The 66,094-nt window shown below is 44.2% G+C and overlaps 1 protein-coding gene across 1 annotated transcript; it reads right to left on the bottom strand.

The window, feature by feature from the left end:
• Window positions 1-24,346: 24,346 nt before the first annotated feature.
• Window positions 24,347-25,257, bottom strand: LOC143783312 (uncharacterized). Its single transcript, XM_077271717.1, has 2 exons — window positions 25,175-25,257; window positions 24,347-25,097 (listed from the first exon to the last, which is right to left on the bottom strand). Exons 1-2 carry the CDS (start codon window positions 25,231-25,233, stop codon window positions 24,347-24,349), a joined length of 810 nt encoding a protein of 269 aa, XP_077127832.1. The 5' UTR covers window positions 25,234-25,257.
• Between the last annotated feature and the right edge of the window lie 40,837 nt (window positions 25,258-66,094).

The following is a 66,094-nucleotide window of genomic DNA, read 5'->3' as shown; positions in this document are numbered from 1 at the left end:
AACACTTAATGAGAGCCAGAAGGTTGAAGCTCAGCTTTATTCAGTTGAGGGCAACACCAGGCAGGGGCAGACACCGTTAGTAGGCCGGAACCACCATTTTGTTTTTTAAAAAACACTTAATGAGAGCCAGAAGGTTGAAGCTCAGCTTTATTCAGTTGAGGGCAACACCAGGCAGGGGCAGACACCGTTAGTAGGCCGGAATGTTGTGAATTTGCTTTTTGCTCCCTCTAGTGGTTACTAGTTTTTTGACTCTGGTTTTTCTGTCATTCCTTTTATCCGCACCTGGGTCGTTAGTTAGGGGTGTTGCTATATAAGCTCCCTGGACCTTCAGTTCTATGCCTGGCAACGTAGTTATCAGAGCTAGTCTGCTGTGCTCTTGTCTACTGATCCTGGTTCCAGTTATATCAGCTAAGTCTGCCTTTTGCTTTTTGCTATTTGTTTGGGTTTTGTATTTTTGTCCAGCTTGTTCCAAATCTATATCCTGACCTTTGCTGGAAGCTCTAGGGGGCTGGTGTTCCCCCCCCGGACCGTTAGACGGTTCGGGGGTTCTTGAATTTCCAGTGTGGATTTTGATAGGGTTTTTGTTGACCATATAAGTTACCTTTCTTTATTCTGCTATCAGTAAGCGGGCCTCTCTGTGCTAAACCTGGTTCATTTCTGTGTTTGTCATTTCCTCTTACCTCACCGTCATTATTTGTGGGGGGCTTCTATCCAGCTTTGGGGGTCCCCTTCTCTGGAGGCAAGAAAGGTCTTTGTTTTCCTCTACTAGGGGTAGCTAGATTCTCCGGCTGGCGCGTGTCATCTAGAATCAACGTAGGAATGATCCCCGGCTACTTCTAGTGTTGGCGTTAGGAGTAGATATATGGTCAACCCAGTTACCACTGCCCTATGAGCTGGATTTTTGTATTCTGCAGACTTCCACGTTCCTCTGAGACCCTCGCCATTGGGGTCATAACAGTTTGCCAGGCCCGTATTAAATGTTTAATGCATTGCAGAAGAGGGATTATAAGAAAGAAGATTCTGAGTTTTTTTTTTCTTCTTCCCCTTTACCTCAGAGTGGCTATGCTTGCTGCAGACATGAATGTCCAGACCTTGATTACAAGTGTGGACCAGCTGGCTACTCGTGTGCAGGGCATACAAGATTTTGTTATCAGAAATCCTAGGTCAGAACCTAAAATACCGATTCCTGAACTGTTTTCCGGAGACAGGTTTAAGTTTAGGAATTTCGTGAATAATTGTAAATTGTTTTTGTCCCTGAGACCCTGTTCATCTGGAGATTCTGCTCAGCAAGTAAAAATTGTTATTTCGTTCTTACGGGGCGACCCTCAGGATTGGGCTTTTTCGCTGGCGCCAGGAGATCCGGCATTGGCTGATCTTGATGCGTTTTTTCTGGCGCTCGGTTTACTTTATGAGGAACCCAATCTTGAGATTCAGGCAGAAAAGGCCTTGCTGGCTATGTCTCAGGGGCAGGACGAGGCTGAAGTGTATAGCCAAAAATTTCGGAAATGGTCCGTGCTGACACATTGGAACGAGTGTGCACTGGCCGCTAATTTTAGAAATGGCCTTTCTGATGCCATTAAGAATGTTATGGTGGGTTTTCCCATTCCCACAGGTCTGAATGATGCTATGGCACTGGCTATTCAGATTGACCGGCGGTTGCGGGAGCGCAAAACCGCAAATTCCCTCATGGTGTTGTCTGAACAGACACCTAATTCGGTGCAATGTGATAGAAAAACCGCAAATTCCCTCATGGTGTTGTCTGAACAGACACCTGATTTAATGCAATGTGATAGAATCCTGACTAGAAATGAGCGGAAAATTCATAGACGCCGGAATGGCTTGTGCTACTACTGTGGTGATTCTACACATGTTATCTCAGCATGCTCTAAACGTATAGCTAAGGTTGTTAGTCCTGTCACCGTTGGTAATTTGCAACCTAAATTTATTCTGTCTGTAACTTTGATTTGCTCACTGTCATCTTATCCTGTCATGGCGTTTGTAGATTCAGGTGCTGCCCTGAGTCTCATGGATCTCTCATTTGCTAAGCGCTGTGGTTTTACTCTTGAACCATTAGAAAATCCTATTCCTCTTAGGGGTATTGATGCTACACCATTGGCAGCAAATAAACCGCAGTATTGGACACAGGTTACCATGTGCATGACTCCTGAACACCGCGAGGTGATACGTTTCCTGGTTTTACATAAGATGCATGATTTGTTTGTTTTAGGGCTGCCATGGTTACAGACCCATAATCCAGTCCTGGACTGGAAGGCTATGTCAGTCTCAAGTTGGGGCTGTCGTGGTATTCATGGGGATTCCCTGCCTGTGTCTATTGCTTCTTCTACGCCTTCGGAAGTTCCGGAGTATTTGTCTGATTATCAGGATGTCTTCAGTGAGTCTGAGTCCAGTGCACTGCCTCCTCATAGGGACTGTGACTGTGCTATAGATTTGATCCCAGGCAGTAAATTTCCTAAGGGAAGACTGTTTAATCTGTCGGTACCTGAACATACCGCTATGCGTTCATATATCAAGGAGTCTCTGGAGAAAGGACATATTCGTCCGTCTTCTTCCCCTCTTGGTGCGGGATTCTTTTTTGTGGCAAAAAAGGACGGATCTTTGAGACCTTGTATTGATTATCGGCTTTTAAATAAGATCACTGTCAAATTTCAGTATCCTTTACCGCTGTTGTCTGACTTGTTTGCCCGGATTAAGGGTGCCAAGTGGTTCACCAAGATAGACCTTCGTGGTGCGTACAACCTTGTGCGCATTAAGCAAGGTGATGAATGGAAAACCGCATTCAATACGCCCGAGGGTCATTTTGAGTACTTGGTGATGCCTTTTGGGCTCTCCAATGCGCCTTCAGTTTTTCAGTCCTTTATGCATGACATTTTCCGGAAGTATCTGGATAAATTTTTGATTGTTTATCTGGATGATATTTTGGTTTTTTCTGATAATTGGGATTCGCATGTGGAGCAGGTCAGGTTGGTCTTTAAAATTTTGCGTGAAAATTCTTTGTTTGTCAAGGGCTCAAAGTGTCTCTTTGGTGTACAGAAGGTTCCCTTTTTGGGGTTCATTTTTTCCCCTTCTGCTGTGGAGATGGACCCAGTCAAGGTCCGAGCTATTCTTGATTGGACTCAGCCCTCGTCAGTTAAGAGTCTTCAGAAGTTCTTGGGCTTCGCTAACTTCTACCGTCGTTTTATCGCTAATTTTTCTAGCATTGTGAAACCTTTGACGGATATGACCAAGAAGGGCTCCGATGTAGCTAACTGGGCTCCTGCTGCCGTGGAGGCTTTCCAGGAGTTGAAACGCCGGTTTACTTCGGCGCCTGTTTTGTGCCAGCCTGACGTCTCACTTCCCTTTCAGGTTGAGGTGGATGCTTCGGAGATTGGGGCAGGGGCCGTTTTGTCGCAGAGAGGCCCTGGTTGCTCTGTTATGAAACCTTGTGCCTTTTTCTCTAGGAAGTTTTCGCCTGCCGAGCGAAATTATGATGTGGGCAATCGGGAGTTGTTGGCCATGAAATGGGCATTTGAGGAGTGGCGTCATTGGCTCGAGGGTGCTAAGCATCGTGTGGTGGTCTTGACTGATCACAAAAATCTGATGTATCTCGAGTCTGCTAAACGCCTTAATCCGAGACAGGCCCGCTGGTCATTGTTTTTCTCCCGCTTTGATTTTGTTGTCTCGTATTTACCAGGTTCAAAGAATGTGAAGGCCGATGCTCTTTCTAGGAGCTTTGTGCCTGATGCTCCTGGAGTCGCTGATCCTGTTGGTATTCTTAAAGATGGAGTTATCTTGTCAGCTATTTCTCCGGATCTGCGACGTGTGTTGCAGAGATTTCAGGCTGATAGGCCTGAGTCTTGTCCACCTGACAGACTGTTTGTCCCGGATAAGTGGACCAGCAGAGTCATTTCCGAGGTTCATTCCTCGGTGTTGGCAGGTCACCCGGGAATTTTTGGCACCAGAGATCTGGTGGCCAGGTCCTTTTGGTGGCCTTCCTTGTCAAGGGATGTGCGGTCATTTGTGCAGTCCTGTGGGACTTGTGCTCGAGCTAAGCCTTGCTGTTCTCGTGCCAGCGGTTTGCTCTTGCCCTTGCCTGTCCCGAAGAGACCTTGGACACATATCTCCATGGATTTCATTTCTGATCTTCCGCTATCTCAGGGCATGTCCGTTATCTGGGTGATATGTGATCGCTTCTCCAAGATGGTCCATTTGGTTCCTTTGCCTAAGCTGCCTTCCTCTTCCGATCTGGTTCCTGTGTTTTTCCAGAACGTGGTTCGTTTGCACGGCATCCCTGAGAATATTGTGTCAGACAGAGGATCCCAGTTCGTTTCCAGGTTCTGGCGATCCTTTTGTAGTAGGATGGGCATTGATTTGTCGTTTTCGTCTGCTTTCCATCCTCAGACTAATGGACAGACGGAGCGAACCAATCAGACTTTGGAGGCTTATTTGAGGTGTTTTGTCTCTGCTGATCAGGACGATTGGGTGACATTCTTGCCGTTGGCTGAGTTTGCCCTTAATAATCGGGCTAGTTCCGCCACCTTGGTTTCGCCTTTTTTCTGCAACTCTGGTTTCCATCCTCGCTTTTCTTCGGGTCATGTGGAGCCTTCTGACTGTCCTGGGGTGGATTCTGTGGTGGATAGGTTGCAGCAGATCTGGAATCATGTGGTGGACAACTTGAAGTTGTCACAGGAGAAGGCTCAGCGCTTTGCCAACCGCCGCCGCGGTGTGGGTCCCCGACTACGCGTTGGGGATTTGGTATGGCTTTCTTCCCGCTTTGTTCCTATGAAGGTCTCCTCTCCCAAATTTAAACCTCGTTTTATTGGGCCTTACAAGATATTGGAAATCCTTAATCCTGTATCTTTTCGTCTGGATCTTCCTGTGTCGTTTGCTATTCACAATGTATTTCATAGGTCCTTGTTGCGGCGGTACTTTGTGCCTGTAGTTCCTTCTGCTGAGCCTCCTGCTCCGGTGTTGGTTGAGGGTGAGTTGGAGTACGTGGTGGAGAAGATCTTGGATTCTCGCCTCTCCAGGCGGAGGCTTCAGTACCTGGTCAAGTGGAAGGGCTATGGTCAGGAGGATAATTCCTGGGTGGTCGCCTCTGATGTTCATGCGGCCGATTTAGTTCGTGCCTTTCATGCCGCTCATCCTGATCGCCCTGGTGGTCGTGGTGAGGGTTCGGTGACCCCTCACTAAGGGGGGGGTACTGTTGTGAATTTGCTTTTTGCTCCCTCTAGTGGTTACTAGTTTTTTGACTCTGGTTTTTCTGTCATTCCTTTTATCCGCACCTGGGTCGTTAGTTAGGGGTGTTGCTATATAAGCTCCCTGGACCTTCAGTTCTATGCCTGGCAACGTAGTTATCAGAGCTAGTCTGCTGTGCTCTTGTCTACTGATCCTGGTTCCAGTTATATCAGCTAAGTCTGCCTTTTGCTTTTTGCTATTTGTTTGGGTTTTGTATTTTTGTCCAGCTTGTTCCAAATCTATATCCTGACCTTTGCTGGAAGCTCTAGGGGGCTGGTGTTCCCCCCCCGGACCGTTAGACGGTTCGGGGGTTCTTGAATTTCCAGTGTGGATTTTGATAGGGTTTTTGTTGACCATATAAGTTACCTTTCTTTATTCTGCTATCAGTAAGCGGGCCTCTCTGTGCTAAACCTGGTTCATTTCTGTGTTTGTCATTTCCTCTTACCTCACCGTCATTATTTGTGGGGGGCTTCTATCCAGCTTTGGGGGTCCCCTTCTCTGGAGGCAAGAAAGGTCTTTGTTTTCCTCTACTAGGGGTAGCTAGATTCTCCGGCTGGCGCGTGTCATCTAGAATCAACGTAGGAATGATCCCCGGCTACTTCTAGTGTTGGCGTTAGGAGTAGATATATGGTCAACCCAGTTACCACTGCCCTATGAGCTGGATTTTTGTATTCTGCAGACTTCCACGTTCCTCTGAGACCCTCGCCATTGGGGTCATAACACCGGAAGCAGCAATGTGTTTAAAAACAGCAGTTAATCAGAGCCGGAAGGTAGAAGCTCAGCTTTATTCAGTTGAGGGCAACACCAGGGAGGGACAGAAGCCGTTAGTAGGCCCTAACCACCATTTTGTTTTTTAAAAAACACTTAATGAGAGCCAGAAGGTTGAAGCTCAGCTTTATTCAGTTGAGGGCAACACCAGGCAGGGGCAGACACCGTTAGTAGGCCGGAACCACCATTTTGTTTTTTAAAAAACACTTAATGAGAGCCAGAAGGTTGAAGCTCAGCTTTATTTAGTTGAGGGCAACACCAGGCAGGGGCAGACACCGTTAGTAGGCCGGAACCAGCAATGTGTTTAAAAACAGCAGTTAATCAGAGCCGGAAGGTAGAAGCTCAGCTTTATTCAGTTGAGGGCAACACCAGGGAGGGACAGAAGCCGTTAGTAGGCCCTAACCACCATTTTGTTTTTTAAAAAACACTTAATGAGAGCCAGAAGGTTGAAGCTCAGCTTTATTCAGTTGAGGGCAACACCAGGCAGGGGCAGACACCGTTAGTAGGCCGGAACCACCATTTTGTTTTTTAAAAAACACTTAATGAGAGCCAGAAGGTTGAAGCTCAGCTTTATTCAGTTGAGGGCAACACCAGGCAGGGGCAGACACCGTTAGTAGGCCGGAAGCAGCAATGTGTTTAAAAACAGCAGTTAATCAGAGCCGGAAGGTAGAAGCTCAGCTTTATTCAGTTGAGGGCAACACCAGGGAGGGACAGAAGCCGTTAGTAGGCCCTAACCACCATTTTGTTTTTTAAAAAACACTTAATGAGAGCCAGAAGGTTGAAGCTCAGCTTTATTCAGTTGAGGGCAACACCAGGCAGGGGCAGACACCGTTAGTAGGCCGGAACCAGCAATGTGTTTAAAAACAGCAGTTAATCAGAGCCGGAAGGTAGAAGCTCAGCTTTATTCAGTTGAGGGCAACACCAGGGAGGGACAGAAGCCGTTAGTAGGCCCTAACCACCATTTTGTTTTTTAAAAAACACTTAATGAGAGCCAGAAGGTTGAAGCTCAGCTTTATTCAGTTGAGGGCAACACCAGGCAGGGGCAGACACCGTTAGTAGGCCGGAACCAGCAATGTGTTTAAAAACAGCAGTTAATCAGAGCCGGAAGGTAGAAGCTCAGCTTTATTCAGTTGAGGGCAACACCAGGGAGGGACAGAAGCCGTTAGTAGGCCCTAACCACCATTTTGTTTTTTAAAAAACACTTAATGAGAGCCAGAAGGTTGAAGCTCAGCTTTATTCAGTTGAGGGCAACACCAGGCAGGGGCAGACACCGTTAGTAGGCCGGAACCACCATTTTGTTTTTTAAAAAACACTTAATGAGAGCCAGAAGGTTGAAGCTCAGCTTTATTCAGTTGAGGGCAACACCAGGCAGGGGCAGACGCCGTTAGTAGGCCGGAACCACCATTTTGTTTTTTAAAAAACACTTAATGAGAGCCAGAAGGTTGAAGCTCAGCTTTATTCAGTTGAGGGCAACACCAGGCAGGGGCAGACACCGTTAGTAGGCCGGAACCACCATTTTGTTTAAAAACAGCAGTTAATCAGAGCCGGAAGGTAGAAGCTCAGCTTTATTCAGTTGAGGGCAACACCAGGGAGGGGCAGAAGCCGTTAGTAGGCCCTAACCACCATTTTGTTTTTTAAAAAACACTTAATGAGAGCCAGAAGGTTGAAGCTCAGCTTTATTCAGTTGAGGGCAACACCAGGCAGGGGCAGACACCGTTAGTAGGCCGGAACCACCATTTTGTTTTTTAAAAAACACTTAATGAGAGCCAGAAGGTTGAAGCTCAGCTTTATTCAGTTGAGGGCAACACCAGGCAGGGGCAGACACCGTTAGTAGGCCGGAACCACCATTTTGTTTTTTAAAAAACACTTAATGAGAGCCAGAAGGTTGAAGCTCAGCTTTATTCAGTTGAGGGCAACACCAGGCAGGGGCAGACACCGTTAGTAGGCCGGAACCACCATTTTGTTTTTTAAAAAACACTTAATGAGAGCCAGAAGGTTGAAGCTCAGCTTTATTCAGTTGAGGGCAACACCAGGCAGGGGCAGACACCGTTAGTAGGCCGGAACCACCATTTTGTTTAAAAACAGCAGTTAATCAGAGCCGGAAGGTAGAAGCTTAGCTTTATTCAGTTGAGGGCAACACCAGGGAGGGGCAGAAGCCGTTAGTAGGCCCTAACCACCATTTTGTTTTTTAAAAAACACTTAATGAGAGCCAGAAGGTTGAAGCTCAGCTTTATTCAGTTGAGGGCAACACCAGGCAGGGGCAGACACCGTTAGTAGGCCGGAACCACCATTTTGTTTAAAAACAGCAGTTAATCAGAGCCGGAAGGTAGAAGCTCAGCTTTATTCAGTTGAGGGCAACACCAGGGAGGGGCAGAAGCCGTTAGTAGGCCCTAACCACCATTTTGTTTTTTAAAAAACACTTAATGAGAGCCAGAAGGTTGAAGCTCAGCTTTATTCAGTTGAGGGCAACACCAGGCAGGGGCAGACACCGTTAGTAGGCCGGAACCACCATTTTGTTTTTTTAAAAACACTTAATGAGAGCCAGAAGGTTGAAGCTCAGCTTTATTCAGTTGAGGGCAACACCAGGCAGGGGCAGACACCGTTAGTAGGCCGGAACCAGCAATGTGTTTAAAAACAGCAGTTAATCAGAGCCGGAAGGTAGAAGCTCAGCTTTATTCAGTTGAGGGCAACACCAGGGAGGGACAGAAGCCGTTAGTAGGCCCTAACCACCATTTTGTTTTTTAAAAAAACACTTAATGAGAGCCAGAAGGTTGAAGCTCAGCTTTATTCAGTTGAGGGCAACACCAGGCAGGGGCAGACACCGTTAGTAGGCCGGAACCAGCAATGTGTTTAAAAACAGCAGTTAATCAGAGCCGGAAGGTAGAAGCTCAGCTTTATTCAGTTGAGGGCAACACCAGGGAGGGGCAGAAGCCGTTAGTAGGCCCTAACCACCATTTTGTTTTTTAAAAAACACTTAATGAGAGCCAGAAGGTTGAAGCTCAGCTTTATTCAGTTGAGGGCAACACCAGGCAGGGGCAGACACCGTTAGTAGGCCGGAACCAGCAATGTGTTTAAAAACAGCAGTTAATCAGAGCCGGAAGGTAGAAGCTCAGCTTTATTCAGTTGAGGGCAACACCAGGGAGGGGCAGAAGCCGTTAGTAGGCCCTAACCACCATTTTGTTTTTTAAAAAACACTTAATGAGAGCCAGAAGGTTGAAGCTCAGCTTTATTCAGTTGAGGGCAACACCAGGCAGGGGCAGACACCGTTAGTAGGCCGGAACCAGCAATGTGTTTAAAAACAGCAGTTAATCAGAGCCGGAAGGTAGAAGCTCAGCTTTATTCAGTTGAGGGCAACATGTTGTGAATTTGGATTCTGGGCTCCCCCGGTGGCTACTGGTGGAATTGAACTGGTGTTCTCATCTTCTCTGTTCACCTGTTCCCATCAAGATGTGGGAGTCGCTATATAACCTTGCTGCTCTGTTAGTTGCTTGCCGGTCAACAATGTTATCAGAAGCCTCTCTGTGCTTGTTCCTGCTCCTAGACAACTACTAGATAAGTTGGACTCTTGTCCATGTTTGTTTTTGCATTTTTGTTCCAGTTCACAGCTGTAGTTTCGTTACTGTGTCTGGAAAGCTCTTGTGAACAGGAATTGCCACTCTGGTGTTATGAGTTAATGCCAGAGTTTTAAAGTAATTTCTGGATGGTGTTTTGATAGGGTTTTCAGCTGACCATGAAAGTGTCCTTTCTGTCTTCTGCTATGTAGTAAGTGGACCTCAAATTTGCTAAACCTATTTTCATACTACGTTTGTTATTTCATCTTGATTCACCGCCAATACATGTGGGGGGCCTCTGTCTCCTTTCGGGGTATTTCTCTAGAGGTGAGCTAGGACTAATATTTTCCTCTGCTAGCTTTATTTAGTCCTCCGGCTGGTGCTGGGCATCTAGAATCAACGTAGGCATGCTACCCGGCCACTGCTAGTTGTGCGTTAGGTTTAGTTCATGGTCAGCTTAGTTTCCATCTTCCAAGAGCTAGTTCCTATATATGCTGATGCTATGATCTCTTGCCATTGAGATCATGACAGTTTGACCGGCCCACTAAAGGGTTAAAATCCTTGGCTGAGAAAGGAGAGAAATAAGTAGTCTGCTGAAATTTTTTTTTTTTTCTCTCTCTTTGAATGGCTCTGTGTTCACCTGTTTGCAATGGATCTTCAGAGTGTAACTGCAGGTTTGAATAATCTCGCCACGAAGGTACAAAATTTGCAAGATTTTGTTTGTCATGCACCTGTATCTGAGCCGAGAATTCCTTTGCCGGAATTTTTCTCGGGGAATAGATCTGGGTTTCAGAATTTTTGAAATAATTGCAAATTATTTTTGTCCCTGAAATCTCGCTCTGCCGGAGATCCTGCACAGCAGGTCAGGATTGTGATTTCCTTGCTCCGGGGCGACCCTCAAGACTGGGCTTTTTCATTGACACCAGGGGATCCTGCGTTGCTCAATGTGGATGCGTTTTTTCTGGCCTTGGGGTTGCTTTATGACGAACCTCATTTGGAGCTTCAGGCAGAAAAAACTTTGATGTCCCTATCTCAGGGGCAAGATGAAGCGGAAATTTACTGCCAAAGATTCCGTAAATGGTCTGTGCTTACTCAGTGGAATGAGTGCGCCCTGGCGGCGACTTTCAGAGAGGGTCTCTCTGATGCCATTAAGGATGTTATGGTGGGGTTCCCTGTGCCTGCGGGTCTGAATGAGTCCATGACAATGGCTATTCAGATCGATAGGCGTTTGCGGGAGCGCAAACCAGTGCACCATCTGGCGGTGTCCACTGAGAAATCGCCAGAGAGTATGCAGTGTGATAGAATTCTGTCCCGAAGCGAGCGGCAGAATTTTAGACGGAAAAATGGGTTGTGTTTCTATTGTGGTGATTCTACTCATGTTATATCAGCATGCTCTAAGCGCACTAAAAAGCTTGGTAAATCTGTTTCCATTTGCACCTTACCGTCTAAGTTTATTCTATCTGTGACCCTGATTTGCTCTTTGTCATCTATTACCACGGACGCCTATGTCGACTCTGGCGCCGCTTTGAGTCTTATGGATTGGTCCTTTGCCAAACGCTGTGGGTATGATTTAGAGCCTTTGGAGACTCCTATTCCTCTGAAGGGGATTGACTCCACCCCATTGGCTAATAATAAACCACAATACTGGACACAAGTAACTATGCGTATTAATCCGGATCACCAGGAGATTATTCGCTTTCTGGTGCTGTATAATCTACATGATGATTTGGTGCTAGGATTGCCTTGGCTGCAATCTCACAACCCAGTCCTCGACTGGAAAGCTATGTCTGTGTTGAGCTGGGGATGTAAGGGGGCTCATGGGGATGTACCTGTGGTTTCCATTTCATCATCTATTCCCTCTGAAATTCCTGAGTTCCTGTCTGACTATCGTGACGTCTTTGAAGAATCCAAGCTTGGTTCGTTACCTCCGCACCGAGAGTGCGATTGTGCCATAGATTTAATCCCGGGTAGTAAATACCCAAAGGGTCGTTTATTTAATCTGTCTGTGCCTGAACATGCTGCTATGCGTGAATATATAAAGGAGTCCTTGGAAAAGGGACATATTCGTCCATCGTCATCTCCCTTAGGAGCCGGTTTTTTCTTTGTGTCAAAAAAAGACGGCTCTTTGAGACCATGTATTGATTATCGGCTTTTGAATAAAATCACTGTTAAATATCAATACCCATTGCCGTTGCTGACTGATTTGTTTGCTCGCATAAAGGGGGCCAAGTGGTTCTCTAAGATTGACCTTCGTGGGGCGTATAATTTGGTGCGAATCAGGCAGGGGGATGAGTGGAAAACCGCATTTAATACGCCCGAGGGCCACTTTGAGTATTTAGTGATGCCTTTTGGTCTTTCAAATGCTCCGTCAGTTTTCCAGTCCTTTATGCATGATATTTTTCGCGATTATTTGGATAAATTTATGATTGTGTATCTGGATGATATTCTGATTTTTTCTGATGACTGGGACTCTCATGTCCAGCAAGTCAGGAGGGTTTTTCAGGTTTTGCGGTCTAATTCTTTGTGTGTGAAGGGTTCTAAGTGTGTTTTTGGGGTACAGAGGATTTCCTTTTTGGGATATATTTTTTCCCCCTCTTCCATTGAAATGGATCCTGTCAAGGTTCAAGCTATTTGTGATTGGACGCAGCCCTCTTCTCTTAAGAGTCTTCAGAAATGTTTGGGCTTTGCTAACTTTTATCGTCGATTTATTGCTGGTTTTTCGGATATTGCTAAGCCATTGACCGATTTGACTAAGAAGGGTGCTGATGTTGCTGATTGGTCCCCTGATGCTGTGGAGGCCTTTCGGGAGCTTAAGCGCCGTTTTTCCTCTGCCCCTGTGTTGCGTCAGCCTGATGTTGCTCTACCTTTTCAGGTTGAGGTCGACGCTTCTGAGATCGGAGCTGGGGCAGTGTTGTCGCAGAAAAGTTCTGACTGCTCCGTGATTAGGCCTTGTGCCTTCTTTTCCCGTAAATTTTCGCCCGCTGAGCGGAATTATGATGTTGGGAATCGGGAGCTTTTGGCCATGAAGTGGGCTTTTGAGGAGTGGCGCCATTGGCTTGAGGGGGCCAGACATCAGGTGGTGGTATTGACTGACCACAAAAATTTGATTTATCTTGAGACCGCCAGGCGCCTGAATCCTAGACAGGCGCGCTGGTCATTATTTTTCTCTCGGTTTAATTTTGTGGTGTCATACCTACCGGGTTCTAAGAATGTTAAGGCGGATGCCCTTTCTAGGAGTTTTGAGCCTGACTCGCCTGGTAACTCTGAGCCCACAGGTATCCTTAAGGATGGAGTGGTATTGTCAGCCGTTTCTCCAGACCTGCGGCGGGCCTTGCAGGAGTTTCAGGCGGATAGACCTGATCGTTGCCCACCTGATAAACTGTTTGTTCCTGATGATTGGACCAGTAGAGTCATCTCTGAGGTTCATTCTTCTGCGTTGGCAGGTCATCCTGGCATTTTTGGTACCAGGGATTTGGTGGCAAGGTCCTTCTGGTGGCCTTCCCTGTCACGAGATGTGCGAGGCTTTGTGCAGTCTTGTGACGTTTGTGCTCGGGCCAAGCCTTGTTGTTCTCGGGCTAGTGGATTGTTGTTGCCCTTGCCTATTCCTAAGAGGCCTTGGACGCACATCTCGATGGATTTTATTTCAGATCTGCCTGTTTCTCAGAAGATGTCTGTCATCTGGGTGGTGTGTGACCGTTTCTCTAAGATGGTCCATTTGGTTCCTCTGCCCAAGTTGCCTTCTTCTTCCGAGTTGGTTCCTCTGTTTTTTCAAAATGTTGTTCGTTTGCATGGTATTCCTGAGAATATCGTTTCTGACAGAGGGACCCAATTCGTGTCTAGATTTTGGCGGGCATTCTGTGCTAGGATGGGCATAGATTTATCTTTTTCGTCCGCTTTCCATCCTCAGACGAATGGCCAGACCGAGCGGATTAATCAGACCCTGGAGACATATCTGAGGTGTTTTGTGTCTGCTGACCAGGATGATTGGGTTGCTTTTTTGCCATTGGCGGAGTTTGCTCTCAATAATCGGGCCAGCTCTGCCACTTTGGTGTCCCCGTTTTTCTGTAATTCGGGGTTTCATCCTCGATTTTCCTCTGGTCAGGTGGAATCTTCGGATTGTCCTGGAGTGGATGCTGTGGTGGAGAGATTGCATCGGATCTGGGGGCAGGTGGTGGACAATTTGAGGTTGTCCCAGGAGAAGACTCAGCTTTTTGCCAACCGCCACCGTCGTGTTGGTCCTCGGCTTTGTGTTGGGGATTTGGTGTGGTTGTCTTCTCGTTTTGTCCCTATGAGGGTCTCTTCTCCTAAGTTTAAGCCTCGGTTCATCGGCCCATATAAGATATTGGAGATTCTTAACCCTGTTTCCTTCCGTTTGGACCTCCCTGCATCCTTTTCTATTCATAACGTTTTTCATCGGTCATTATTGCGCAGGTATGAGGTACCGGTTGTGCCTTCCGTTGAGCCTCCTGCTCCGGTGTTGGTTGAGGGTGAGTTGGAGTACGTTGTGGAGAAAATCTTAGACTCTCGTGTTTCCAGACGGAGACTCCAGTATCTGGTCAAGTGGAAGGGATACGGCCAGGAGGATAATTCTTGGGTGAATGCATCTGATGTTCATGCCTCTGATCTGGTTCGTACCTTTCATAGGGCCCATCCTGATCGCCCTGGTGGTTCTGGTGAGGGTTCGGTGCCCCCTCCTTGAGGGGGGGGTACTGTTGTGAATTTGGATTCTGGGCTCCCCCGGTGGCTACTGGTGGAATTGAACTGGTGTTCTCATCTTCTCTGTTCACCTGTTCCCATCAAGATGTGGGAGTCGCTATATAACCTTGCTGCTCTGTTAGTTGCTTGCCGGTCAACAATGTTATCAGAAGCCTCTCTGTGCTTGTTCCTGCTCCTAGACAACTACTAGATAAGTTGGACTCTTGTCCATGTTTGTTTTTGCATTTTTGTTCCAGTTCACAGCTGTAGTTTCGTTACTGTGTCTGGAAAGCTCTTGTGAACAGGAATTGCCACTCTGGTGTTATGAGTTAATGCCAGAGTTTTAAAGTAATTTCTGGATGGTGTTTTGATAGGGTTTTCAGCTGACCATGAAAGTGTCCTTTCTGTCTTCTGCTATGTAGTAAGTGGACCTCAAATTTGCTAAACCTATTTTCATACTACGTTTGTTATTTCATCTTGATTCACCGCCAATACATGTGGGGGGCCTCTGTCTCCTTTCGGGGTATTTCTCTAGAGGTGAGCTAGGACTAATATTTTCCTCTGCTAGCTTTATTTAGTCCTCCGGCTGGTGCTGGGCATCTAGAATCAACGTAGGCATGCTACCCGGCCACTGCTAGTTGTGCGTTAGGTTTAGTTCATGGTCAGCTTAGTTTCCATCTTCCAAGAGCTAGTTCCTATATATGCTGATGCTATGATCTCTTGCCATTGAGATCATGACAGCAACACCAGGGAGGGACAGAAGCCGTTAGTAGGCCCTAACCACCATTTTGTTTTTTAAAAAACACTTAATGAGAGCCAGAAGGTTGAAGCTCAGCTTTATTCAGTTGAGGGCAACACCAGGCAGGGGCAGACACCGTTAGTAGGCCGGAACCACCATTTTGTTTTTTAAAAAACACTTAATGAGAGCCAGAAGGTTGAAGCTCAGCTTTATTCAGTTGAGGGCAACACCAGGCAGGGGCAGACACCGTTAGTAGGCCGGAACCACCATTTTGTTTAAAAACAGCAGTTAATCAGAGCCGGAAGGTAGAAGCTCAGCTTTATTCAGTTGAGGGCAACACCAGGGAGGGGCAGAAGCCGTTAGTAGGCCCTAACCACCATTTTGTTTTTTAAAAAACACTTAATGAGAGCCAGAAGGTTGAAGCTCAGCTTTATTCAGTTGAGGGCAACACCAGGCAGGGGCAGACACCGTTAGTAGGCCGGAACCACCATTTTGTTTTTTAAAAAACACTTAATGAGAGCCAGAAGGTTGAAGCTCAGCTTTATTCAGTTGAGGGCAACACCAGGCAGGGGCAGACACCGTTAGTAGGCCGGAACCACCATTTTGTTTAAAAACAGCAGTTAATCAGAGCCGGAAGGTAGAAGCTCAGCTTTATTCAGTTGAGGGCAACACCAGGGAGGGGCAGAAGCCGTTAGTAGGCCCTAACCACCATTTTGTTTTTTAAAAAACACTTAATGAGAGCCAGAAGGTTGAAGCTCAGCTTTATTCAGTTGAGGGCAACACCAGGCAGGGGCAGACACCGTTAGTAGGCCGGAACCACCATTTTGTTTTTTAAAAAACACTTAATGAGAGCCAGAAGGTAGAAGCTCAGCTTTATTCAGTTGAGGACAACTTGAATTAGGGACTGCATACAGACTTAGCAGGCTGTCCCCTGTGTGGACCATGCATCCAATACATTAACCCATTGAGCCACAAAGGACACGTAACCTTCCGTGGCCATGCCTACAGGTCCATGTGTCTGTTGTCAGGTGTACCTTTGTCAGTGTAGGCCTATTGGAAGGAGGGACCGCAGACAGGCTTCAAAGGCCTAACACAATAAAATGGGCTGGCTGCAGGCACTTTAAAATTGGTTCCAGGGGTACACGGGCAGCAGTGGTCTGGTCAGTGGAGGCCTAGTGGAAGGAGGGACCGCAGACAGGCTTCGAAGGCCTAACACAATAAAATGGGCTGGCTGTAGGCACTTTAAAATTGGTTCCAGGGGTACACGGGCAGCAGTGGTCTGGTCAGTGGAGGCCTAGTGGAAGGAGGGACCGCAGACAGGCTTCGAAGGCCTAACACAATAAAATGGGCTGGCTGTAGGCACTTTAAAATTGGTTCCAGGGGTACACGGGCAGCAGTGGTCTGGTCAGTGGAGGCCTAGTGGAAGGAGGGACCGCAGACAGGCTATCAAAGGCCTAAAATAACAAACAATAGGCTCATGGCAGTTTTACAGCGGTTACATGGATACACGGGCAGGCAGCTGGTGATGAGTGGAGGAGTATTTAAAGTAGGGACCGCAGACAGGCTATCAAAGGCCTAAAATAACAAACAATAGGCTCATGGCAGTTTTACAGCGGTTACATGGATACACAGGCAGCTTGGTGGTGAGTGGAGGAGTATTTAAAGTAGGGACCGCAGACAGGCTATCAAAGGCCTAAAATAACAAACAATAGGCTCATGGCAGTTTTACAGCGGTTACATGGATACACGGGCAGGCAGCTGGTGATGAGTGGAGGAGTATTTAAAGTAGGGACCGCAGACAGGCTATCAAAGGCCTAAAATAACAAACAATAGGCTCATGGCAGTTTTACAGCGGTTACATGGATACACAGGCAGCTTGGTGGTGAGTGGAGGAGTATTTAAAGTAGGGACCGCAGACAGGCTATCAAAGGCCTAAAATAACAAACAATAGGCTCATGGCAGTTTTACAGCGGTTACATGGATACACAGGCAGCTTGGTGGTGAGTGGAGGAGTATTTAAAGTAGGGACCGCAGACAGGCTATCAAAGGCCTAAAATAACAAACAATAGGCTCATGGCAGTTTTACAGCGGTTACATGGATACACGGGCAGGCAGCTGGTGATGAGTGGAGGAGTATTTAAAGTAGGGACCGCAGGCAGGCTATCAAAGGCCTAAAATAACAAACAATAGGCTCATGGCAGTTTTACAGCGGTTACATGGATACACAGGCAGCTTGGTGGTGAGTGGAGGAGTACTTAAAGTAGGGACCGCAGACAGGCTATCAAAGGCCTAAAATAACAAACAATAGGCTCATGGCAGTTTTACAGCGGTTACATGGATACACAGGCAGCTTGGTGGTGAGTGGAGGAGTATTTAAAGTAGGGACCGCAGACAGGCTATCAAAGGCCTAAAATAACAAACAATAGGCTCATGGCAGTTTTACAGCGGTTACATGGATACACAGGCAGCTTGGTGGTGAGTGGAGGAGTAGTGCAAGGAGTGTCTGTCCCAGTACTCCCAAAATATAAATAGATGTTAATGTCTCGCAAAACAACCAAAACAAAAAAAAAGGTGGCATACTTAGGTACAGGGGTGGGCTCATCTACTGAGTTTCTGACATAGTAATTTGGCAGTAACTATTTAATGGTGCCAATATAGGACACAGACACAGACTACTTTAAGTTGCATCATAGATGTCTACAAATTTGTATTGTCAGTGCCAGACATTGAATGATGTCAGCGAATAGACTAAAGATTGGTGGAGCTGTGCGACATAATTTTGCACGTGGTAGAGCACATTTTGAGCTGGGGTAGGGGGGAACTCTCTTGAGGCCGGCGGGACCGCCCCAGGGCCCCTCATGTTACAACGGTGTGTCTGACGTTGGGTGCGCACCGCCACCGCCAGAGACACTACATTGTACTATGAGGGACCCAGTAGCAATGCCGTCAACCAAAAGCGAGCACACCCACCTCTTCAGACAAACAGCAGTCTCACGGGTGCTTGCGCCAAGTCGCGATACCACGGCCCCGTGTGGGGAGTTTTGCCATTTAGGGAGGTGTAAACATGTCGTATGCTGTACAATCAGCTGCAGCAAATTAGACATTAGAAAAGTAATTCACAGGCAAGAGCTTTTCATAGGAAAGCTAGGTGTCGGCCGGGCAAGGTGGGGCAAAAGATTTCGAAATCCAGTTGTGGTTCATTTTAATGAATGTTAGATCGTCAACATTTTGGGTAGCCAGACGAGTCCTTTTTTCGGTTAATATTGAACCTGCAGCACTGAATACTCTTTCTGATAGGACACTTGCTGCCGGGCAAGCAAGCTCCTGCAATGCATATTCTGCCAATTCTGGCCAGGTGTCTAATTTGGAGGCCCAGTAATCAAATGGGAATGACGGTTGAGGGAGAACATCGATAAGGGATGAAAAATAGTTAGTAACCATACTGGACAAATGTTGTCTCCTGTCACTTTCAATTGATGCAGCAGTACCTGTCCTGTCTGCGGTCATAGCAAAATCACTCCACAACCTGGTCAGAAAACCCCTCTGTCCAACGCCACTTCTGATGTGTGCACCCCTAACACTCCTAGTCTGCTGCCCCCTGGAGCTCGTGTGAGAACGATCACGTGCGCTGTGTGCTGGGAATGCCTGAAGCAAACGGTCAACAAGAGTTGATTGTTTGGTTGCTAATATTAGTTCCAAGTTCTCATGTGGCATAATATTTTGCAATTTGCCTTTATAGCGTGGATCAAGGAGGCAGGCCAACCAGTAATCGTCATCGTTCATCATTTTCGTAATGCGTGTGTCCCTTTTTAGGATACGTAAGGCATAATCCGCCATGTGGGCCAAAGTTCCAGTTGTCAAATCTCCGGTTGTGATTGGTTGAGGGGCAGTTGCAGGCAAATCTACGTCACTTGTGTCCCTCAAAAAACCAGAACCCGGCCGTGACACGCAACCAATTTCCTGTGCCCCCGGGAAAGGTTCGGCATTAAAAATATACTCATCCCCATCATCCTCCTCGTCCTCCACCTCCTCTTCGCCCGCTACCTCGTCCTGTACACTGCCCTGACCAGACAATGGCTGACTGTCATCAAGGCTTTCCTCTTCCTCTGGTGCAGACGCCTGCTCCTTTATGTGCGTCAAACTTTGCATCAGCAGACGCATTAGGGGGATGCTCATGCTTATTACGGCGTTGTCTGCACTAACCAGCCGTGTGCATTCCTCAAAACACTGAAGGACTTGACACATGTCTTGTATCTTAGACCACTGCACACCTGACAACTCCATGTCTGCCATCCTACTGCCTGCCCGTGTATCCTCCCACAAATAAATAACAGCACGCCTCTGTTCGCACAGTCTCTGAAGCATGTGCAGTGTTGAGTTCCACCTTGTTGCAACGTCTATGATGAGGCGATGCTGGGGAAGGTTCAAAGACCGCTGATAGGTCTGCATACGGCTGGCGTGTACAGGCGAACGTCGGATATGTGAGCAAAGTGCACGCACTTTGAGGAGCAGGTCGGAGAACCCAGGATAAGTTTTCAATAAGCACTGCACCACCAGGTTTAAGGTGTGAGCCAGGCAAGGAATGTGTTTCAGTTGGGAAAGGGAGATGGCAGCCATGAAATTCCTTCCGTTATCACTCACTACCTTGCCTGCCTCAAGATCTACTGTGCCCAGCCACGACTGCGTTTCTTGTTGCAAGAACTCGGACAGAACTTCCGCGGTGTGTCTGTTGTCGCCCAAACACTTCATAGCCAATACAGCCTGCTGACGCTTGGCAGTAGCTGGCCCATAATGGGACAACTGGTGTGCAACAGTGTCATCTGCCGATGGAGTGGTTGGCAGACTGCGTTCTGTGGAAGAGCTGTAGCTTCTGCAGGAGGACGAGGAGGAGGAGGAGGAGGGGGTGCGAACGCCTACAGCCAACTGTTTCCTAGACCGTGGGCTAGGCACAACTGTCCCTAAATTGATGTCGCCTGTGGACCCTGCATCCACCACATTCACCCAGTGTGCCGTGATGGACACATAACGTCCCTGGCCATGCCTACTGGTCCATGCATCTGTAGTCAGGTGCACCTTTGTACTCACAGATTGCCTGAGTGCATGGACGATGCGCTGTTTAACATGCTGGTGCAGGGCTGGGATGGCTTTTCTGGAAAAAAAGTGTCGACTGGGTAGCTCGTATCGTGGTTCAGCATACTCCATCAGGGCTTTGAAAGCTTCGCTTTCAACTAACCGGTAGGGCATCATCTCTAACGAGATTAGTCTAGCTATGTGGGCGTTAAAACCCTGTGTACGCGGATGCGAGGATAAGTACTTCCTTTTTCTAACCAGAGTCTCATGTAGGGTGAGCTGGACTGGAGAGCTGGAGATCGTGGAACTTTCGGGTGTGCCGGTGTACATGGCAGACTGAGAGACGGTTGGAGACGGTATTGTTTCCGCCGGTGCCCTAGATGCAATATTTCCTCCTACAAAACTGGTGGTTCCCTGACCCTGACTGCTTTTGGCTGGCAAAGAAACCTGCACAGATACTGCCGGTGGTGCGGAAAATGGTGGCCTTACAGTGACGGAAGGGATGTTGCGTTGCTGACTAGCTTCATTGGCCGAGGGTGCTACAACCTTAAGGGACGTTTGGTAGTTAGTCCAGGCTTGAAAATGCATGGTGGTTAAGTGTCTATGCATGCAACTAGTATTTAGACTTTTCAGATTCTGACCTCTGCTTAAGCTAGTTGAACATTTTTGACAGATGACTTTGCGCTGATCAGTTGTATGTTGTTTAAAAAAATGCCAGACTGCACTCTTCCTAGACTCGGATCCCTTTTCAGGGATTGCAGACTGAGCTTTAACCGGATGGCCACGCTGTCCTCCAACAGGTTTTGGCTTTGACACGCGTTTTGGGCCAGATACGGGCCCGGCAGATGGAACCTGTTGCGATGTTGATGCCTGCTGCGGCCCCTCCTCCACCTCCGCTTCTGAACTACTGCCGCCTGCACCCTGTTCCCCCAATGGCTGCCAATCGGGGTCAATAACTGGGTCATCTATTACCTCCTCTTCGAGCTCGTGTGCAACTTCGTCTGTGTCACTGTGTCGGTCGGTGGTATAGCGTTCGTGGCGGGGCAACATAGTCTCATCAGGGTCTGATTGTGGATCTGTACCCTGAGAGGGCAATGTGGTGGTCTGAGTCAAAGGAGCAGCATAGTACTCTGGCTGTGGCTGTGCATCAGTGCACTCCATGTCAGAATATACTTGTAATGGGCATGGCCTGTTAAATGTTTCACTTTCTAAGCCAGGGACGGTATGTGTAAAGAGCTCCATGGAGTGACCCGTTGTGTCGCCTGCTGCATCCTTCTCTCTTGTTGTAGTTTTTGCTGAGGAGGACAAGGAAGCGACTTGTCCCTGACCGTGAACATCCACAAGCGACGCGCTGCTTTTACATTTACCAGTTTCGGAAGAGGAGGCAAAAGAGCTAGAGGTTGAGTCTGCAATGTAAGCCAAAACTTGCTGTTGCTGCTCCGCCTTTAAAAGCGGTTTTCCTACTCCCAGAAAAGAGAGCGTTCGAGGCCTTGTGTAGCCTGACGACGAAACTGGCTCCACAGCTCCAGACTTAGGTGGAATATTTTTATCCCCACGACCACCTGATGCTCCACTACCACTACCATCATTACCAGCTGACAATGAACGCCCACGACGACCTCTTGCACCAGACTTCCTCATTGTTTTAAAATCTTAACCAAAGTAACTTTATTTGTTGCTGTCAAACAACTTACACGGTTAGCTATAACTTCAGTATGATTTCAATATCCCTTAACAGGTTGGTGAGACCACAAGGAAAATCAGGCACAATGTTACACACTCTGTTTTCTGTGGCACAAAATCACAGAGATGACACACACGCAGGACTGTCACTCAAGCACTAATGTCAATATTAATCTCCCACCTAATTTATTTATTTTTTTTTCTCAGGGAGACTTTAGAAACCAAATAATATTAAAAAAAAAACAAAAAAAACAACAACAAAAAAAAGGCTTTCTATGGCCCACAATTAGAGAGAGAGAGGTGGCACACCCAGGAGTCAAGACTGGCGCACAAGCTGAAAGGGCAATATTACTCTCCCACTGTTTTTTTAAGTTTTTTTTTTATTATTTTCAGGGAGACTTTAGAAACCAAATAATATTAAAAAAACCAAAAAAATAAATAGCCTTTCTATGGCCCACTGAATGAGAGAGAGAGGTGGCACACCCAGGAGTCAAGACTGGCACACAAGCTGAAAGGGCAATATTACTCTCCCACTGTTTTTTTATGTATTTTTTGTTTTTTAAGGGAGACTTTAGAAACCCAATAATATTAAAAAAAAAAAAAAAAAAAAGGCTTTCTATGGCCCACTGAATGAGAGAGAGAGGTGGCACACCCAGGAGTCAAGACTGGCACACAAGCTGAAAGGGCAATATTACTCTCCCACTGTTTTTTTATGTATTTTTTGTTTTTTAAGGGAGACTTTAGAAACCCAATAATATTTAAAAAAAAAAAAAAAAAAAAGGCTTTCTATGGCCCACAATTAGAGAGAGAGGTGGCACACCCAGGAGTCAAGACTGGCACACAAGCTGAAAGGGCAATATTACTCTCCCACTGTTTTTTTATGTATTTTTTGTTTTTTAAGGGAGACTTTAGAAACCAAATAATATTAAAAAAAAAACAAAAAAAAAAAGGCTTTCTATGCCCCACAATTAGAGAGAGAGAGGTGGCACACCCAGGAGTCAAGACTGGCGCACAAGCTGAAAGGGCAATATTACTCTCCCACTGTTTTTTTAAGTTTTTTTTTTTTTATTTTCAGGGAGACTTTAGAAACCAAATAATATTAAAAAAACCAAAAAAATAAATAGCCTTTCTATGGCCCACTGAATGAGAGAGAGAGGTGGCACACCCAGGAGTCAAGACTGGCACACAAGCTGAAAGGGCAATATTACTCTCCCACTGTTTTTTTATGTATTTTTTGTTTTTTAAGGGAGACTTTAGAAACCCAATAATATTTAAAAAAAAAAAAAAAAAAGGCTTTCTATGGCCCACTGAATGAGAGAGAGAGGTGGCACACCCAGGAGTCAAGACTGGCACACAAGCTGAAAGGGCAATATTACTCTCCCACTGTTTTTTTATGTTTTTTTTTTTTCAGGGAGACTTTAGAAACCAAATAATATTAAAAAAACCAAAAAAATAAATAGCCTTTCTATGGCCCACTGAATGAGAGAGAGAGGTGGCACACCCAGGAGTCAAGACTGGCACACAAGCTGAAAGGGCAATATTACTCTCCCACTGTTTTTTTATGTATTTTTTGTTTTTTAAGGGAGACTTTAGAAACCCAATAATATTTAAAAAAAAAAAAAAAAAAAAAAAGGCTTTCTATGGCCCACTGAATGAGAGAGAGAGGTGGCACACCCAGGAGTCAAGACTGGCACACAAGCTGAAAGGGCAATATTACTCTCCCACTGTTTTTTTATGTTTTTTTTGTTTTTTAAGGGAGACTTTAGAAACCCAATAATATTTAAAAAAAAAAAAAAAAAAGGCTTTCTATGGCCCACTGAATGAGAGAGAGAGGTGGCACACCCAGGAGTCAAGACTGGCACACAAGCTGAAAGGGCAATATTACTCTCCCACTGTTTTTTTATGTTTTTTTTTTTTTTCAGGGAGACTTTAGAAACCAAATAATATTAAAAAAACCAAAAAAATAAATAGCCTTTCTATGGCCCACTGAATGAGAGAGAGAGGTGGCACACCCAGGAGTCAAGACTGGCACACAAGCTGAAAGGGCAATATTACTCTCCCACTGTTTTTTTATGTATTTTTTGTTTTTTAAGGGAGACTTTAGAAACCCAATAATATTTAACCCTTATCCGGCTGAATAGGTACAATTGTAACTATTCCGTTTTAAAATTGCAATAACTTTTTTTTGAAAAGACGTAGAGGGCTGAAATTTCGTGACATCTCTACATTTTTGGTCCAGAATATATTGGCCAAATTTCAATAAAATATCTCCACCCGCTTCCGAGATAAGGGGTCGAGATCTTTTTGCATCCATAACAAGCTGCATAGGTACAAATGTACCTCATATATTTTGAATGAAGATAATGCAAGGGAAAAAGCATAAATTTTTTTTTAATGATAATGCCGAGGACCATCAGTTGGTTTCCCAGTGTAGAGCTGACCTTGTAAAGGGTAGGCATTTGATGAGTCACAAGCCCAGAAAATCTTTATGCCATATTTAGCTGGTTTTGAAGGTATATACTGGGTAAATTTAGTATGACCTCTAAATGGAAATAATTGCTCGTCGACGGTGATACAATGATATGGCTTGTAGGCTCTCTCCAGATTACTGTTCAGCATTGTCCAAGATGTCCCGTATTGGTGCAGCTTTATCTGTTTGCACACGTTCTGCACGTGTATTTTCGTTGTCAAACCTGATAAATCTGAGTATCATCTTGAAGCGGTCACGAGACATGGCTGCACGTATAAGAGGCAGAGCAGCAACATTCCACATTTCCTCCAGATTCTCTTTGTTGGCTCTGTGCACACCAGCAGCAATCAGTATGCCCAAAAATGCATGAAGTTCAGTTTCAGTAAATTGCTTGAATGTTTTTTGTGGTGGCCGTTTGGAAGAATCAGGAAAACGTTGTACCAGTTCGTTGTTGTAAGCATCACAAACTCTCTTGGCCTTTCGATTCGTTTCCCGTAATATGATGTCACACATCTCGGGAGTCATGATGGACTTGAATAGCTCTTTTGCTGTATATAGGTTGCTGATTGCTGCAGGGCCACCTCTTTGTCGTAGGACATTACGAGATTTTGTTTGTGCATTTGGCAGTGGATTACTGCACCATTGAGTTTCATCCTTAGCAGTCCAAATGTCGCCTGCACTTTGAGGCACAGAATCATCCTCAACACTTTCGTCTGATTCGTATTCATTTTCATGCTCTATGACCATTTCTTGTTCAATGTCTGAATCTTCTTCAGTAACATCCACTTGTGGTACATAGTTTTCATCATCAGATGCAACATATGGTTCATCCTCATGCTCAGAATCAGATTCTTCTAGCATTCGCATTATTTCGTCAGACGTAAATCTGTAAATATGAAAAAATGTAAAATAAATAATTTTCCGAAATACTACATTATTGGCTTTTCACAAAATTATACTAACCTGCAAACACGTTTTCTTGGATTATGGCGGAAACTAGATCCAGCATTACTATCACTCATGATGACTTGCTAGATGAATTTTGGCTTCGTATTTTGTGCTGAATATAAATAAAACATCGTAAAACAATATGTAGATACTAATTATTATCCATTTTTCGTATAAAAATTATACCTATAGTGATAAGTTTCATACAAAATATATGTAAGCCAAGTCCAGGCTGAAAGACAATTTGACTGTTCTGTCCCCACATAATGAGAATAAAGGTATAACTGGCTGTTAGATGCTGTGAGACTTTCCTACCATCGTTTCCAAGAAATTGAAGACTTCACAAGCCTAGAAATGTGTGCTCACAGCAATGAGATGAACAGCAAAATGGCTAATGAGAGGAGGGAGGCAGGAAGACAAGTAGAAGCCACTCCCAGTTTGAATTAACTTAATTGACAGCAACATAAGTGACCAGTAACAACACTGAACAATAGATATCAGCATAACATTTGTAGCTGAATGAACTTTAGTTTCTGAAACCAAGTAAAGTCTTCCCACAGTGGAGGTATATGTGAAGGTACAATTGTACCTATGCAGCCTGTTAAGGTTGTAAAATTATGCAGCCTGACAAGGGTTAAAAAAAAAAAAAAAAAAAGGCTTTCTATGGCCCACTGAATGAGAGAGAGAGGTGGCACACCCAGGAGTCAAGACTGGCACACAAGCTGAAAGGGCAATATTACTCTCCCACTGTTTTTTTATGTATTTTTTGTTTTTTAAGGGAGACTTTAGAAACCCAATAATATTTAAAAAAAAAAAAAAAAAAAGGCTTTCTATGGCCCACTGAATGAGAGAGAGAGGTGGCACACCCAGGAGTCAAGACTGGCACACAAGCTGAAAGGGCAATATTACTCTCCCACTGTTTTTTTATGTATTTTTTGTTTTTTAAGGGAGACTTTAGAAACCCAATAATATTTAAAAAAAAAAAAAAAAGGCTTTCTATGGCCCACAATTAGAGAGAGAGGTGGCACACCCAGGAGTCAAGACTGGCACACAAGCTGAAAGGGCAATATTACTCTCCCACTGTTTTTTTATGTATTTTTTGTTTTTTAAGGGAGACTTTAGAAACCAAATAATATTAAAAAAAAAACAAAAAAAAAAGGCTTTCTATGCCCCACAATTAGAGAGAGAGAGGTGGCACACCCAGGAGTCAAGACTGGCGCACAAGCTGAAAGGGCAATATTACTCTCCCACTGTTTTTTTAAGTTTTTTTTATTTTATTTTCAGGGAGACTTTAGAAACCAAATAATATTAAAAAAACCAAAAAAATAAATAGCCTTTCTATGGCCCACTGAATGAGAGAGAGAGGTGGCACACCCAGGAGTCAAGACTGGCACACAAGCTGAAAGGGCAATATTACTCTCCCACTGTTTTTTTATGTATTTTTTGTTTTTTAAGGGAGACTTTAGAAACCCAATAATATTTTTAAAAAAAAAAAAAAAAAAAGGCTTTCTATGGCCCACTGAATGAGAGAGAGAGGTGGCACACCCAGGAGTCAAGACTGGCGCACAAGCTGAAAGGGCAATATTACTCTCCCACTGTTTTTTTAAGTTTTTTTTTTTTTATTTTCAGGGAGACTTTAGAAACCAAATAATATTAAAAAACCAAAAAAATAAATAGCCTTTCTATGGCCCACTGAATGAGAGAGAGAGGTGGCACACCCAGGAGTCAAGACTGGCACACAAGCTGAAAGGGCAATATTACTCTCCCACTGTTTTTTTATGTATTTTTTGTTTTTTAAGGGAGACTTTAGAAACCCAATAATATTTAAAAAAAAAAAAAAAAAAAGGCTTTCTATGGCCCACAATTAGAGAGAGAGGTGGCACACCCAGGAGTCAAGACTGGCACACAAGCTGAAAGGGCAATATTACTCTCCCACTGTTTTTTTATGTATTTTTTTTTTTTTAAGGGAGACTTTAGAAACCAAATAATATAAAAAAAAAAAAAAAAAAAAAAAAAGGCTTTCTATGCCCCACAATTAGAGAGAGAGAGGTGGCACACCCAGGAGTCAAGACTGGCGCACAAGCTGAAAGGGCAATATTACTCTCCCACTGTTTTTTTAAGTTTTTTTTTTTTTATTTTCAGGGAGACTTTAGAAACCAAATAATATTAAAAAAACCAAAAAAATAAATAGCCTTTCTATGGCCCACTGAATGAGAGAGAGAGGTGGCACACCCAGGAGTCAAGACTGGCACACAAGCTGAAAGGGCAATATTACTCTCCCACTGTTTTTTTATGTATTTTTTGTTTTTTAAGGGAGACTTTAGAAACCCAATAATATTTAAAAAAAAAAAAAAAAGGCTTTCTATGGCCCACAATTAGAGAGAGAGGTGGCACACCCAGGAGTCAAGACTGGCACACAAGCTGAAAGGGCAATATTACTCTCCCACTGTTTTTTTATTTATTTATTTTTTTTTCAGGGAGACTTTAGAAACCAAATAATAAGAAAAAAAATAAATAAATAAATAGGCTTTCTATAGCCCACTGAATAAGAGATAGCACACACAGCAGTGGCACACAAGCCCTGACTGAGGCCAATATTTTTCTACCACTGATTGATGTAGTGTTTTTGTGTTGAGGTAGAATTTAGAACACAAATCACGGAAAAAATAAATAGGCTTTCTATGGCCCACTCAGTGAGAGATGGCACACACAGGGATGGCACTGTAGCAGAAATGCCAATCTTAATCTCCCACAAAAAAAAAAAAAAAAAACAGGGACTGTCCTACAATTACTATCTCCCTGCAGTAATCTAAGCCAGGTATGGCAGGCAGCAATAGGAGTGGACTGATGCACAAATTAAATAAAAAGTGTGGACAAACAAAAAAGATAGCTGTGCAGAAAGGAACAAGAGGATATGTGCTTTGAAAAAAGCAGTTGGTTTCCACAGTGGCGTACACACAGCAATACAGCTATCACGGAGCCTTCTAGGGCAGCCCAATGAGCTACAGCGCTGAGGAAAAAAAAAAAAAATAGCTTCCACTGTTCCTGCACACCGAAGGTGGTGTTGGACAGTGGAAATCGCTACAGCACAAGCGGTTTGGTGGTTAGTGGACCCTGCCTAACGCTCTCCCTGCTTCTGACGAAGCGGCAGCAACCTCTCCCTAAGCTCAGATCAGCAGCAGTAAGATGGCGGTCGGCGGGAACGCCCCTTTATAGCCCCTGTGACGCCGCAGACAGCAAGCCAATCACTGCAATGCCCTTCTCTAAGATGGTGGGGACCAGGATCTATGTCATCACGCTGCCCACACTCTGCGTTCACCTTCATTGGCTGAGAAATGGCGCTTTTCGCGTCATTGAAACGCGACTTTGGCGCGAAAGTCGCGTACCGCATGGCCGACAAGCACAGGGGTCGGATCGGGTTTCATGAGACGCCGACTTAGCCAAAAGTCGGCGACTTTTGAAAATGATCGACCCGTTTCGCTCAACCCTACTGGCTAACAAACAAGCAACTCTTGTAGACCGTTTGGTTCAGGCATTCCCAGCACACAACGGCGGTGATGGTTCTCACGCGAGCCGTAGGGGGCAACATGACAGAGGTGTTAGAGGTGCACAAATCCGAAGTGGCCTTGGACAGAGGGGTTTTATGACCAGGTTGTGGAGTGATTTTGCAATGACCGCTGACACGACAGGTACTGCTGCATCAATTCAAAGTGACAGGAGACAGTATTTGTCCAGTATGGTTACGAACTACTTTTCCTCCCTTATCGATGTTCTCCCTCACAGGTCATTCCTCTTTGATTACTGGGCATCTAAAATAGACACCTGGCCTGAATTGGCAGAATATGCATTACAGGAGCTCGCTTGTCCTGCTGCTAGTGTGCTATCAGAAAGAGTCTTCAGTGCTGCTGGTTCAATACTGACCGAAAAAAGGACACGTCTGGCTACCCAAAATGTTGATGATCTAACCTTCGTTGAAATGAACCAATCATGGATTTCAAATTATTTTGCCCCACCTTCCCCTGCTGACACGTAGCTTGCCTGAAAAATGTCTTGCTTTTGGCCTCCTCTTACTGACTTCTCCAATTCCTCCATTTGCAGCTGCTGAATGTCCACCATAGGCCATTTTTATACCTCCCTAAATGGGCTGACTCCCCCCACAGGGCCGTGGTCACCACCTGGCGCAAGCACCCGTGCGAGTGCCGTTTGCCTGGACAGGTGGGTGGGCCCACTCTTGGGCGACGACACTGGCACAGGGTCCCTCATAGTACAATGAAGTGTCTCTGATGGTGGTGGTGCACAACCAATGTCAGACACACCATCGTAATATGAGGGGCCCTGTGCCAGTACAGCCGCCCACGAGAGAGTGTTCCCCCCAGCTCGAACAGTGCTCTACCACTTGCAATACTTACCTCTCCCTGCTCCACCACTGTGTAGTCTGTGCTGTTAAATCCTTCAATGGCACTGCCAATACAAATTTGTTAAAATGATAGATGATAGTTAAAATATACAGGGGCCATGGCCTCCATTTAGACCAGTTAATACTTTGCGCCTACTACTACTGTCTGCTACTCAGCAGAGGAGCCCACCCCTGTACCTAGCTATGCCACCTGTTTATTTATGAACAATTTTTTGGCAGACATTTAGCCCACTTTATTATTTGGGCCTACTAACTGTGTCTGCCGCTCATTACAGTTTTCCTCCACTGAACAAAGCAATGCCGCCTGTTTAGTCCTGTTACCACATTTGAACTGCATTTAGCCTACTTTATTATTTGGGCCTACTAACTCTGTCTGCCATTCATTACAGTTTTCCTCCACTGAACAAAGCAATGCCGCCTGTTTAGTCCTGTTACCACATTTAAACTGCATTTAGCCTACTTTATTATTTGGGCCTACTAACTGTGCCTGTCACTCATTACAGTTTTCTTCCACTGAACAAAGCAATGCCGCCTGTTTAGTCCTGTTACCAATTTTGAACTGCATTTAGCCTACTTTATTATTTGGGCCTATATCTGTGTTTCCTCCTCATCCTGCCCATTGCCCAGCCACTGCTAGATGAGTCTGCTGGTACATTGACCCAGACCACTACATTCCCCTTGCACTCTACACAGCCAGAATCTGACCCTTCTGAAAGTCAGGCTCCCCTTCCCGCATACTATACCACCTTACACGGGGACAAAGAGGAAGGTGCAGATAAAAGTGCAGGTTCCTTCATCAGGTGGGAAGGCATACTCGTTGGCAACGTCACTGGCACAGGGCCCCTCATAGTACGCAAAAGTGTCTCTGCCAGTGGGAGGCGCCACCCGCCGTCAAACACACCGCCGTACTATGAGGGGCCCTGTGCCAGTGCCAACGAGTGGGCCCCCCCTGCTTGCTCAGGATCACAGCACTTGCAAAGTTGAAATACTTACCTCTCCCTGCTCCACCGCCGTGACGTATTCCGCGTTTCCTGGGCCCACGAAAATTTAGAGTCAGCCCTACCCCCCCACAACTTTAGCCAAATGACCCCCAGTTTTCAATGCCTAACTATTATTATAAAGTAAATTAAGATTGACAAGCTTAAGTAATAAGAATTGATGTTTTTGGCATTAAAATGGGCACTGTAGGTGTTTTCCTGTCCTCCACTCACTGCTGACCTTGATTCCCCATTGACTTGCATTGGGTTTCGTGTTTCAGTCGGCCCCCGACTTTTCACAATAATCGGCCGATTTCACCTGACCCGACTTTTGACAAAGTCGGGTTTCGCGAAACCCGACTCGATCCGAAAAAAATGAAAGTCGCTCAACTCTATATATATATATATATATATACGGTATATATATATATATATATATATATATCGGGCCACCATCTAGTACATATATATATGTAGATGGTGGCCCGATTCTAACGCATCGGGTATTCTAGAATATGCACGTCCACGTAGTATATTGTCCAGCCACGTAGTATATTGCCCAGCCACGTAGTATATTGCCCAGCCGCGTAGTATATTGCCCAACCACGTAGTATATTGCCCAGCCACGTAGTATATTGCCCAGTCCACGTAGTATATTGCCCAGCCACGTAGTATATTGCCCAGCCACGTATATATATACTAGATGTTGGCCCGATTCTAACGCATCGGGTATTCTAGAATATGCATGTCCACGTAGTATATTGCCCAGCCACGTAGTATATTGCCCAGCCATGTAGTATATTGCCCAGCCACGTAGTATATTGCCCAACCACGTAGTATATTGCCCAGCCACGTAGTATATTGCCCAGTCACGTAATGTATTGCCCAGTCACATAGTATATTGCCTAGCCACATAGTATATTGCCCAGCCACGTAGTATATTGCCCAGCCACGTAGTATATTGCCCAGTCCACGTAGTATATTGCCCAGCCACGTAGTATATTGCCCAGCCACATAGTATATTGCCCAGTCACGTAGTATATTGCCCAGCCACGCAGTATATTGCCCAACCACGTAGTATATTGCCCAGCCACATAGTATTTTGCCCAACCACGTAGTATATTGCCCAGCCACGTAAAATATTGCCCAGTCCACATAGTATATTGCCCAACCACGTAGTATATTGCCCAGCCACGTAGTATATTGCCCAGTCACGTAGTATATTGCCCAGCCACGCAGTATATTGCCCAACCATGTAAAATATTGCCCAGTCCACATAGTATATTGCCCAGCCACGTAGTATTTTGCCCAGTCCACATAGTATATTGCCCAGCCACATAGTATATTGCCCAGCCACATAGTATATTGACCAGTCATGTAGTATACAGCACAGAGCCACGTAGTATACAGCACAGACACGTAGTATACTGCCCAGTCATGTAGTATACTGCCCAGTCACGTAGTATATTGCCCAGCGATGTAATATATTGTCCAGCCACATAGTATATTGCCCAGCCACATAGTATATTGCCCAGCCACATAGTGTATTGCCCAGTCACTTAGTATACAGCACAGAGCCACATAGTATACAGCACAGACACATAGTATACTGCCCAGTCACGTACTGTAGTTTACTGCCCAGTCATGTAGTATATTGCCCAGCCCCATAGTATATTGCCCAGTCACATAGTATATTGCCCAGCCACGTAGTATATTGCCCAGCCAAATAGTATATTGCCCAGTCACGTAGTATACAGCACAGAGCCACATAGTATACAGCAAAGACACGTAGTATACTGCCCAGTCACGTAGTATACTGCCCAGTCATTAAGTATATTGCCCAGCGGCGTAGTATATTGTCCAGCCACATAGTATATTGCCCAGCCACATAGTATATTGCCCAGCCACATAGTATATTGCCCAGTCACGTAGTATACAGCACAGAGCCACGTAGTATACAGCACAGACACGTAGTATACTGCCCAGTCACGTAGTATACTGCCCAGTCCCGTAGTATTCTGGCCAGTCACGTAGTATGCACCATATCCCTGTTAAAAAAAAGAATTAAAATAAAAAATAGTTACATACTCACCCTTCGTTGGCCCCCGGATCGAAGCGGTTACCGATGCTCCCGGATAGAAGCAGTTACCGATGCTCCTCGCGCGCTCTGGTCTGAAGAGTGCATTGCGGTCTCACGAGATGATGACGTAGCAGTCTCGCGAGACTGCACATCATCATCTCGCGAGACCGCAATGCATGGAGCGGTCACCGGGGCCCGGACTCGGTAACCGCTTCGATCCGGGGGCCAACGGAGGGTGAGTATGTAACTATTTTTAATTTTTTTATTATTTTTAACATTAGATCGTTTTACTATTCATGCTGCATAGGCAGCATGAATAGTAAAAAGTTGGTCACACAGGGTTAATAGCAGCATTAACCGAGTGCGTTACACCGCGGTCAACGCTGCCATTAACCCTGTGTGAGCGGTGACTGGAGGGGAGTATTCGGACGCCAGGCACTGACTGCGGGGAGTAAGGAGCGGCCATTTTCTTCCGGACTGTGGCCGTTGCTGATTGGTCATGGCTGTTTTGCCGCGACCAATCAGCAACTTGGATTTCCATGACAGACAGAGGCCGCGACCAATGAATATCTGTGACAGACAGAAGGACAGCCAGAAAAACAGACAGAAAGACGGAAGTGACCCTTAGACAATTATATAGTATATATATATATATATATATATATATATATACAGTATATATCAAAGGGAAAACAGGGTACCCAGAATCTATTGTAGTTTAGGCGGAAGGTGGGCGTATATACCTGAGAGGACCACGTGTCATGGTCACAGTAGAACCCCGGGTAGGCCTTGTACCGGACAAGGAAGGGAGTGGCATAGCCTTGGGGTAGTCCTGCTCCTGTCCATGAAGCTGGCACTTGGGGATCTCTCAGGCTGCATAATTTGTATTATGTGATTTGTGACTATTATGGCCTATATTTTGTTGAGAAGTAAAATCCTGTTATTTTTCGTCACAAGTTATAAAGAGAAGTTGGTTTGGTATCATATCATGGTCAGAGTCATTCATAGCAGTGCCGTATCCCATTCTCAAACAATGACCTGCATACCGGTCATTACATTTACCACATAGCAAACTTGCATATTTGGTCCAGATGGCTATAGTTGAATTCTGCCCAAGAAGCTGCTGTGAACTGTGTGGAATGTACTTTTATAATTGAAGGTTGAAGGCCCTCTTGATTGATAGCAAACTTTGATAGAACTCTTCAAACAGCTAGAGAAAGCATCTTTACTTGCATTTTCACCTCTATTTTCCCATGGAACTGTTCATCTTTCCTATATTCCGAGGAATAGCAGATGTAGGTTAGAACCACCCTCTTAATGTACAGAAGATGCAGATTGGAAGTGGCGTTCTCTAACTCTCCATTTAAGAAAGATGGAAGGACAACCTCTTGGTTCATATTGACAAATGAGGAAACTTTCGGGAAAAAACTTGTCATGGTGCGAAGAACCAGACAGTCATCGAAACCTCGAAGATGGGGCTCCCTACAGGGAAAAGTTTGAATTTCACTGACTCTTCTTGCTGAGTACATGGCCACTAAAAAAGGTTTTCCAGGATAAAAATTTTATGGTGGGCCCATGGCTAGATAGTCCTTATATGCAGCATGCTGGGCAGGGAGCAATCCTGCCATTCTGCTTACAAGAGGAAATGTCAGCGGAGCTGCAGGAATGTCCTCAGATTCGTGCCCCTGCACTTTCTCAATGATACAGGTGCGCACGGCTTGATGATGTCAGCATGCAGCGCACGCCTGTGTCATTTAGAAAGTTGCCTGTGACAAAGTAAGAAATGCTGCTGCAGGGGAATGGACAGAGACTTGAGTGCATTTTTTTCAATACACTGGGGAGAGGAGAATGGAAGCTGGTGGGGAGAACAATGAGGGATGTGGGGGAGAACAATGATGGGAGTGGGGAGAGGACAAAGATGGGGGTGAGAAGAGGACAATGAGGGGAGAGGACAATGATGGGGGTGGGAAGAGGACAATGATAGGAGAGGGGAGAGGACAATGATGTGCGTGGGGAGAGGAAAATTATAGGAGTTGGGGAGAACAATGATGATTTGGGAGGATAACAATGATGGGAGTGGGAGAGGAAAATGATCGTTGTGGGGAGAGGACAATGATGGGAGTTGGGAGAGGTCAATGATGGAGGTGGGGAAGAGGACAATAATGGGAGTGGTGAGAGGACAATGATGGAAGTGGGTGAGAGGATAATGATGGGAGTTGGGAGAGGACAATGAGGAAGGTGGGGGAGAGGACAATGATTGGCTGTGGGGGAGAGGACAATGAAGGGAATGGGGAGAGGCTAATGAGGGATGTGGAGGAGAGGACAATGAGAGATGTGGTGGAGAGGACAATGATGGGAGTGGGGGAGATGACAATGAGGGATGTGGGTGAGAACAATAAGGGGTGGGGAAGAAGACAATAAAGGGGTGGGGGATTGGGATGGAAGTATGGGGGAATTATAATGGTCTTACAAACAGTGGGAGGAGGATGTTAGATATGGTTGAAAAATGAATTGGGTGGTGCAGGAGGGTGCTAAGTCCCTGATAGTGTCCTTTGCCATCTCACAATTCATTATGACACTATCAGGGACTTAAAATTTATTGAGGAGTGGAAAAGGAGAGGTAAATGTGCATAGGACACTTTATAATGATTTAGAAAGGTGGGAGAAAATAAATTGGGAGGTGGCGGATGATGTTAAGTATCTGATAGCGTCTTCTCCCACCCTCAAATTCATTATGATTCTATCAAGTAATTATAATGAATGGAGGGACACAGGACAGGGATTAAGTCTATGTGCACATGTTCAGGACTTGCAAGAGAAAATTCTGCTGTATATTCTAATGTGTTGGCAGAAAAAACGCTGCATAAAATACTTTTTTTTAAATGCTTTTGTTGCGTATTTTTACCACTCAGAAACACAGACTGCGGAGGGCACCTTCAAGTACAATAAGCTATAGGGATCTACCTGGAGCATGTCAAAAAACCATAATGCAGAAACAAGAAAAAGAGGACATGCTATGAGCCGGGACCACCAAAATGCACAAAATATATAAAGTTTATTGAAAGCCACAAACACCCGAAATTTAAAAACATTTAAAAACTGGAATACTATACATCCCCATAATAGGGTCAAACTGCCGGACAGGGACCCAAGTGACACCATTATACAGCATAGACAATATAACTTCAACAATCATATAGCAGAGCTAGCCCACGCATGGAAAATATATATAAGAGGGTACTATATTTCCCAATCATTAAGGAGGCGCAAAAGTTCACAATAAGAATAAATATTACATATAAATTATTTGCTGCAGAAGATATCAGGTGTCTCATGTAATCTATGGAATGAAGACAAGTATGGCTAAAGCCTATTCACATATCTATATGTGACATTAGACGATAGAAATTTAAAGGCTCTGTAACGCCATAAAGATTGCCTATAGCCTTAGATAGGGCTGAAAAGCATGCTTACCCCCAAAGATAGAAGATGTATGCCTAAATAGCATGACCAGTGGGGGTATGGGTCAGAAGTCTGGGGGATTCTAGATTATGAGCCCCATCGGGGACAGCGATGATAATGTGTGAAAACTGTAAAGCGCTGCGGAATATGTTAGTGCTATATAAAAAAAAAAGGAAAACAAAAATTATCATGCATTTATTTCAGAAAATTTAACTTTTAGATCCTGTTGAATAAATAGCAAACTATAAGTGTTATGGTTAATAGTTTATAGCTTGCTTTGATTACCATTTAAATGTATATCTACGGTATATGTCTAGTCTTAATATTTCTGTGTGTTTGTAAGTTTGTATAACTAACAGAAACTGAATATTGGTTTTCTGATAAGCATTTGAAGACAGATGAAATCTGATTTAAGCCAGAAGTCAGTTAGCTTTTTTTTTAACTTACTTATCTTTTTGTGATGTACTGTAACTTCCTCTTTTCTGAAGGCAAGAAAAATCAAAAGCATTTGAGGATGTGTCAGACAAGATCTGCACACAGACAGACACCTGTGTATGCTTTGTCTCTTCTTCCGCCCTGATTTGATGAACACTGTCAAACGTGCGAGACCCTTTGTGTCTCCCCTAATTCTCGTCCTAAAGAGGGGTTTCCAAAACAGAGGGAAACCAAATTTTCGGAAAAATGGTGTCATGCCTCTGTCTTTGAACTCGATCCGCTGATCTCTTGCTGCCTGGTCGTTTTCCCTTTCTGCTGAGCCTCAGCCAGTTTGGTCTCTGTCCAACTGATGATGGTTCTTTTGTCGTTTCTTTCCTTTGTTTGGTTTGCTTTTACTCAAGTGTCTCTCTCTTTCCCATTTGGTTCTGTCTTATGACTTCTTGGGAGGAGCTATTTATAATCACCTTGCACCTGCATCTTTACTGGATATATTTCAAGACAGATGGTGTTTAGAGTTTTAGCTCGTCAACGAGGGATTATTTTACCTGGTTAATCTCTGTTGCTTTTCCAAAGGTTTGTTTGTCTTCCTCCCCAGTACCCTTTCCTTTGTTTTATGTTTGGTGTCTGGGAGGTTTTTACACGTATTCCATTTGTGTGAAAGTCTTCTTATTTTCTTTCGGCTTTCCTATGTGTCTGTATGAACACGTTCAAAGTCCTGTGTCTTGGTAGCGCCCCAGGGTTCTGGTCGTCACAGTAGCATTGCTTTCCTCACAGGGAGAGTGATGTTACATTTGGAGGCAAAAAGGGATAACTGTAACCAGGTAAACACAAGCATGCAACACATTCACACTCCAGGCCACCAGGGGGAGCTTTTGATCCTATTTACTAGGTGACTCCCCATATATAAGGTAGTTTTTGGAGGGAAAGAGAGAGAACAGTTCTTGCCAGGAAACAGAATGGATCAGTCTGAGGCAGAAGAGGGTTTACGGAGCTGTGTAGCCACAGTGCTGCAGCTCCTGGAAGGAGACTTACAGAAAGCCGAATATATTGCAGTGAGTGTGTAGGAGAGTGAAGCACAGGAGAGGATTCCAGTGGGAGACCAGCCACGAGCAGGCTGCCTCCTTCTGAGGCGCAGAGACCGGTAGCCAGAACACCGAGGTTGTAAGGGCCTCTACGACTTACATCAGAGACCAGCAGGACAGCTGAACTTCAAGTTACCTGTCCGCCTTAATACCCAGGAGACACGGTGACACCTTTAGAGCCGGGGCGTGCTAGAGTCCCTATAAACAGACTCAAGTCACCAATCATACGGGTTATGTCCTATCCTTTACGTGGGACAGAGAGAGAGAACATCTGTGAGGACCTTATCTGAAGCCATAGGCAGTAAGGGACTACAACACCAGAGCGCTAGAAGAAGGCTGTGATTTCCACCTGGATAAGGGGACTCCTAACTTGCCTCCAAGACAGCCGGACCCTGCCTGCCCTGTGATCTGGTGTCCTGGACTGTGGCTGCCTGAAATCATCAGTAAACAAGGTAAAGAGACTGCAAACCTGTGTCCTTGTTCTTTACTGCACCATTCACCATCTTCCATCTACACACCGGGAGCCCTGGGGATAAACTTTACCTGTGGAAAGGTATACCACCTAGCTGCCATAACATCACCCCAGAGGACCCCTTAAAAGCAGTGTCGGTCCCCACTGACCGAATACCACAGGTGGCGTAACGTACATAAACTTTATTCCCTTTAAAGACCTTTCCCTTTTTCTTGAGCGCCCAGGGCCACGGACCAGGTCGCCACCGTGACATCCCCCTGGGAACTCAAGACCCGGTACCGAGTACTCCACGGCCCTGGCGGGGCGACTCATCTTTTCCTCAGATTTTTGTGTATTTCACTTTATAGTTATTATTGTTCTAGTGTTGCACATTGTTTATAGAGAGGATGCAGTTACGGTCATTCAGAGTAAGTTGATGTTGAGTGGGGGCTCAATTACAAGTATTTAGGGTGCCAATCTCAGCGGGCAGGCAGGCAGGCAGGACATACAGTGATGGCCAAAAATGTTGGCACCGTTGAAAATGAAGTATTTCTCCTAAAAAATTATTGAAGTTACACATATTTTGTCATGCACATGTATATTTCCTTTTCGTGAATTGGAACAGCAAAAAAAAATTGAGAAAAAAAGGCAAATTGAACATAAGTTCAAACAAAACACTAAAAATGGGCTGGACATAATTGTTGGCACCTTTCCAAAATTGTGGGTAAACAACTTTGTTTTAAGAATGTGATGCTCTTTCAAACTCACCTGTGGCAAGTAACAGGTGTGGGCAATATGAAAGGCATAACTGAAACCAGATAAAAAGGGGAGAAGTTAACAGACACAATATTTGCATTGTGTGTCTGTGTGTGCCACACTAAGAATGGAGAACACAAAGAAGAAAAGAGAACTGTCTGAAGACTCGAAAAACAAAATTGTTGAAAAATATCAACAATCTCAAGGTTATAAGTCAATCTCCAGAGAACTTGATGTTCCTTTGACCATAGTGCGCAACACAATCAAGACATTTACAACCCATGGCACTGTAACTAATCTCCCTGGATGTGGAGGGCAGAAAAATATTGATGAAAGGTTGCAATGGAGGATAGTCCGGTGGTGGACAAGCTGCCCCAATCAAGTTCCAAAGAAGTTCAAGCTGTTCTGCAGGCTCAGGGGTGCCATCAGCTTCAGCACAAACTATGCGTTGACATTAGAATGAAATGATACACTATAGCAACAGATCCAGGAGAACACCACTGCTGACACAGAGACACAAAAAAGCTAGACTGCAGTTTGCCAAAATGTATGTGAGGAAGCCAAAATCCTTCTGCAAAAGTGTCTTGTGGACAGATCAGATAGAACTTTTTGGTAAAGCACATCATTCTACCATTTACTGAAAACAGAATCAGGCCTACAACGAAAAAAACATTGTACCTACAGTTAAATATGGTGAATGTTCAAAGATGTTGAACATCATGAAATCTGAAGATTACCAAAGGATTTTGGGTTGCAATGTAGTTCCCAAGGTCAGAATGATGGGTTTGCGTTCTAGGTCATGGGTCTCCTAGCAGGACAATGAATCTAAACATAATTCAAGAAATACCCAGAAATTGATGGAAACAAAGCACTGGATAGTTTTGACGTGACAGCAACGAGTCTGGATCTAAATTCCATTGAACACCTGTGGAGAGATCTTAAAATTGCTGTTTGGAGATGGCACCCTTCAAGCATGAGAAACCTGGAGCAGTTTATACAAGAAGAGTGGTCCAAAATTCCAGTTGAGATGTGTAAGAAGCTTGTTGATGGTTATAGAAAGCAATTTATTACAATTATTTATTCCAATGGGTGTGCAACTAAATATTAATTTGAGGGTGCCAACAATTTGGTCTGGCCAATTTTGGGGGTTTATGTGAAAGTATGTCCAATTTGCCTTTATTTCTCTGTTGTTGTTTTTTTATGTTGTTCCAATATACACAAAGGGCATAAACATGTGTATAACAAAACATGTGTAATTGCAATAATTTTCTAGGAGAAATACTTTGTTTTCTGGAAAAATTTTAAGAGTGACAACACTTTCTGCCATTACTGTATTAGGGTCAGATTAGGGACTTTCCTAGTTTGAACAGGGATCTGTTGAGTTCAGATGTTTGTCTCTCATGGTTTAAACGTAGCTTGTGTGAGTGTGCTTATACATTCATTACAAATGGCTATGAAAAACCTTTCAGATTCTGTGATATGTTCTTCTAGTGTTTGGCTTTCTAAAGGTTGATATGGTTTTTATAATTCTTCCTTAACATGAAAAGCTAGTTCATCCTCCATCCTGAAAAGTGAAGAAGCTTCAGACTGGGATGACAACAATCTTTCTGGGTTAGAACGTCTTTTCACAGTGGCAGCCTCCAATATCAGTTTTTCGAGAGAAACAAACCGAGTGAGAAACAGGCCCTTTGAGGTTAATATGGAAGTATCTTTATGGCCCTCGCGTTGTTCTCTTTTATTTTCTTCTAACTTCCCGGAATCATTGGAATCGGAGGAAATATGTACTCAAAAATGTTTTCCAGGACACCGAAAGACTGTCCACAATTTCTGGATGATCTAGGTGATTTAGAAAATAGAACTTTCGGGAATTGGTGTTTTCTCTTGAAATGAAGACATCTACCTAAATGTGTCCGAACTTCAGGTGAATCTCTGCAAATACTACCTAGCTCAGGCTCCATTCTTACAAAAGAAATGAGTTGTGCCTGTCGTCTTGAGTGTTGAGAGACCCCGTTATTTGGGTCGTCGAGATATCAGTTAAGTTGTGTTCAGCCCACAACATGATCTTCTTGCGTTCTGCCTTCAGAGGGGAATTCGTTTTCCCCCCTGCATGTTGAGGTAAAAACCTATTGACTGATTGTCTGATTGTACCACTACTTCTACATTTCGTGAGCAAGAATGGAATGATGGAGGGCTAGTTTGACAGCACGCATTTCTCTGAAGTTGGAGGACGGAAACTTTTCCTGCATAGACTGCCTACTCTTAACCCAAGGATTCAAGACATTGGTAACCCATTCGAAGACTAAGGCATCCATAATGAGAATCATACTCAGAGATTGACTGTGAGATAGATGCTCTTCCAGTAACCACCACTCCATGTAATTTTTTGCCACTTGAGAAATCAGATGGCTGTCCAATGAGCTGATTGACTTGGTCCATGAATAAAACATATTGCTCTGGAAACCACGGATGTGAGCATGAGCCAAAAGAACCATATATAAGGGAACCTAAGACTCTCAAGGCAAATCTCACTGTTGTGTGAGGTTGGTGATGGAGGGAGGGATGAAACTAAATGATTTTTTTGAACCTGGACGGCCAACACTCTCACACACATCTGCTAAGAATCCAGAATGCACATCAAGAACTGGATTGTCTGAGAGGGTAGCAACTGCAAATTTTCCAGTTCATCAGAAAGCCACAGAAGATTTAAAGACAATTTGAGATGAGAGCTCAATAGACGTGCTGTCGGTTATTTAATGAATCATCTAAATATGGAATGACTGTGGCATCCTTCATTCTGAGCACGCTGTGAGGACCACTGGGATCTTCATAAACTCACTTGGAGCTGATGACAGGACAAAAGGGATCATACACACCCTGGGAGCTGATGACAGCACTTGAGCTAATAATGATGAACTTGATCATTGTAAACAACTGCAATCCTGAGGAATTTCCTATGTACTGGGAGAATCGGGATATGAAGGTATACATTGAGAGGTCTGTCAATGCGATGAAGTCGCCTCATTCAAAGACCCATTTCTGTTTTGAGATGCTTTTTGGCTAGAATTTTGTTTAAGACTAAGGTCAGATGGCCTCTCATCCGATTATGCACATCAGACTGTGATGAAACTCTGATTAGAGTTTGATCAGTGTTAGCATAAAGAGAATCAAAACACACTGATAGGAGAAGTTTAGAACAAAATTTCTCCATTGAGTGCAGTCCACTGATTTCTATACAGTCCTTGTCTTGCATGGATGAGTGTTAAATGAATATCGAATCAAAGTTGGACATGCTAGAATAACATGGGTCCGAGTGTAATTCGATGTTTTGTCGGTGTGCACCTGGCTTAAATACGTAAGCTCTATCACTTGTCTCCTGTTCTTCTCGGGTTTGGAACTAAGAAGACCTTGGAGTGAATCCCTTGTCCCTTTTCAACATGAGGGACCAATTCCATTGCTCCTTTGGAGACAAATTCTTGAATTATGATCTGTAAGTGAGGGGAACCTTGAGATGGAACTTGTCTGTTGGAGAGGACCAAATGCACCCACATATGGTCAGAAAGTTTCTAGCCACGCCAGTGAAAAGCCTTGGGCCTACCGGAAAGGCTTTAGGGGTTGGCATCATAAACCCCATTTTTTTCATGGTTTCTAGAGAAGCTGGTAGAAAATTTCTTCTCTATCCACCCCGTTATGCAGATAATTTGTTAGATAGTTCAACCATACATAGAGAGTTCTTGCTACAGGAATCGTTGCTATGTCGAACTTAGAAATAGAAGCAAAGAAATATTATGATTTTTTAAATAATGAGTGTTACTTTCCTGTCCATCAGATCTTTCAAGAGGGATGAGTCGTTAGATAGCAAATAGATTTCTTAAACCCTTTAGCTACAGTTATATGAAAAAGTTTGGGCACCCCTATTAATCTTAAGCTTAATGTTTTATAAAAATTGGTTTTTTTGCAACAGCTATTTCAATTTCATATATCTAATAACTGTTGGACAGGTGCATAAGTATGGGCACCTCACCAGAAAAGTGACATTAATATTTAGCAGATCCTCCTTTTGCAAAAATAACAGCCTCTAGTCGCTTCCTGTAGCTTTTAATGAGTTCCTGGATCCTGGATGAAGGTATTTTTGACCATTCCTCTTTACAAAACAATTCCAGTTCAGTTAAGTTTGATGGTCGCCGAGCATGGACAGCCCTCTTCAAATGATCCCACAGTTCAATCATATTCAGATCTGGGGACTGGGATGGCTATTCCAGAACAGTGTAATTGTTCCTCTGCATGAATGACTGAGTAGATTTGGAGCGGTGTTTTGGATCATTGTCTTGCTGAAAGATCCATCCCCTGCGTAACTTCAACTTTGTCACTGATTCATGAACATTATTGTCAAGAATCTGCTGATACTGAGAGGAATCCATGTGTCCCTCAACTTTAACAAGATTCCCGGTGCCGGCATTGGCCATACAGCCCCAAAGCATGATGGAACCTCCACCAAATTTTACTGTGGGTAGCAAGTGTTTTTCTTGGAATGCTGTTGTTTTTTGGCCGCCATGCATAACGCCTTTTTGTATGACCAAACAACTCAATCTTGGTTTCATCTGTCCACAGGACCTTCTTCCAAAAAGAAATTGGCTTCTCCAAATGTGCTTTTGCATACCTCAGCCGACTCTGTTTGTGGCGTGCTTGCAGAAACGGCTTCTTTCGCATCACTCTCCCATACAGCTTCTCCTTGTGCAAAATGCGTTGTATAGTTGACCGATGCACAGTGACACCATCTGCAGCAAGTTGATGCTGCAGCTCTCTGAGGTGGTCTGAGGATTGTCCTTGACTGATCTCAGCTTTCTTCTTCTCTGCCTTTCTGATGTTTTTCTTGGCCTGCCACTTCTGGCCTTAACAAGAACTGTACCTGTTTTCTTCCATTTCCTTACTATGTTTCTCACAGTGGAAATTGACAGGTTAAATCTCTTAGACAGCTTTTTGTATCCTTCCCCTGAACAACTATGTTGAATAATCTTTGTTTACAAATCATTTGACAGTTGTTTTGAGGAGCCCATGATGCCACTCTTCAGAGGAGATTCACACAGGAGAACAACTTGCAAGTGGCCACTTTAAGTAGCTTTTCTCATGATTGCATACACCTGGCTATGAAGTTCAAAGCTCAATGAGGTTACAAAACCAAAAAAAGTGCTTTAGCAAGTCAGTAAAAAGTAGGTAGGAGTATTTAAAACAAGAAAATGATAAGGGTGCCCATACTTATGCACCTGTCAAATTTTGTTTGAATGCAGATTGCACATTTTCTGTTAGTACAATAAACCTCATTTCAAGGCAGAAACATTACTGTGTCCAACAGTTATTAGATATATGAAAGTGAAATAGCTGTTGCAAAAAAAACAATTTTTATAAAACATTAAGCTTAAGATTAATAGGGGTGCCCAAACTTTTTCATATAACTGTACTTCTAGATACACCTTAAGGAGCATCTCCCACTGTCCAAAAAAGAATGGTCCTATCCAGATGTGGGCAATTAATTTTCCTGAGTGACCAAATGAGAGACTGTGACTGTTGTGGAAGGACGAGTCAAAGGCTGAAATGAATTCTCTTGAATATACAGTATGAGCCATCCTATACACATAAGAACCCTTACATAGCATTCACATAGCCCTCCTATATACAGACACACATCCCACACATTCACATAAATAAAAAAAACACGTTCACCTAGTGCTCTGCTCTGGTCTTTACTGTGTGCTAACAGAGCAGACACAATGTAGTGAAGTAATTGCGTCTGCTGTTTCAGTCTCTCTTCTCCACCATTGTATTCACCGCTAAGGATCTATATAGCAGTGAAATTGTGATACTAAGCAGAGGAAGACTGCCACATGGTTTGGTCCACTGACCTGTGTTTTCAGTTTTTCGGTTGTCGCAGTCCACAGGTCAAGCTGGAGCAGCCGAGGGCCGAATGTGACTTGCGGGCCGCACTTTGCCCAGGTCTGGTCTAATCTATAGACAGACTTGAATCTTAAACCGAGATCAATCTTCTTATCCGGTTTCTTCCAATCCATTCGAAACCACAGTTTCAAGAACGGATGTGTTACTCAAAAAGGTGATGCATGTGGTTCTTGGACCCACTGTGTCACAGACTAGACTTACCATGGAGGGGCATGACTAAGCAGCTAGCTTGGCGTTCACTGGAGCCTCTAGTGGTGAGGTCACGTTTGTGCATCAGGTAGCTAACAGGTGTCACTCTAGGGCGACATCCAGCAGTAGCAGCTGACCCCAAGGGTCTTGACATTTACTCAGATTCACAGACAGAGCAGGACGGCCACTAGGACAGGTTCAATCTGTGCGGACAGCACGGCCACTTGGGATGGGTTTGGACTGTGCAGGCAGGACCGCCACTTGGTACTGGTTTAGACTGTGCTGACAGGACGGCCACTTGGGACAGGATCAGACTGTGCAGTCACCAGATAGCAGATGGGACGGCCACAGGGACAAGTTCAGGCTGTGCAATTTCCAGATAGCAGAGGGGTTTGCCACAGTGACAGGTTCAGACAGTGCAGTTTCTGAATAGCAGATGGAACGGCCACAGGGACAGGTTAGACACACTGGTCTCAGGAAACAGTAACTATACTGGACTAACAGGACACAGGATATGGGAAACATTTAACAGACTAGAGACAGGGGACCTGGCAACATACAGTTGCAACATTAAACCACCTAACTGTATCTATAGGGGTTGCTCAGTCACCTCTCTATTGGGGAGGGTGCCCTTTATACAAGATGTCTCCCAGCTATTGGTTGGGAGACACCTTGCAGGTGAACACATTTTGCTAAATGCCTCTCAGCAACAAGCTGAGGGCATTTAGCAAAATGCGCACACTGCCCCTTTAAGAGCAGGGGAGCGTGTGCACACTAGGCATGCTGCCGGGAGCTGTGCACACAAATTGAAAGCGGGAACACGCTGGGGGCCGGGGCAGTGAATAAACCGGCAGTCATCAGAAATCAGGAAGGGGGCAAGCACTCTTTTATGCCACTGTATATTTAAAGGGAACCTGTCATCCCCCCCCCCCCCCCCCGGCGTTTTAAACTAAAAGAGCCACCTTGAGCAGCAGTAATGCTGCATTCTGACAAGGTGGCTCTTTTAGTTCTGGGTGCTGTAACTGCAGAAATAATCCGTTTTGTCATTTGTCCCAAATACCTTTCTTCGGTCAAGGAGGCAGGCCTTTCCCCCCCTGCTGCAGACACCACACAGCCGTCACTCAAATCCTCTTGGAGCCGGGCGCCGCCTCTTCATCGCTGTTTTGAAATGAGCCGGCGCCTGCGCTCTTTTCTCCTGCCTTGGGCAGGCGCAGTGAGCGCTGCCCGTCTGTCCTCATATACAGTCTAGCTGACTGCGCCTGTGCGGCCGCCCTGCCTGTGAATCCCAGCCCCGCAGTGAGAATAAATCAGAAGACACTGCGGGGCTGGGATTCACAGGCAGGGCTGCCGCACAGGCGCACTCAGCTAGACTGCATATGAGCACAGAGGGCGGGCAGCGCTCACTGCGCCTGCCCAAGGCAGGAAAAAAGAGCGCAGGCGCCGGCTCATTTCAAAACAGCGACAAAGAGGCGGCGCCCGGCACGAAGAGGATTTGAGTGACGGCTGTGTGGCGTCTGCAGCAGGGGGAAAGGCCTGCCTCCAGGACTGAAGAAAGGTATTTGGGACAAATTACAAATCGGATTATTTCTGCAGTTACAGCACCAATAACTAAAAGAGCCACCTTGTCAGAATGCAGCATTACTGCTGCACAAGGTGGCTCTTTTAGTTTCAAACGCCTGAGGGGGGTGACAGGTTCCCTTTAATTAAAAGTTATACTTTATTGAAAAATCTCCTTGCTGTGATTCAACTACATTTTAAGAGATTTGATCTTGACACTAACAAATAATATCTATTTAATATATACAGGGGTTGGACAAAATAATGGAAACACCTGGAAACATCAACAAAAGTTAGTTTAATATGGTGTAGGTCCACCTTTTGCAGCGATTACAGCCTTAATTCTTCAAGGTAAGGATTCATACAAGGTGTGAATTGTTTTCAAAGGAATTTTAGCCCATTATGCAGGTAAAACACCCTCCAGTTCTTTGAGCGACGATGGCGGCGGAAATCGACTTCTAACTTGAATCTCTAAAATCGACCATAAATGCTCAATAATGTTGAGGCCTGGGGATTCTGGGGGCCAGATGAGATGCTCAACTTCATTAGAATGTTCCTCGTGCCAAGCTTTAACGATTCTAGCTGTATGAATTGGTGCATTATCATCCTGAAAGATGGCGTTCCCCTCCGGGAACAGTGCTTGAACCATTGGATGCACTAAATGCCTAAATAATCTCGGCTGTTAATTCTTCCATGAAGGAATACCATTGGCCCAGCAGATCAACATGAAATAGCACCACAGATCATCACAGAAACTCCACCATGCTTTACGGTTGGGAGAAGGCAGTCTGGATGGAATGCTTCTTTCGGCTGTCTCCAAACGTACACTCGGCCAGAGGTCGGAAATAGGGTAAACGATGATTCGTCTGAGAATATCACGTTTCCACTGCTCGAGGGACCAATTCTGGAGGTTTCTACACCACTCTAAACGCTTGGAAACATTTGTCATTGAGAGCAGCGGTTGTCTGGTTGCAGCTCTTCCGTGGAATCCAGATTTGTGCAGCTCCCGACGAACAGTTTTCGTGGAAACTGGGTTCTGTAGGTGTTCATTGAGCTCAGCAGTGATTTTCTGAGCCGTGGTCTTGCGATCCTTTCTCACAATTTGCTTTAGAGTCCGATGGTCTCTCTCAGTCAACTTTGACTTTCGGCCGGACCTTTGCTTTGCTGCGGACGTTTTTCCTTCTCTTTCAAACACAGTCATTACTTTGGAGACAGTACCTCTTGACACGGCAAGCATTCGGGCACTTTCTGTTACACTAGCGCCTGCCATACGAGCACCAACAATTTGGCCTCTTTGAAAATCTGAGAAGTCTGCCTTTGGTATCAGGTTCTCTTCAATGTTCTTACAATTATGCAAAACAAACAGTTAATTTACATACACATATCACATAACACAAATAATCAACTACAAAACATCACCATATGTCACGGTTTGCATGTATATAACATGTTCGAAGATTATGATGCCAAAACGTTAGGTGTTTCCATTATTTTGTCCAACCCCTGTATGTAGAACTGGCACCCATACCCACTAAGCCAAGACACACCATATGGATTATGGATGTGGGGAGTATTCATACCAAATCCTCTGTTTGCTATAGTAATGCCATTGGCAGTTAAATAATACAAGCTCTTCATGTGCAACGTTACTCTTCAACTTTTCTAAATTTCATAGTCAATTAAATGTAGTTGTCATTTATCCTGTCTTACTCCATGTCAGTGAGCGGTGCTTTGTAGTGTTTTTCATTACGTATTTAAAATCAGAACAGTGATTGATACAGTTAGCTACACAACCACAAGGGGGCAGTCTTGTTGTACTTTCAATGTTTTACTACTTCATATTGCACTGTAGTCAGTATGGAATAAAGTTTACTGTAATCTCCAGATCTATATGATTTAAGCACTGAAAAGTATCAAAAATGTCCCGTTGTTCATAGTCACCTACTCCATTGCTAGTCATATTGTCTATCCTGTAAAATACCTGTGAACATGAACACGTCACCTAATAGACTGCTTTTTCCAATGCATTGGTTGTAATCTTTACGCTGTAGGTCAAATACCATGACTCTAATTTGTATTGTGGACTTTAGATTCAGCTGTTGCCAAACCCCCACCAATCTCATAGCATGACAGATTGGCATAGTGTTAGCTGGAGGTTGGAGGGAGGGCAACTGGGACATATGCTATGAGTGCTGAAAGCCTGTGGGGGTGCTAACACACCACCTTGCCTTGACCAGGGTATTTAGATACAGGGTTAGGCTGCCATCACACTAGTAGTATTTGGTCAGTATTATACATCAGTATTTGTAAGCCAAAACCAGGAGTGGGTGATAAATGCAGAAGTGGTGCATATGTTTCTATAATATTTTTCCTCTGATTGTTCCACTCCTGGTTTTGGCTTATAAATACTGATGGAAAATACTGACCAAACACTGCTAGTGTGACGGCAGCCTAAAGGTACTTTCACACTTAGCGACGCTGCAGCGATAGCGACAACGATGCCGATCGCTGCAGCGTCGCTGTTTGGTCGCTGGAGAGCTGTCACACAGACCGCTCTCCAGCGACCAACGATGCCGAGGTCCCCGGGTAACCAGGGTAAACATCGGGTTGCTAAGCGCAGGGCCGCGCTTAGTAACCCGATGTTTACCCTGGTTACCAGCGTAAAAGTAAAAAAAACAAACAGTACATACTCACCTGCGCGTCCCCCAGCGTCTGCTTCCTGACACTGACTGAGCTCCGGCCCTAACAGCACAGCGGTGACGTCACCGCTGTGCTTTCACTTTCACTTTAGGGCCGGCGCTCAGTAAGTGTCAGGAAGCAGACGCTGGGGGACGCGCAGGTGAGTATGTACTGTTTGGTTTTTTTACTTTTACGCTGGTAACCAGGGTAAACATCGGGTTACTAAGCGCGGCCCTGCGCTTGGTAACCCGATGTTTACCCTGGTTACCAGTGTAAAACATCGCTGGTATCGTTGCTTTTGCGTTCAAACACATACACGGCGATCGGACGACCAAATAAAGTTCTGGACTTTATTCAGCGACCAGCGACATCACAGCAGGATCCTGATCGCTGCTGCGTGTCAAACTAAACGATATCGCTAGCGAGGACGCTGCAACGTCACGGATCGCTAGCGATATCGTTACAAAGTCGTTTCGTGTGAAGGTACCTTTAGAGGAAGCAAGCTGAACCTGGCTACTGGTCTGCACAATATTTGAGTAATCCACTAGAAAGTGAATAAACCTAAAGGATAGGATTAATTTGTTTGGGCAGGTTTCTATAATTAGATTACATTTTCTAAGAACTCTACAATAAGATACTGTATCTTGAAGCTGTAAAAAGTATTAGAACTTGGCAATCCAAAAATGCTGCAAGAAGAACGTGTGGTTTATTGTATTCCAAAAAGCAATCCACTGCATGAATTGACGTTTCGGCCAGTTATTAGTCCTTCACCAGAACGGATTGCAACAGGGGAAGAAGCTGCTTTCCCAACCTCCTTATTCTACACAGAGATTGCTCTGACCTATTGGCTTGAGGTGGTTGTCTGCTCACGATGATCCTTATGTAGGGCACATAGACATTATAAGGCCACTATTTGGACCAAGAAATGAGTTTGCAGACAATACGAAGTAGAAGAATTTAGGAATATAATCATATCCTCAAACCTCATATTTACAGGTGCTTCTCACAAAATTAGAATATCATCAAAAAGTTAACTTATTTCAGTTCTTCAATACAAAAAGTGAATCTCATATAATATATAGAGTCATTACAGAGTGATCTATTTCATGTGTTTTTTCTATTAATGTTGATGATTATGGCCAATGAAAACACAAAAGCCATTATCTTAGAAAATTAGAATACTTTATAACACCAGCTTGAAAAATTATTTTGAAATCCAAAATGTCGGCCTACTGAAATGTATGTTCAGTAATTGCACTCAATACTTGGTCGGGGCTCCTTTTGCATCAATTATTGCATCAATGCAACGTAGCATGGAGCCGATCAGTCTGTGGCACTGCTGAGATGTTATGGAAGCCCAGGTTGCTTTAATAGCAGCCTTCAGCTCGTCTGCATTGTTGAGTCTGGTGTCTCTCATCTTCCTCTTGACAATACCCCATAGATTCTCTATGGGGTTAAGGTCAGGTGAGTCTGCTGGCCAATCAAGCACAGTGATATTGTTGCTTATAAACCAGGTATTGGTACTTCTGGCAGTGCGGACAGGTGCCAAGTCCTGCTGGAGAATGAAATTTCCATCTCCAATAGGCTTGTCAGCAGAGGGAAGCATGAAGTGTTCTAAAATTTCCTGGTAGACGGCTGCGCTGACTTTGGTCTTGATAAAACACAGTGGACCTACACCAGCAGATGACATGGCTCCCCAAACCATCACTGATTGTGGAAACTTCACACTAGACCTCAAGCAGCTTGGATTGTGGCCTCCCCACTCCTCCTCCAGACTCTGGGCCCTTGATTTCCAAATTAAATGCAAAATTTACTTTCATCTTTCAGAAAAGATGGACCGCGAAACGCACGTCAAGGGGCTGCGGGGTGAGGTGGGGGTGCTCCCCTGATAATCAATGGGTAAGCATGTATTCTTGAAACTGTTCTGGGGTTTATTTGGTTAATACCATACTGGCATACTGTGTTTCTTTGACTGCTATAAGACATTGGGCTACTCTATATACTGTTCATTATATACTTGCATCCCTGGGATGAATTTGGTTGCCCTCTCTGAACCCGGCATACCTTCATGTCTCCTCCGTTTTATCTCTGGATTTTTATACATTGTACACAGCATGTACACTCACCGGCCACTTTATTAGGTACACCATGCTAGTAACGGGTTGGACCCCCTTTTGCCTTCAGAACTGCCTCAATTCTTCGTGGCATAGATTCAACAAGGTGCTGGAAGCATTCCTCAGAGATTTTGGTCCATATTGACATGATGGCATCACACAGTTGCCGCAGATTTGTTGGCTGCACATCCCAAAGATACTCCATACAAGGCAGGATGGATCCATGCTTTCATGTTGTTTACGCCAAATTCTGACCCTACCATCCGAATGTCGCAGCAGAAATCGAGACTCATCAGACCAAGCAACGTTTTTCCAATCTTCTACTGTCCAATTTCGATGAGCTTGTACAAATTGTAGCCTCAGTTTCCTGTTCTTAGCTGAAAGGAGTGGTACCCGGTGTGGTCTTCTGCTGCTGTAGCCCATCTGCCTCAAAGTTCGACGCACTGTGCGTTCAGAGATGCTCTTAGGCCTACCTTGGTTGTAACGGGTGGCGATTTGAGTCACTGTTGCCTTTCTATCAGCTCGAACCAGTCTGCCCATTCTCCTCTGACCTCTGGCATCAACAAGGCATTTCCGCCCACAGAACTGCCGCTCACTGGATTTTTTTTCTTTTTCGGACCATTCTCTGTAAACCCTAGAGATGGTTGTGCGTGAAAATCCCAGTAGATCAGCAGTTTCTGAAATACTCAGACCAGCCCTTCTGGCACCAACAACCATGCCACGTTCAAAGGCACTCAAATCACCTTTCTTCCCCATACTGATGCTCGGTTTGAACTGAAGGAGATTGTCTTGACCATGTCTACATGCCTAAATGCACTGAGTTGCCGCCATGTGATTGGCTGATTAGAAATTAAGTGTTAACAAGAAGTTGGACAGGTGTACCTAATAAAGTGGCCAGTGAGTGTATATTTGAGTACCTTTCATGTGATTTTTCGATAAATGAATTTTGTATTATACATTTCTATTATGCTGTTTGGGACATTCTTGCTCCATTTTCTTTTGGTTACACTTGCACACTATGTATAGATAGAGCAGGTCTTTCCAGCAGAGGAACATAAGTATTAGTATAGTATAGGATCATATTCCTCGCCAACCGTTACACCGATGCCTCTACCTTGTGCCAGTCATTACACTGGCTACCCATCCAATCCAGAATCCAGTACAAAACTACTACCCTCATCCACAAAGCACTCCATGGCTCAGCACCACCCTACATCTCCTCTCTGGTCTCAGTCTACCAACCTACCCGTGCCCTCCGCTCTGCTAATGACCTCAGGTTAGCATCCTCAATAATCAGAACCTCCCACTCCCGTCTCCAAGACTTTACACGTGCGGCGCCGATTCTTTGGAATGCACTACCTAGGTTAATACAATTAATCCCCAATCCCCACAGTTTTAAGCGTGCACTAAAAACTCATTTGTTCAGATTGGCCTACCGCCTCAACGCATTAACCTAATTATCCCTGTGTGGCCTATTAATAAAAAACAACAACATAATCACGTTCCTCCATCATGTTCTCATACACTTTATGCAGTTAATAGCCTCTGTGTCTGTACTGTTACATACTTAGGCAGTTAACTGGTTCATGCAGCTTTACATGAACACCCGAGCCTTACACTATGGCTGGTCCAAATAACTAAAGCAATTGTTACCATCCACCTCTCGTGTCTCCCCTTTTCCTCATAGTTTGTAAGCTTGCGAGCAGGGCCCTCATTCCTCCTGGTATCTGTTTTGAACTGTGATTTCTGCTATGCTGTAATGTCTGTTGTCTGTATAAGTCCCCTCTATAAGTTGTAAAGCGCTGCGGAATATGTTGGCGCTATATAAATAAAATTATTATTATTATTATTATTATTAATTGCAATCAATAAAATGATTTTATAGACATTATTCCTAATCTGTGCTCTGCTACCATATAGTGTTATTGAGGTTGTCACATTAGGTAGAACTTCACTGCGGACTCTTTGTACACAGCTCATCTTCTTGTGCTTCCCATGTTTATTAGGTGGATATTATGTTTCTACACATCGGCTGATGGAACGTCACAAACTAATCAAACAATTTAGATCATATTTTAGATGAGATTTGACATCGACATTATAAAATTTGATCCACCTTCGGACATAACGTAAATGCATGGTGTCCTAATATGATGCTGACTTCCCTGTAAGTTATTATTGCATGATATCAATGTTAAAGTTTGTTTGTTACAAGTTGTAGAGCTGAATATGTGTATGTACCCTACCGATTATCCTGACTGCAGACATTTTGAATTCCGTTATATATAGAAGTGTGAAAAGTAAAGCAAATCTCAATATAAATATATACTATATGTAAATATATTACATACTATATATTGGTTCTGTTCACACTGGATACATGGTTTCCCTTCAGTTTTCCAGTATGTCAGATAACCTATAAACAAAAACTGTGGAACACATCATGAAGGACACATGTTTTCCTACTTTTCTGTGTAATATACAGTGGGGCAAAAAAGTATTTAGTCAGTCAGCAATAGTGCAAGTTCCACCACTTAAAAAGATGAGAGGCGTCTGTAATTTACATCATAGGTAGACCTCAACTATGGGAGACAAACTGAGAAAAAAAAATCCAGAAAATCACATTGTCTGTTTTTTTATCATTTTATTTGCATATTATGGTGGAAAATAAGTATTTGGTCAGAAACAAAATTTCATCTCAATACTTTGTAATAAATCCTTTGTTGGCAATGACAGAGGTCAAACATTTTCTGTAAGTCTTCACAAGGTTGCCACACACTGTTGTTGGTATGTTGGCCCATTCCTCCATGCAGATCTCCTCTAGAGCAGTGATGTTTTTGGCTTTTCGCTTGGCAACACGGACTTTCAACTCCCTCCAAAGGTTTTCTATAGGGTTGAGATCTGGAGACTGGCTAGGCCACTCCAGGACCTTGAAATGCTTCTTAGGAAGCCACTCCTTCGTTGCCCTGGCGGTGTGCTTTGGATCATTGTCATGTTGAAAGACCCAGCCACATTTCATCTTCAATGCCCTTGCTGATGGAAGGAGGTTTGCACTCAAAATCTCACGATACATGGCCCCATTCATTCTTTCATGTACCCGGATCAGTCGTCCTGGCCCCTTTGCAGAGAAACAGCCCCAAAGCATGATGTTTCCACCACCATGCTTTACAGTAGGTATGGTGTTTGATGGATGCAACTCAGTATTCTTTTTCCTCCAAACACGACAAGTTGTGTTTCTACCAAACAGTTCCAGTTTGGTTTCATCAGACCATAGGACATTCTCCCAAAACTCCTCTGGATCATCCAAATGCTCTCTAGCAAACTTTAGATGGGCCCGGACATGTACTGGCTTAAGCAGTGGGACACGTCTGGCACTGCAGGATCTGAGTCCATGGTAGTGTAGTGTGTTACTTATGGTAGGCCTTGTTACATTGGTCCCAGCTCTCTGCAGTTCATTCACTAGGTCCCCCCGCGTGGTTCTGGGATTTTTGCTCACCGTTCTTGTGATCATTCTGACCCCACGGGGTGGGATTTTGCGTGGAGCCCCAGATCGAGGGAGATTATCAGTGGTCTTGAATGTCTTCCATTTTCTAATTATTGCTCCCACTGTTGATTTCTTCACTCCAAGCTGGTTGGCTATTGCAGATTCAGTCTTCCCAGCCTGGTGCAGGGCTACAATTTTGTTTCTGGCGTCCTTTGACAGCTCTTTGGTCTTCACCATAGTGGAGTTTGGAGTCAGACTGTTTGAGGGTGTGCACAGGTGTCTTTTTATACTGATAACAAGTTTAAACAGGTGCCATTACTACAGGTAATGAGTGGAGGAAAGAGGAGACTCTTAAAGAAGAAGTTAGAGGTCTGTGAGAGCCAGAAATCTTGATTGTTTGTTTCTGACCAAATACTTATTTTCCACCATAATATGCAAATAAAATGATAAAAAAACAGACAATGTGATTTTCTGGATTTTTTTTTCTCAGTTTGTCTCCCATAGTTGAGGTCTACCTATGATGTAAATTACAGACGCCTCTCATCTTTTTAAGTGGTGGAACTTGCACTATTGCTGAATGACTAAATACTTTTTTGCCCCACTGTATATATTATATGGGCAAAATTATTGGGACACCTCCATAGGCATTACCATGGAGTTGATCTCCCATTGCAAGTATAACAACTTCCACTCTTCTGGGGAAGATTCCAACAAGATTTTGGAGGTCTCTGTGGGAATTTTTGCACATTCATCCAGAAGATTTGTGAGGTCAGACTTTGGTGTATGGCTTGGCTCAAAATTTCTAATTCTAATTCCTCCAATAGGTGTTCAATGGGGTTGAGGTTAGGGTTCTGTGGGGGGTTAGGCAATCAAGTTCTTTCACACCAAACTCACCCATCCTAGCCTTTATGAACCTTACTTTGCACACTGGGGCGCAGTCATTGAGAACAGAAAAGACCTTTCCCCAAACTGTTACAACAACGACGGGAAGGGCCTTTTGTGTTCTCCATGACTGCGCCTCAGTGCTACCGCCCTGCGCCACGTTACGCATGTAGCCGATCAGCAATCATCAATTCAGACAGTGTAAACCAGCCATTATTTATATCATAATCAGTTTATTTTGACCAATTTTTGATTCGTTTAGTTAAAGATGTTGTCTTGAGGTTGCTAACTATTTCATATAAAGTGAAGCTGTAGGTTTGTGTCTTCTATCAATTGTTGTTCCTTAAATAGACAGCATGGCAGGTAATGTACCTGTTTCCCATGTACTGAAGACACAACAGAAAAATAAAAGTTTTGAGTGGTTCCCTAACAAAGACCCTTACAAAGCTTTCATTCTTCCTCCATGGTCATTAGTTTTGGATTTTCATTTCCATAACAGGAGACATTGTCCTTCTTGTTTCTTTTATCATGCATGATTCAAATTCTTTTTAGAAAAGTAGCAGCCAGGTAAGACTGTTCTCACAACCCCGCAGGACTTATCAGCCATAAGTGCATTAAAATAACACTTCTCAGTGAATGAGAAGAGCTTCCACAATGTCACCTACAGAAATTCAATGAGTTAGGGATCCTGTTGTGTCTCAGTCCAGATGGTATGTCCTATAGAACAGTAATGGGTTTTTATTGAGTGTAGAATCACAATAGTGTGAAGTGCTGCTAATATTACAGCTATTTGCATCTTGGTGTGTTTTATGCTTTGTATTAAAGAATACCTATCACCAATCGAACTTATTAACAAAAATTGTCAGAAGAGTCCAATGGCAGGCTAAAGAATCCGACTATCTAGAAAAAGTTGAATCTGAATTTCTGCTTTGTGGGATCCCGGTGTAATAGAGTGCAGGGTTTCGTATGTCACCACGGAACAGACAGACCAACTGTTGAAGGGGATTTATTAACAGGGGTAAAATTCTCCTCGCAGGGAGTAAACGGGGTTAATAGAGTCAAGTAAAACAGTAAACAGTTAAGCGGAATCAAAGGGTTAATGAGTGTTCTTGTAACTTATCAGCCCAGGGAGGTCCTGACTGGAGGGTCCTTTTCCCAATGTGGATACAGTCACCAGCAGGGCTTGGGATCCTTAAAGGGAACCTGTCACCACGTTTTTGGAAGATGGGATAAAAATAGCGTTAAATAGGGGTAGAGGTGGGCGTTACATTAGTGTGTGTGTTATGCGTTTATTACCCACCTAAGTTGCCGAAATACCTTTGCAAAGTCTCCGTTTTCGCCTGTCAATCAGGCTGGTCAGGTCACATGGGCGTGGTGTCTTCACCCAGATTTGGCGTAGTTTTCCGTTGGTGGCGTAGTGGTGTGCGCATGCCCAAAGTCCGGAATCCTCTTCCAGGGGATTTAAAATAGCGCGGTGTTCGTTATTGCATTGGTGATCGGTGGGCGCGGCCATCTTCCTTTGGCCGCGCGTGCGCAGAAGCGGCGCTCTGCTGGCCGCGGCTTCAGGAAAATGGCCGCGGGATGCCGCGCGTGCGCAGATGGATATCGCGGCGGCCATTTTCCTGAAGCCGCGGCCAGCAGAGCGCCGCTTCTGCGCACGCGCGGCCAAAGGAAGATGGCCGCGCCCACCGATCACCAATGCAATAACGAACACCGCGCTATTTTAAATCCCCTGGAAGAGGATTCCGGACTTTGGGCATGCGCACACCACTACGCCACCAACGGAAAACTATGCAAAATCTGGGGGAAGACAACGCCCATGCGACCTGACCAGCCTGATTGACAGGCGAAAACGGAGACTTTGCAAAGTTATTTCGGCAACTTAGGTGGGTAATAAACGCATAACACACACACTAATGTAACGCCCACCTCTGCCCCTATTTAACGCTATTTTTATCCCATCTTCCAAAAACGTGGTGACAGGTTCCCTTGAAGTCTCTTCTGTTTCTCCTGGAAGGTCCGGGGTTAAGTCTCTCTGCAATCTGTTCTTCGCAAAGTGAAAGTGAAACCAGGAAATAGCACAGTCTCCGTTGCTGCTGCAATAACCTCTATGCATCAGGCTGACAGTCTCCCTGTATTAACGCTGTCACACACACACTGGGTAGTTACTTATCACACTCAGGGATTCTTTGCTTGTCACTGCGGTCACCAGGGCTGCACAGTCACTGTCTCTGATTCTGGAGGCTTCCAAATCTACACCCCCACATCCAGCCTTCACTCTGGTGGGTATCTCAGCCTCAGTGCCCTCACGGGGAGCACTACTTTTAGGGGAGCGCGGCGCTGCAGCCTGCCCTCTCTTTGGCGCGCTGCTTTCTCTCTGCTCTCCCACTCTTTTCTGACCACACCTCTCTTTTCCCAGCAGTCCCCTGGTCCCCTCTGTCCAGGGCAGAAAGTCTTCCCCCCCAGCAACCCAGCTGTCTGACTAAGTGGTTCCAGGCAAGGAGCAGGGAAAGCAACCTCCTTACACCGGCATGCAGAGCAGGAACCCACAATGATTCAGGGCCCCCTCACTATGATAGCACATGATCTTATGACTTCTCGTGAAATCTCTGGCCTTGAATTATTCCAGCGCTGCATCCTTTACCAAGCATTTTCCGATTTGTAGCTGCGCCAATGTTGTTACCAGTCCCAACATTGGGACCTGACTTTTGCTATAAACTCGATTTATTTAGCCTAGTAGTTGTGAAACTTCTGGGAACTTTTGTTAATAGGTTATGTTTTGCAAAATCATCTACATCTGAGTATTTTTTTTTTTTTTATAAAATGGAGTCTGGGGATAGCTACTCTTTAAATATGCTTAAATAGATGTATGCTGGGGTGTACCAACCTCTGACCACTCCCTGAAACACAGAGTCATCAGTGAAATTAATTTCAAAATCTGAGCTAATCCCTGCATGATGTGCACAATGACAGCACACTTCCTCATTGGCTCAAATCAGCATTAACAATCCAGCAGGAGAGTGCACTGTCAGTCCGCGGAGTCAGAATACTTGATATGCAGAGACCAGTGAAGTCACTTGCAGGGGCGGTGCTGGTCTCTGTATACTAATGATTTCAGCCAGCGAGGGAACGCGCTGTCATTGTGCACATCGTAGAGTGCACATCACACAGTCCCTGAAATTAACATCACTGATGATGACTCTTCATTTCATGGAGGGTGCAAGGGCTGCAACAGTGATCATGCACTGAGATCCTCAAATGAAGGATCATTAAAAAGGAAGTTATAAGCAAAAATAAAAGCAGCTAGATAGTGTATATAGGGAAGAATAGAACATTTTTAATTAAAGTATATAAGAAAATAGTTTACATTATGGCATTAAGCAGAAGGATTTAGGATGAAAATTACTTTGGATTTCTGACTACCCCTTTACCCCAGTGCAGTAGTTTATGAGCTGTTGTCATTAGATGGACATCTTTAAAGGGTTCACTTAGTTTTAGGGAATATGGATTTCAGCGAGGATGGCTTCACACAATGCCTGGGAAGATTACAGTTTCCATATGATAACAGCTTATTAATTGCTGGGTTTGGAAAGAATTGCAATATTGTTTGTATAGAATATGGTATATTGCTATTCGACATCCACCCATTAGCCATTTTTTATAGCTAATGCTAATTTAGGTATGTGCTACCCCTGTGGAAAATAGAAACAGAATGGTTAGGCACACTCCTGAAGCAGGATATCACTATTAAAGCCATGTGGTCATCAGATAGTCCTCACCAGTACACAAACAGATGGTCCTGACTCAAGAGCTTGTTTGGCAAAATTACTTTCCACATGACTGAGCGTCGCGCACCAAATAGTAAAGCATTGCTAGCACGTGGCTGGGAATCTGAGCCCTTGTCACCAGGCTGCTGCTTTTTAATGAATTACTCCCTATTATATGTATTGGTCACGGTTCTCTACTTGGAAACTGTGTTTTTGTTTATATTTTTTATAGTAAAATTTTTTTAGATAATCAAAAAAATTAAATCTTTAACAATCAAATCTTTACACAGTTTTCAGGGTTTTAAAATGCTTGGAGAAATTGTTGCGAATTTCAGGCTTTATTCATTGTGGTTTTTACAGTTGATTTTGGTGACTCTCTTTATTTTTTTAACATTTGAAAGATGTTTTTTGTCATTTTCAAGTTCTATAGTGAAGCCTTTGGAAAGGTTCCAGAAGAACGTCCTGTTCCCAGAACATGGCAGCACAATGATTAAATGTCCTACTTTTTCTTACAGCGATGGGGTGCTGGGTTTCAATCCAATGAAAAAGCAATATCTGCATGGAGCATGTATGTTCTTCCATGGTTTGCATTCATTTCCACCTACACTCTCGCCCCATTTGGTTTTCTCACATCAACCACTCCCACCACGTTATTGCGTCCAGCTTTCACCGCCTTTTTAAGTGGCGGTAGCATCCTGTCTTCAGCTCACCATATTTATCTTCCCTTCGCGCCCAGTATTTGTGCATCCAGACCTTCTCTTCTGTGCAGCGCTACTTATAAAAGTCTGGAGACCTTCTTTTCAAAGCTGCTTCTTAGACCTGGTGCTAATGTAAGAAGCTAGCAGAGAGTTGCGAGACACACATTTTATAATAATAATAATTTTATTTATATATCATCATCAAATTCAGCAGCATTTTCCAATTAAGAGAAGACATGTACAGACAATAAAGACAATACAAAGTAACACATAATTCAACAGTTACAGGATGAGTGAGTGTCCTGCTCACAAGCTTACAATCTATAAGGAAATATAAGCAAAAAGTGTTTGTCATGTATGGTCCAGACATCATTACAATGATAGGGCATTTAAAAAAAAGCTGCATGATCTGGTCACCAGCCAGTATCTGTCTAAGTCAGGGGTGCACTACATTTTTTGGTCCAAGGGCCACATTGCCATACTGAACCAATCTCAAGGGCCCAAACAATTTTTTAAAGAGGTAATTACATTAATACATCACTGGAACAACGTTTAGTACAGTAATACATCCCCAGAACCAAAATATTGAGTATTGGAGAAGGATTTTGAGAGTTTCTGTTAAAAAAAATCAGTGTGAACACACGCTAACTTAAACTGAATTTTTGGAGCAGAAACTCGCCAATTCCTCCTCATAATACAGGAACCACAGTACTGATGATATGCAGGCAGTATTAGATATTTACAACTAGGTACCTTATAGGTGACATCTATTCTGATTCAAGTCGTTCTTTTTTTCTTCTCTATCCAAATGCCATGATAAGATTTCATGCCCAAAGCTCATATTTGCAGACTTCCCTCTTCTCTGTCTTCAGTAGCACTTCCCGACACGGTACCCTTAAAAACAAAAGTATATATACCTATGCCGCGCTCTTGACTAAATAATTGCCCCTTTTTGTGCTTCCTGCACATAATATCGTCCGATACTGCCCCTCTCCCTAATACACCCCTACACTTCCCCTCTCCATAACATGCCCCTCACAGCCCTTCTCCATAATATACCCCCATACTGCCCCATTCCAAAATAAACCCCCACGCTGTCCCTCTCCATAATGTACCCCCACACAGTCCCTCCCCATAATTATCGCCACACTGCCCCTCTCCATTATATCACTTCAAACTGCCCCTTTTCCTAAGTCCCCCACATTGCCTCTTTGCATATTGTCCTCACTGCCGCTCGCTTTACTATGCCCCTTTCACAATCTAACAATTGCCCCATAACCCGTAGGCTGTGAGCCCTCACGGGCAGGGTCCGCTCTCCTTTTGTACTTGTGTGTGCCTTGTTTTTGCTCATGTTTATTGTACTTGTCTATATTTGCCCCTTTCACGTATAAAGCACCATGGAATAAATGGTGTTATAAAAATGTATAATAATAATAATAATAATTTTGTCCTCCATTGCACCTTTATGTGCCATCCTCCCGGCCCCCTCATCTAAAATAAAAGCACATTTTTTCAGCTCCTCTGTGGAGTGCTAACCAGCCCAAAGTCTCCTCTACCTTTGCGGGCCGGCAGCAGTGTGATGACATCACCATTATGATGACATCACTCATTAAGCTGCTGCAAGTCGGCGGTGTGACTAATGCGCGCTGCTCTCCCCCAGTCTCAGCACCCAAAAGTTCAAATGTATTCGCATGTGAAAAATGCAAATACCTTGGAATATAGGAAGGAGGGAGCTGCGTCTCCCGGACAGCGGCATAGGCCACACAACATGGCTTGGTGGGACGTATGTTGTGCTGGCCTGGTCTAAGTACAGTAAGTGCTATTGGGTGCATGGAGGATGTGGAGACAGATGAGTAAGAGGGAACAGATTTTGATGAAAATTTAGAAAGAGGGAGCAGGGAAGAGTTAGATTAGTGAAGTGAGGTGATAGGCAAAACAGATGTGTTTTTAAAGCACAGTTAAAAATGTGGAGACTAGGTATAAGATTGATTGACTGGGATAGTGCATTCCAGAAAACTGGCACAGCATGAGGAAAATCTTATAGACAGAGGGGTGAGGTTCAGATAATGAAGGATGTAAGTCTTAAATCAGTTGCAAAACGGAAAGCACAGGTAGTATGATAGACAGAGATAAGGGAGGAAATATAGAGTGGTGCAGAACTGTGGAGAGCTTTTTGGGTAAGAGATAAATTAGTATTGTATTTTGCAGCAAATGAGCAACTAGTGCAATGACTGGCACAGGGTAGAGGAATCAGTGTAGCGGCTGAACAGAAATGTGACCCTGGTTGCCACATTCAAGACAGATTGGACAGGAGGAAGTTTGGTTAGCGGGAGACCGTTCAGTGGAGATGCAGTAGGAGTTTTTTGCAGTTTCAAAAGTGAGGAAAGGTATGATTTTGGAAATGTTTTTAAGATGCAGGTAACATGAGCGAGTGATTGGATATAGGAAATAAAGAAACGTTCTTCACATCTTGGGCTCAAGAGCCACATGTTGGGGATCTCTGACTTAGAAAGTAGGCACTTCTCCTACGTGGTACTTGCAAGATACTTTTGTTCTGCAAGAGAGAGCAATTTTACACCCACACTCCAAAAACATATGGACAGACTAATTTGCAATTTGGATTGGGAATGATATTAGCACTATTTAATAAGGAATAGAGTAAATATGAATGCTTCATTTTTGAAAAAGCGCATTTTATATTCTCTGGACAATAAAATGGCAACGAAAATTCTACAAAGTGATCTGTGTTATTCCAGTCGTAACCTGCAAATCTTCTTTTACTCCAATTCTCTATGGCTTACATTCTGTCTGTCAGCAGACACAGGTTTTTTATAGGATTCAGTAGCCTGAAGTCCAATGATAGGTGCTGACTGCTCCTCAAGGCAAACACAGAGACGGTGACTGTTCACCTGTATGTTTATGTTGTTAATGTGGTTAAAGTGATAGCATCTTAGACTAACATTATATATTTTAACACTGTAAGGAAAAATATTTTTTGCCGATATAAAGACTCATGTACATGGCCATATACTGTAGCTGCTCTATATAACCTCTGATCCACTCATCTTCATATAGAGACTATAATATAGACCTGTATTAAATACTATTCAGAAGCATAAATAAAATGAGGTATATAATAGCCATTTGTGTAGCTGAGGTTGAAAAATGAGAACTGAGATTGTTTATGGGAAACACTTTATAGAAGCAGAATGATCCCATATCTTGTCATGTAGAAATTCATCGGATTCTGAATTGTGAAGCAAAATAACCTTAGGCGCACTTTTATTAACTGTTCTACAAAGTCTCATTACATAAAGTATTTTGAGCTTTATTTGGTCATTCCCCAGAGTCACTTACAGCAGCAATTTGGTCAATGACTAATTGATCAGTGTAAAGTTCTATGTTCCAGTCACTGACTCTGTGGCATGAAAAATAGATACAAGAGGCTTGGCTGCCCTGAATCCATCCCAATTAAAAAAGTTAATATGAATAGTAAAGTTCTTCAAGTAAAGTGATCTCAGTCTATGCCACGGTAATTCGTGGTGTGGTACATTTAAAATAGCAGGAAACCTGCTTACCAGAAATAGTGGTAATCTGCAGGCAAATACGGGTTTAACCTCTTAGTGCAAATTGTTGTAACTGTACGTCAACGCTGGGGTCTGCATATGCGTTGGGGGTCAGGAGCTGAGTTTCCTCCACATATGGTAGATGTCAGTTATGTTACATAAAGATTAGAAATAGACTACAGGACAACTGGTGAAAAATGTAGGAAACAAGTCAAATAATGGTGAGAAATGCTGTTATTTCTCATGTACTCAAAGAACAGCTTATTTTGAAAAACTATCTGAAATGACAGCCATGCTTTAATTTGAGTTTATATATAATAATTATTTATAAAATACAACAAAATGACAGCCAATTAAGCAATTGCCCATAATGGTCAAGTGAGATCACTACTTAATCTCCTATTGATATATCATCCAGGTGTATTTGATGGGGTCTGACTCTCTGCACACCAATTCCGTCTTGTTTAGAAAAAAATCCAAAGTTGATTAAGAAATGCTTCCTTGGTGGATGACTTGAAGGTATAGGTCAGCCAAACGTAAAACTTTATATTTCTTAATTGGTCACTTAACAAGTTAATGGTATATGATTAAGATTAGAGGGGTTCTTTCCCTGACCAGGACAAGACAAGGACACTGCAGCCAATCATTGGCTGTAGCAAGGCACTTCTGGGGCCAGTGATTATTGTCATGGCATTTATATCAGGGAACTCATACCTGGAGCATGAAATGGAGGAGGAACCAGTGAGCACAGTGAGCATGACTTCTTTTGGAACATTCTAAGCTGTTTAGAAAGACATGGCTGGATACAACCTCTTTTAGTTGCCTTGTTGTTGGTGCAGTGACGACCTTTCTAAAACAAGGGTATGGTTATCAACCTGGTTGATGTTAGTTTTTATTGCCCTAAATGCAAATTGCCTCTCCTCTAGAAGGAAGAAATCTGCCAACCAAGTGCCACCTTTTGGACGTAGCTACCGTATGTGTCGATATCTGCCGGCCTGTCAGTCTTGCAATGTGCCTAAAGATTGCACCCAAATCTCAGTCTTCTCCAAAATAATGTATTTTGGAGTAGAGATTATGATTGTATTCCCATTAAGGGCACCTGTCACCCCGTTTTTTCCGTATGAGATAAAAATACTGTTAAATAGGGCCTGAGCTGTGCATTACAACAGTGTATTTTGTGGACCCCACCTATGCTGCCAAAATATGTTACCAAAGTAGCCGTTTTCGCCTGTCAATCAGGCTGGTCAAAAGGGCGTGGTGTCTTCCCCCAGATCTTGCTTAGTTTTCCGTTGGTGGCGCAGTGGTGTGCGCATGTCCAAGGTCCCGAATCCACTGCACAGGGGAGTGAAAAGAGCGCGATGTGTGCTATTTCATTGGTGATCGTGGGGGCGGCCATCTTCCTTTGGCCGCGCATGCGCAGAAGCGGCACTCTGCTGGCCGCGGCTTCAGGAAAATGGCCGCGGGATGCCGCGCGTGCGCAGATGGAGATCGCGGCGGCCATTTTCCTGAAGCCGCGGCCAGCAGAGCGCCGCTTCTGCGCACGCGTGGCCAAAGGAAGATGGCCGCCCCCACCGATCACCAATGAAATAGCACACATCGCGCTCTTTTCACTCCCCTGTGCAGTGGATTCGGGACCTTGGACATGCGCACACCACTACGCCACCAACGGAAAACTAAGCAAGATCTGGGGGAAGACACCACGCCCTTTTGACCAGACCAGCCTGATTGACAGGCGAAAACGGCTACTTTGGTAACGTATTTTGGCAGCATAGGTGGGGAATCAGGGTCCACAAAATACACTGTTGTAATGCACAGCTCAGGCCCTATTTAACAGTATTTTTATCTCATACGGAAAAAACGGGGTGACAGGTGCCCTTTAAGAACGATCTGTAAATGCAATCAGAGGGTGAATGCCATTGGCTTTTATGAGGGCTATAAACTTTTAGAAATAAGATTCAAACACACGGAGCAAAGATGAATCTGATCATAAATATTCTACATGTGTATTATTATTTATTATTATAGAGCCATTTATATCATGGGACTTTACATGTGAGGAGGGGTATACATAATAAAAACAAGTACAATAATCTTAAACAATACAAGTCACGACTGGTACAGGAGGAGAGAGTATCCTGCCCGCGAGGGTTCACCATCTACAAGGGATGGGTGAGGATACAGTAGGTGAGGGTAGAGCTGGTCGTGCAGCGGTTTGGTGGATCGGGTCAAGTGCACAGGTGGTGAGATGCAATCTTGAGAGTAGAGTGGAGAGTCGATCTTCTGTAATGGTGGAGAAGTTGGTTTTGGAAGAGGAGGGCTGAGCAGTTAGGAGGTAGAGCTCTGGGGGTTGTCGACCAAAACTGTCTCTGATGTTATCAATCTTCTGCTTG

This window comes from Ranitomeya variabilis, chromosome 6 (genome assembly GCF_051348905.1).
Source record: "Ranitomeya variabilis isolate aRanVar5 chromosome 6, aRanVar5.hap1, whole genome shotgun sequence".
NCBI lineage: Eukaryota > Metazoa > Chordata > Amphibia > Anura > Dendrobatidae > Ranitomeya > Ranitomeya variabilis.
The sequence above is the reverse complement of the archived record's forward strand: the minus strand, read 5'-3'. Positions and strand labels throughout refer to the sequence as shown.

Bases quoted from the DNA above. Each gene is read 5' to 3' on its own strand.
- LOC143783312 (XM_077271717.1), bottom strand. From the start codon at position 25,233: ATGAGTGATAGTAATGCTGGATCTAGTTTCCGCCATAATCCAAGAAAA. The intron at 25,098-25,174 runs GTTAGTATAATT...TCATATTTACAG, and splicing joins CCAAGAAAACGTGTTTGCAG to ATTTACGTCTGACGAAATAA.